This window comes from Heptranchias perlo, chromosome 5 (genome assembly GCF_035084215.1).
Source record: "Heptranchias perlo isolate sHepPer1 chromosome 5, sHepPer1.hap1, whole genome shotgun sequence".
NCBI classification, from domain to species: domain Eukaryota; kingdom Metazoa; phylum Chordata; class Chondrichthyes; order Hexanchiformes; family Hexanchidae; genus Heptranchias; species Heptranchias perlo.
Genome location: NC_090329.1, coordinates 98139118 through 98211206, shown reverse-complemented (window position 1 = coordinate 98211206; position 72089 = coordinate 98139118). Strand labels below are relative to the sequence as shown.

At 44.8% G+C, this 72089-nt stretch overlaps 1 protein-coding gene across 1 annotated transcript; it reads left to right on the top strand.

Annotated features, from left to right (window-relative positions):
* Positions 1-24491: 24491 nt before the first annotated feature.
* LOC137321474 (basic salivary proline-rich protein 3-like) lies at positions 24492-61481 on the top strand. The gene is made up of 3 exons (XM_067983868.1): positions 24492-24561; positions 40023-40152; positions 60891-61481. The coding sequence occupies exons 2-3, from the start codon at positions 40079-40081 to the stop codon at positions 61408-61410; spliced, it is 594 nt and encodes a 197-aa protein (XP_067839969.1). The 5' UTR covers positions 24492-24561; positions 40023-40078; the 3' UTR covers positions 61411-61481.
* The last annotated feature ends 10608 nt before the right edge of the window (positions 61482-72089 follow it).

Sequence of the window (72089 nt, the reverse complement as noted above, 5' to 3'; positions counted from 1 at the left end):
ACTATGGTGCAAGTTTTCAGCAAATTCCGACCCATTATTTTTCCCTTTGTTGTGCCCTTCATTATGGCTGACTATGTTTAATCAATTTTCTCTTTGACGCACGGTAGCAAATTATTTACAGCCGTTTACCCTCTCCTCTTGCTTTTTAGTTAATGTCCAAGGGGGTTAATGGCCATAAATCCTATATTTGTTTTGCATTTCATCCTACTTAGAGTGGCTTTAATACTGCTTCAGTCCAGAATATCCAACGCCAACCACCTACCTTCATGCCTATTGTCTAGTCTTCCTGAATAAGGCAAGGCTGCACCCACCAGAGAGCAATTAGTTGTACTTCCTCACGTTGCAATATGAAGAGAAAAATTAAGCATCTTAAAATCACACCCCCAAATCCCAAGGATAATGGTTTTGAAATTAATAGAACTCATGGGAAATAAAATATGTCCAAAAAGCAGAGTGCAGACTATGAGCCAGGCTGATTGTCTTTTATAACTAACAGCATTAGTCAAACAGTGGCGGAAGGGGGGATGGGTGTAGAAAAAACACAATTTTAAAACACAGCAGCCATAAAAGTAACAACACAAGCACTCTTGCAAATCAGGAGCTATTAAGAATTTTTCTATAGCTTCCAGTGCTGTTCATTGCTGCTTTAGGCACCCTACAGCGAATTATAATTCTTTGGAGCAATGTTTTCATAATATTAAAGGATTAAAAATTGCGAGACCCTGTGCCTCGTATGCAGCGGTCTTGGGTCAGAATATTGGGAGCCTGACCACACGTGCCCAATTCTCCAAGAAGCAGTTCAGATGTAAGATGTGAGGCCACGCCAGTGACATGCGCAACCTCATTATTTGTGCTTTAATTGCATCTCACAATATTTAACATTTAAACCATAGAGCAATTTTTGTGCCTTGTTTGGACAAGGTTTCACCCACTATGAGTCTGGGCCATAAGAAGTGGACGTATGGCTGTCCTCAGGCGCTCACCTGCTGAAGCACTCCCCTTAAAGTAAGAAGGTGAGTTTGCCCTTAATTTTTTTTTGTTTGCATGTATGCTTTGCCTCATTATGTTACATGCATTAGTTGGTTTTACTGGCTAATCCTCCACTTTTGTATTTTGTTTTTTTTCTGCAAATACCTTTCTTCATTATTCATGGTTACTGCTAGCTGTGACATCATATGTTACACAGATTTCAGGATGGGTATTTTCTTGAGAGTGTTGACTCAGCTATCACAATAGGGAGTTTGCAGTGCACTTATTATCAGGGAAGTGACAACCGCTATATTTGCAAGGGTAACACCTTCATCGCGTTTCCTATGGAAGCAGCTGGACAGATAGCACAACTTTCAAAGGGTGTTAGAGCTCCCTCCAGCACAAGGAGTCACACATGGTACCTCTGGTGTCAGCCTTGGCTCAGTGGTAGCACTCTTGCGTCTGAGTCAGAAGGTCATTCAAGCCCCACTCTAGAGACTTGAGCACAAAATCTAGGCTGACACTTCAGCGCAGTACTGAGGGAGTGCTGCACCATCAGAAGTGCCGTCTTTCGGATGAGATTTTAAACCGAGGCCCCATCTGCTCTCTCAGGTGGATGTAACAGAACCCATGGCACTATTCAAAGAAGAACAGGGGTGTTCTCCATGGTGTCCTGGCCAATATTTATCCCTCAACCAACATCACTAAAACAGATAATCTGGTCATTATCACATTGCTGTTTGTGGGACCTTGCTGTGCGCAAATTGGCTGCAGTGTTTCCGACATTACAACAGTGACTACACTTCAAAAGTACTTCATTGGCTGTAAAGCGCTTTGGGATGTCCTGAGGTTGTGAACGGCGCTATATAATTGCAAATCTTTCTTTCTTTCTATATGGGCATCATGCTCTTCATATCAACCCCACACCCTTCATGAAGAGAAAGCAATCAGTTAATATTCAGTAGGTAACTGACCATCATGCATACAGCGCCATTATCCATAGTGCAGATTTAATGCCTTCAATCTATAATTAGGCACCTGACTTATTTGAAGTAGAAAAATTGGGTAGTTGGTTCTTAGGAGACTTCTCAGAATCTTATATGGGTTAACCTCTGCATCCATGGCTGCTGACCCTGCTGAGAAGCTTCCAAACAGCAGAGGAGAACCTTAGACTGGATGCCTCAGCATCTGCTTGCTGATCCTTGAATGCCACCACCACCTTCATCAAAAGTGTGCCATGCCCTGTGGCATGGGTACAATGACAGAGTGTGTGCAAAACTACAATGGTTGTGCACAATGCTTGAAGTTATACTTGCCAGAGTGGGTGGGAGTTCCCAAACTTAGGTTTTTTTTGTCATTGTTGATGGGCCCATAAGCAATGTGAACAAAATTGAGGAGGACATTTACCTTTGCCATTCTCCTGATACCAAAACACTTCTTTCTCATCAGGAATCAGGTACAAAGGAGTTGGGCGACTGCATTGATTGTGTGGGTGACATCCTGTCATGCAGCTGGCATTTGTACTTTTACTGGAGATTGGCCTTCTGCCCCAAATAGGACCACCCTGCTTTGATGCAACTCCTGCAGCAAGGCCTCCAAGCATTACAAGTAGCAGTGTTGCCCACATGTCTTCAATGGGTATGTGCAACCACAATTTTGCTAGAAACTAAAATTTGAGGCTTAACTATTCTCTGCTCAAAGTGAAGCTTAGTTTTATAGAGCAACTGGATGCAAATTATACTTTTCCCTCACTTAGGCATTGAGCTAAGGAATTCCCTTCTTAAACATATCCACCTCTCCACTCCTCTTTCCTCCTTTAAGATGCTCCTTAAAACCTGCCTCTTCGATCAAGTCACCTCTCCTCATGTGGCTTGGTGTCAAATTTTGTTTGCTAATGCTACTATGAAGTGTCTTTGGATGTTTTACTATGTTAAACTGGAGTACTGCGTACAGTTTTGGTCTCCTTACCTAAGGAATGATATACTTGCCTTAGAGGCGGTGCAACGAAGGTTCACTCGATTGATTCTGGGATGGGAAGGTTGTCCAATGAGGAGAGATTAAGTAGAATGGGCCTATACTCTCTGGAGTTTAGAAGAATGAGAGGTGATCTCATTGAACCATATAAGATTCTGAGAAGACTTGACAGGGTAGAAGCTGAGAGGCTGTTTCCCCTGGCTGGAGAGTCCAGAACTAGGGGGCATAGTCTCAGGATAAGGGGTCGGCCATTTAGGACTGAGATGAGGAGAAATTTCTTCACTCGCAGGGTTCTGAATCTTTGGAATTCTCTACCACTGTGGCTGTGGATGCTCGGTTGTTGAGTATATTCAAGACTGAGATCGATAGACTTTTAGACTCTAAGGGAATCAAGGGATATGGGGATCTGGCGGGAAAATGGAGTTGAGGTTGAAGATCAGCCATGATATTATTGAATGGCTGAGCAGGCTCGAGGGGCCATATGGCCTACTCCTGCTCCTATTTCTTATGTTCTTATGTTCTTAAAGGTGGTATATAAATGCAAGTTGTTGTTGTTATTGTTGATATGCAGATTAGGCTCCAGTGACATCATTGGGGCCCAACTGCTATTTTAACTGTGGATCAGAGCAGGGAAGCAGTTGTGACTTTCCCACCAGGTCCACCTAACGGGAAGAGAGTCGGAGCCAGGAAAGGCCCAAAAAACTAAGTCTTTTTACTTCTTTTTTTAAAACTAATTACACTAAATGGAACAACTAATGGACCATTCCTCAGCAAGTATTGGCAGGTGAAGGATCATTTTCTGATTTTGCACTCTCATTAGGAGTCATGTCTGCTGACTGTATATCTAAAGTGCTGCTCACTATTTTCTGACCACTTAAAACGACGGTCAGCAAATTACGTGCAGAGTGTGTTGGAATTTCCAATATTCATTCTCAGGAGTTGAGGCTCCCCGCTGGGAATGCAAAGTCAGAAAATCGTCTCTTTGAACTGTCATCATAACTCTATCGCTGGACATCAAGAAGCATATGAGAACAGACAATGGCTTTGATTTCTCTTTGCTCCATAAGAACAAAGGAAAACAGAGAAAAGGCTATTCCACCCATCAAGACCATTTCTTCCACAGACCATGTGCAATCTTCTTCATTGTGGAACTTATCCAACCTATGTAATCTCCCAAACAAAGGTTCTGTAAATTTTCTCCTTGTTTCTCAAAAGTAAACCTAACAAAACTTTGGAATACTAACCTTTTATCTTACACCCTGGACCACTTTCCTGCATCACCATGACACTTCCATATTTTGGCCAGCTGTGGAACCATCACATCCCACATGGTATTTGACCATCTCTATTGATACTTATCCGTGCAGAGTGAGGCCAGCCTTGAGCTCCACGGGCACGACCTGCACCTGTTGTGCAGCGGTCCCGGGGCAGCTGTACTGCAAGTGAATTATTGACTCCATTGGCTGGGCTCGCTGCGCATCCCAAGCTGGCCATGCCAGCAGGCACCACAAGCTCATCTCATCCCATAATAGCTCAGCTAATTTAAATATTTGGATGGCACTCTCAGTGCGCAGTGCACGAGGATCTGGGAAAGCACCAAGGTCCAAGGGCTGGTTATTGCGTGCCAGTGGCTGATGAAGGACAACTGGCTGACCTTACACCTGTCTCTGTTTCCTTTAAAAAAAATCACTTGGGGAAGAATGGCCCAGTTCACAGATCAGGCATTGGAGCCCATGCTGCAGGAGATAAGATAATTACACACAAGCAAGGTCACTTGATCCAATTTAGTTCATCCATCCAGAACGATTCTAACCACACCCCACGCTGTGTCATCCAATTGTTTCTTAAATGATTCCAAGATTTTTGCTTCCTATACTCTATCTGGAAGGTATCTGAGGCAGGAGAAATTATAATGGGGAATCAGGAAATGGCAGATGTGTTAAACAAATATTTTGTATCTGTCTTCACGGTAGAGGACTCAAAAAGAATACCAAAAATAGTGGTGGACCAAGCGGCAAGTGAGAGTGAGGAACTTAAAACAATTAATATCAGTAGAGAAAAAGTACTGGATAAACCAATGGGACCAAAAGCCAATAAATCCCCTAGACCTGATGGCCTATATCCTAGGGTTCTAAAAAGTGGCTGCAGAGATAGTGGATGCATTGGTTATGATCTTTCAAAATTCTCTAGACTCTGAAACGGTCCCAGTGGACTGGAAGGTAGCAAATGGTACCCTGCTATTCAAAAAGGGAGGGAGAGAGAAAACAAGGAACTACAGGCCAGTTAGCCTGACATTGGTTGTCGGGAAAATGCTGGAATCCATTATTAAGAAAGTGATAACAGGGCATGTAGAAAATCATAATATGATTAAGCAGGGTCAACGTGGTTTTATGAAAGGGAAATCATATTTGTCAAATTTATTAGAGTTTTTTGAGGATGTAACTAGCAGGGTAGATAAAAGGGAACCAGTGGATGTAGTATATTTGGATTTTCAAAATGCATCTGATAAGGTGCCACACAAAAGGTTGTTACACAAACTCATGGGGTTGGGGATAATATATTAGCATGGATAGAGGATTGGTTAACGGACAGAAAACAGAGAGTAAGGATAAACGGGTCATTTTCAGGTTGGCAGGCTGTAACTAGTGGGGTGCAAGGATTGGTGCTTGGGCCTCAGCTATTTACAATCTATATTAATGACTTAGATGAAAGGACCGAGTGTAATGTATCCAAGTTTGCTGATGATACAAAGCTAGGTTGGAAAGTAAGCTGTGAGGAGGACACAAAGAGACTACAAAGAGATATAGACAGATTAAGTGAGTGGGCAAGAAGGTGGCAGATGGTGTATAATGTGGGGAAATGTGAGGTTATTCACTTTGATAGGAAGAATAGAAAAACAGTTTTTTTTTAAATGGTGAGAAACTATTAAATGTTGGTGTTCAGAGAGATTTGGCTTTCCTCATACAAGAAACACAAAAAGTTAGTATGCAGCTAGAGAAAGCAATTAAGAAAACAAATGGCATATTGGCCTTTATTGCAAAGGGGTTGGAGTACAAGAGTAAGGAAGTCTTACTACAGTTATACAGGGTTTTAGTGAGACCTCACCTGGAGTACTGTATACAGTTTTGGTCACCTTATCTAAAGAAAGATTTACTGTCCTTGGAGGTGGTGCAAAGAAGGTTCACTAGATTAATTCCTGGAATGAGAGGGTTGTCCTATGAAGAGAGGTTGAGTAGAATGGGCCTATACTCTCTGGAGTTTAGAAGAATGAGAGGTGATCTCATTGAAACACATAAGATCCTGAGGAGGCTTGACAGGGTAGATGCTGAGAGGTTGTTTCCCCTGGCTATAGACTCTAGACAGGGGAAACAATCTCTCAGCATCTAGAGGGCATAGTTGTAGGATAAGTGGTTGGCCATTCAAGACTGAGATGAGGAGGAATTTCTTTACGCAGAGTTTTGTGAATCTTTGGAATTCTCTACCCCAGAGAACTGTGGATGCTGAGTCATTGAATATATTCAAGGCTGAGATGGATAGATTTTTGGGCTCTAGGGGAATCAAGAGATACGGGGATCGGGTGGGAAAGTGGAGTTGAGGTCGAAGATCGGCCTTGATCTTATTGAATGGCGGAGCAGGCTCGAGGGGCTATATGGTGTACTCCTGCTTCTATTTCTTATGTTCTTATGTTCTTATCTGGAAGTTTATTCCACTCATAAATCACTCTTTGTGTGATGAAGAATTTCCTGATATCAGTCCTAAAGTTACCATTTACTAGTTTGCACAAGTGTCCCCTAGTTTGACTTCCATAATCCTGCAACAAAAGTGGCCCTATATACATGAGGGGCCTGCCCAGCAATACCATTTTGTGCAGGACTCTCTTGAAGTGACTGTTTCAGTGACACGTGCATATTTCAGCACTGTTAATCACAGCATAGAATCAGCTAGTGTTGCAGCCAAAATGGTTTTCAGAATCATAGAATGATGCAGCACAGAAGGAGCTATTCAGCCCATCGTGCCTGTGCCGGCTCTTTGAAAGAGCTGTCCAATTAGTCCCACTCCCCTGATGAATGTTTGAAGTCTACTAGATGTGCAGACACCAAACAGGAGAAGACCATGAAAAAAACTGAACTAGCTATCGACTCACTTTATTGACCGGTCTGACACCATACTACCTCCATAGGGTTAGATTTATTAAACAGGTATTCTGTAACCTATGTATGAAGTTGAAAAAGAAACTAGGATTTTGTGCAGCTGCAAGCCATGCTGTGCCTGAGCCAGTGAAAGGCTCTAAATTACTTGAGCGACAGCACATTGCTCATTTTCTCCCCTCACCCAAACCTTAGCATCCGATGAGAATCAAGCAGGGCTTTTTTTTGCAATTGGTACGTCTCTCGAAATACTGGGCACTACTGGTGCCTCATCCATGGCGCCTGATGATGTGGACAGGTCTACAGAAACAGGAAATGTTCTACTCAGGGAATGTGAAGATAGCACATGATACCAGGAAATTCATCATAGGATTGCTTACCAATTTTCCAGGCCACAGTTCATTCATTTCACACAATCGGGAGGACTATGTAAAGAGCTTAAGAATGGAGAAGTGCCTGATTGCTAGCTGCTTGGTAAGTTAGTTATCTTGTAAGATTTCCATGTGATTTGCGTCATTTTGATTTAATGCCTTTCTTTTCTTCACAGGTGATAGGGCTATGGTCTGAAACCATGGCTTATGGCTCCTGTACACATGTGTAATCCGCATAATTAATTATTGAGTATATACTGGGCTAAAAATTTGATCGCACTGCGTTTTACAGGCGTAAAACTGGTGCCTAAGGGACCAATATGGCGGGTGGCGTGCATGCAATCATTCCACGCCGGAAGTGAGTCGCCCGCCATTTTGGATCGCATTCCTCTTTAGGCGTCTGGACCGAGTGCTGGAAGTATTAAATAAGGATCCTATGCTTGTTGTAGGACCCTTTTGTGAAATTGGTCTGCTGCGGCGCCTGACTCGCTATGTGATAAACTCACTCAGAAAATCATGGTACAAACAATTAGTAAGGACCCTGCAGGAGCTCTATTTAAAGGGCTCATCCACTCCATACAGGTTAGTTGCTGGTTTGTCCTCTTCAGCTGCTGGTTAACTTCTGGGCCTTTCTTTGGCTATTTTCTGCGTTCCACAAGTGAATTTGGACTTCTGCTAACAACTTTTTGCTGGGGTGTTGGTCTGCTTTTGTCTGTCTTCAAAATAGTTCATTACAGTCATGGGTGATCTTGTAAGTCTGCTTTTGGGATTGAAGGAGGGGAGGGAGCAGCGAAGAAGACAGGACAGTGCAGCAGCATCTGGAAGAAGAGGGAGGAGGAGTAGAAGGCCATACCCACAGTGGGTCTTCAGGGAGCTGTCATGTTCATGGAGCTGATCACTTGCTCCATGTTACACAGAACGGTCTCCATGCTCTCTGCAAAGCCTCAACATAAGTTGGAGCTGGACTCCTCCATGCTCTGAGCCATTGCGTGCAATCTGGCTGACAGGCTGCCAGTGCACCTAGCATTTCCTGGTGTATGGCCATCAGCCTTCTTAGGAAGCCACGCCCTCCAAGTCAGCATCTGAGTCCTCCGCAGCAGAACTAGTGTATAATCTCACCCTCCAGTGAGCAGGTGCCTGTGACATTCTATCCCTCTGCCCTAACTCCTGCACATTTGTGGTTGTTGATTCATCATGTGAAGACCCCTCCGCTAGCCCACCCTCTAAAGGTGCCAGTCTTTGAGCGGGTGCTTGCTAGAGTCAGTACAAGTGACGCTGCATCTTTAGGAAGGCTGGCCTCCTCTTCCTGAAGTGACAGAGCTGTCTCCACATCTTCAGCACCTGAAATGAAAGAAAGGGACAGGGTTAGCTTGTGGTGTGAAGGGAGAACAGAACAAGATGAGTGGCTGCTGAAAGCAGCTGCAGTTTGTCATGCAGAGTGTGTAGGGTGAGATAGAAGTAAGAGGGGAAAGAGAGGACAAGGTGTGAAGAAACCCTGTACGGCGTCTCCTCCAGTGTTGCCAGTTGCCGCGGCCATGACTTTACCCCTGCCCGTGATGGACTGCACCTCCTCTTCCAGAGAGGAGGGAGTGTGCAGGAGGGCTCGGCCTCCTCTGGTTACTGCCTCCTACCCTGTGTGCGCAGTCTTCTCCTGCAAGAAAGAAGCTAGTGACAGAGGCAGTGTTGGTGACAGCCTTTTGAGACATTTTGAGAATGTCCCTGCTATTTTCAAATAGTCTTTGTGTTGTGTGGAAGATGTGAGGTGTGGGGAATTGAAGCTCACAATAGTGGCGAGAGTAAGAGGTGCAGAGTGTGAGTAGGAGGGGAGCGGGTGGAGTGAAGAGTGGTGCAGTGGTTGTAGGAATGTGAAGGGAAGCGGGGCAGGGCAGTATTGTGAATAGTGTGGCTGCAGGCTTTGCAGGTGTGAGAAGAAAATAGTCGGGGTGAGCATTAAGATTCTTACCTTGACTGCTCAGCTGAGGTCATTGATCTTTTTTCTGAATTGCAGCCATGTCCTGGGACCTAAACATCTGGGGACCCCCCAGGGGACCAGGATCTCCCTCCTCCTGTTGACAATTTGGACCAGGGCCACTAACGTCGCATCAGAGAATCTTGGTGCCCTCTCTGTACCTCTTCCAATCATTTTCACCTGCTGTCTGCAGCCAGATTGCACCTCCCCTTTAAGAGGTGCTGGCTGTCTTTAAGTGGCATCAGTGAAAGCTGATTATCCGTCCGCAAAACATGTGCGCCGCCAATAAGCAGCATGGATAGCGCTGACTGCGCGCTTGGCTCATTGTAATGAGCTGGTAACACCAATTTCACGTTGTGCCTGGGACCAAGTAAACCGGCATGTGCAGCACGCACCTCGTACCCTCTGCGCCTGTTTTCAGCCACAATCGAATTTCCAGCCCATTGTATCTTAAATCTGTATGTCGGTTGTTTGGATTTCATTACCATATGCTTGAAAGAAGATCATCAAATCCTTTGTTGCACCCTGCACAATGTCATAGCTGTAATTAGAATTATGGTAGAACTGTCAGAGAGGCTTTTCAACATTTGGAGCGCATTTCTGGATCGAATAGTGGAGGCAATTCCCCGGAATAATTTAAGATATATTTGGATACCATTATGAGGGAGCTGTAGACTCCGCGTGAGCTAGAATTAGCCAAATGCCTGTCTTTATTCATATCTGGTGATGTTGTGATCCAATGAATGACATGAGAGTAATTTTACAAGTCTGCGCTGCCAAAATGGTTGGAAAATCATGGACAGTGTATGTCCAAATTTAGGACCTGCGCTCGGGCAGGCAAGACTTCATTTTGACAACATGAACTTAGAAAATCACCCCCTGGGCAACAGCCGGACACAGATAATATCGGCACCTAGTTCTGTGACAACAATGTATGAAACAACTTTCTGTGTGGATCATTGGTAACACTGGATGCATGGTCACTTGTGGTGCACTGTATAAATTACAGTGACAAGTCACATATGCTCAGATTGCTATGATTGTTGACTGCATGAACTGAGGGATGGTTGTTTTCACTTTATTATGAGATTATCAGTCCTTGGACAACATTAACAACAAAACAACTTGCATTTATATAGCGCCTTTAACGTCGTAAAACGTCCCCAGGTGCTTCACAGGAACGTTATCAAACAAAATTTGACACCGAGTCCATAAGGAGATATTGGGGCAGGTGACCAAAGAAGTAGGTTTTAAGGAGCGTCTTAAAGGAGGAGAGAGAGGTAGAGAGGCAGAGAAGTTTAGGGGGGGATTTCCAGAGCTTTGGGCCTAGGCAGCTAATGGCATGGCTGCCAATGGTGGAGCGATTAAAATCTGGGATGTGCAAGAGGCTAAAATTAGAGGAGCGCAGAGATCTCAGAGGACTATAGGGCTGAATGAGGTTACAGAGATAGTGAGGGGCGAGGCCACTGGAGGGATTTGAAAACAAGGATGAGAATTTTAAAATTGAGGCATTGTCGGACCGGGAGCCAATGTAGGTCAGCAGGCACAGGGGTGATGGGTAAACGGGACTTGGTGTGAGTTAGGATATGGGCAGCAGAGTTTTGGATGAGCTCAGGTTTATGGAGGGTTGAAGATGGGAGGCCGGTCAGGAGAGCATTAGAATCGTCAAGTCTAAAAATTAAAGGAAGACAAGGTTCAAAATTCAAGAACAGTAGCTGTAATTCAATAAACATCAAGGTATGTTGGTTCCTTTTATCAATGAAAGAAAAAAAAGTCTTGAGGGAAATTAACAACAATTTAACAGTAAATGTTGCTTCCCTCAAGGTGGTTAATGTGACAAAGGCAGAGTTTTGTTTTAGAAAATTTGTGATATAACTTTTGAAAGACAGAGTAAACGTAAATTAAAAATTGGCCTCAGGTAGTCGTATCTTTAAAAGGTTCCCTTTACCTTTGTTCAAGGAAGTGGTCAATACAGAAAATTGTCCTGTTTCAGCCATGCCTTCAATAAGAGTCAGCCATCTTCCCTTGTTGGTGTCACTGTCTGTATTCAAAAACTAATCAAGTCACATTTATTTCTTGGTGCAGAAGTCTTTGAAATTTTAATGAGTGAGAATTTGAAGATGGAGGGGACTCAGCATTTGGATAGTGCTGGTATGCATGGCAGTTTTAAGGTGACTCGCAGCCCCCCCCCCCCACCTTATATGAGGGTATGGGGGCAGCTTAATATTCCTTCTGGAGGGGGGCCCCGACACCCCTTTCCTGGTCTGGGAGTCTTCCACCAAACTTTCCAGCAGAAGCCGATGAATAAATGTTATAGGTGGTGTTGCGTAAGGGATAATTGTTGGCTAGGACAGATTGCTTCTCTTCTTCAAGTAGTGCCTTGGGATCTTTTACATCTATCTGAGAGGGCAGACAGGGCCTTGGTTTAACATTCCAGCTAAAATGCAGCACCTCTAACAATGAAACGCCAGCGTAAATTATACGCTACAAATCCTGGAGCAGGGCTTGAACCCATGACCTTCTGAAGTGAGTGTGCTACCGCTGAGCCAAGGCCGACACTTGGATAGACTAACAATCGTAAAGGATGCCACTGAGCCAAGGCCAACACTTGGGTAGACTAACAATTGTGAAGGGTGCCACTGTTACCTTTTTGTTTTTTTTTAACCTCTTGACTCTAAATATTTTTGTCTTCTATGTTTCGGAATACATTCATAGATGAGCCCTTCCTCTCTGCATCCTCAACAAAAGATTTATTTGCCCTGATGTCTTGGTGAAATATCATAACAGGATAATGTACAGAGTATACTCTTTCAGATTACTACAGCTAATAGCCCTCTCCCATGTCTCTATGAGAGCTTTCTTGTCTTCAGAAACAGCAAAATAACACTCACACCAGACCTTATTTTCACCTTTAAATGCCAAACAAGTTTATTAAACATTAAACAAACAAGTGAGCAATAGCAGAAATATAACATATATATTTACAGCATTTAAATTTACAGCAATTAAATTTACTACCTACTTGTAGAATGGAAAATAATAAATAGTCCACAACTCTAGTGCTAAACTCATGACTTTTTATAAATCCTTTCCTTACCAATTATGGAAGTTTAAGTCACCCGGTCCGGATGGGAATGCATCCTCGGTTGCTGAGGGAAGTAAGGGTGGAAATTGCGGAGGTACTGGCCATAATCTTCCAATCATCCTTAGATACGGGGGTGGTGCCAGAGGACTGGAGAATTGCAAAAGTTACAGCTTTGTTCAAAAAAGAGTGTAAGGATAAACCCAGCAACTATAGGCCAGTTTAACCTCGGCGGTGGGGAAACTTTTAGAAATGATAATCCGGGACAAAATTAACAGTCACTTGGACAAGTGTAGATTAATTAGGGGAAGCCAGCGTGGATTTGTTAAAGATAAATCATGTTTAACTAACTTGATTGAGTTTTTTGATAAAGTAACGGAGAGGGTAGATGAGGGCAATGCTGTTGATGTGGTGTATATGGACTTTCAAAAAGCAATTGATAAAGTGCCACATAATAGGTTTGTCATCAAAGTTGAAGCCCATGGAATAAAAGGGGCAGTGGCAGCATGGATACGAAATTGGCTAAGTGACAGGAAACAAAGAGTAGTGGTGTACGGTTGTTTTTCGGACTGGAGGGAGGTATACAGTGGTGTTCCCCAGGGGTCGGGACTAGGACCATTGCTTTTCTTGATATATATTAATGACTTGGATTTGGGAGTACAGGACACAATTTCAAAATTTGCAGATGACACAAAACTTGGAAGGGTAGTAAACAGTGAGGAGGATAGTGACAGACTTCAAGAGGACATAGACAGGCTGGTGGAATGGGAGGACACATGGCAGATGAAATTTAACCCAGAAAAGTGTGAAGTGATACATTTTGGTAGGAAGAATGAGAAGAAGCAATATAAACTAAAGGGTACAATTCTAAAAGGGGGTGCAGGAATAGAGAGACCTGGGAGTATATGTGCACAAATCGTTGAAGGTGGCAGGGCAGGTTGAGAAAGCGGTTAAGAAAGCATACGGGATCCTGGGCTTTATAAATAGAGGCATAGAGTACAAAAGCAAGGAGGTTATAATGAACCCTAATTAAAACACTGGTTTGGCCACAACCGGAGTATTGTGTCCAATTCTGGGCATTACACTTTACGAAGGATATGAAGGCCTTAGAGATGGTGCAGAAGAGATTTACTAGAATGATTCCAGGGATGAGGGACGTCAGTTACATGGATAGACTGGAGAAGCTGGGGTTGTTCTCCTTAGAGCAGAGAAAGTTGAGAGGAGATTTGATTGAGGTATTCAAAATCATGAAGGGGCCAGACAGAGTAGATAGAGAGAAATTGTTCCCATTGGCAGAAGGGTCAAGAACCAGACGACATAGATTTAAGGTGATTGGCAAAAGAACCAAAGGTGACATGAGGAAAAACTTTTTTACACAATGAGTGGTTATGATCTGGAATACACTGCCTGAGGGGATGGTGGAGGCAGATTCAGTCGTGGCTTTCAAAGGGGAATTGGATAAGTACTTGAAGGGAAAATATTTCCAAGGCTACAGGGATAGGGCAGGGGAGTGGGACTAGCTGGATTGCTCTTGCAGAGAGCCAGCACGGACTCGATGGGCTGATTGGCCTCCTTCCGTGCTGTAACCTTTCTATGATTCTATGATTCTTATGATTCTAAATATCTAATTCCCTTCGGTGGTTCCAGTCAGAAAGGTTCTCTTCAAAAACTCTAGATCAAACTCAATGAGTTGAAAAGCTTCGGCTAATAAACACCCCCAGAAACAGTAACCAGAACCAAACAGTTACTTAAATAATTATCTGTTAAAACTCGGCTGCCTATCAGGAAGAAATCATATGGCATGTTTGTAATTGAATTGAGGTGCTTGGATCATCCCCTCAAACACACTGCTTGGCAACTAACTGAACAGTTGTTTCCAGACTGTATATTGACTTAAGGTGGTTTATGATTTCTGTGAGTGAAGCTGGTTTTTAATCTCTTATGTACTGTGACAGAATTAAAGAAGCTAAAGAATAAGAAGCTAAATCCTAGACAAAAATACTTCATTTTTGTCACAGCCATAGAACTACGCACTTTTCTGCAGCCAGATTTGCAAAGCAGTTCCAGGACAGGGACAACTGTGAAGACAACAGTGTATTGGATTCTTCAAGCAGATCCCCCAATATACTGGCCTCAATATTGCTCCTCCCCTCACCCTTTTCCGAACACGCAATAGGTGGAACGCACCAGATGTGTGCTCCATCCAGGCAAGCCTTAAAGTACCTGACCTTGGTGGACCAAGTCATTAGCATGGCCCAGTCACACCCTGTTGCAGGCCCAGTCTGGCAAACACAGACTTGCAGCCGTGGACCAGGCCATGGCTTTAGTACCTTCTGCTTGCTGTTGGAGAATAGCAATCAGAGTGCCCCAAACTCAAAGATCCATTGGATCCCTGCAACAAATAGGTAAGGCTTTTTGGGCCCTCTTCAGCCTTGTTGTCTGGGCCCCTCAGACGCTCCATTCTGAGGAGATACAAAGCACAAGGCCCACCCCAAGCTTGTTTCGACGCCTCTGCAAATGGGAGCCCTTAAGTCGCAAGAAGAGGAAATTGAGCTGGGAGGGCCAGGATGTGCATCTATTGCAGTTGGAGGCTCAGGTCCACCCTTTTGTGCAAGCCCCAAAAATTCTAGGGCAATGGAAAGGGGGTAGAGACCAAAGCAAGTGATTCAATCTCCATTTCCTCTCATAACACCTGGGAAATGAGCATATCCTAAGCAATAAAGAGATCAATATTGTGGCTAATGAATCCAGACAAGACAGACAGCAATACATTGGAGCTCAAGGTCTCTAGAGTACAAGGTTCACACTACATTCATGATGGTAGTTATGCCCGTACTTATGACCTGAGCCAATGGTTATTCTGCTGCAAAGGGTCTTGGAGTGGTCACATTCTCTATGGTAGTCTGCAGCTAAGTTAAGTGGACATGCAGCATTGCACAGATGCAGATTGTGGACACTTCTGTTGACTTCCTCAAATTGCACAGATTGGTTGGCATACTGTCAAATGACTCCACGAAATGTTGATGTTGAGTTACCAAGCCATGTTTTTGCAAAGACCTTTTCAGGTCTGAATCGTTGGGATCAACAGCTAAAGAAGCCCTCGAGCTGGCCCTGTGGCTAACAGATTGCATTCCCTGCAATTTCATCTGCACTTGCTCTGCTTTAATCATTCTTCCTCACTCTTCACCAACTGCTTCCTCCTGCAGCTCACCAAATGAGCCACAATTCTGGGGTGGATATATTTGTGATGGTGCTTGCCACTGTAGGAGTGAGTAACGGAGGGTACTGCTTGGTGCTCGGTTGTGGCTGTGCATTGGGTTTGGCCACCTTCTTCTCTTGGGCATCTTGAGGAACACAGGAAGAACATAATTTACAATGCTTATAGTAAGACCCCCCTTGAAACATTGTTTCTCGTGGCAAGATATTGCAGAACATTACGCTTACTGCAAGTGAGTGGGTGAATGAGAAGCAAAGGATACCAACCATGGCAGAACCCTCTGATGTCACCTTCTCTCACTCCCTCTATTGCTTATACACTTTAGAATCTCCATGGCGCTCTATTTATGAGTCAAAGATTGGAGCTTTGGTGACCCCGCCCTCCCCCTCAACCCCCACCGTCTACAAGCGCTACCTCCTATTATATAGAAACATAGGAACAGGAGTAGGCCATCCAGCCCCTCGTGCCTGCTCCGCCATTTGATAAGATCATGGCTGATCTGTGATCTAGCTCCATATACCTGCCTTTGGCCCATAGCCCTTAATACCTTTGGTTGCCAAAAAGCTATCTATCTCAGATTTAAATTTATCAATTGCTGTTTGCGGAAGAGAGTTTCAAACTTCTACCACCCTTTGTGTGTAGAAATGTTTTCTAATCTCACTCCTGAAAGGTCTGGCTCTAACTTTTAGACTGTGCCCCCTACTCCTAGAATCCCCAACCAGCGGAAATAGTTTCTCTCTATCCACCCTATCCGTTCCCCTTAATATCTTATAAACTTCGATCAGATCACCCCTTAACCTTCGAAACTCCAGAGAATACAACCCCAATTTGTGTAATCTCTCCTCGTAACTTAACCCTTGAAGTCTGGGTATCTTTAAAGTAAACCTACGCTGCACTCCCTCCAAGGCCAATATGTCCTTCTGAAGGTGCGGTGCCCAGAACTGCTCACAGTACCCCAGGTGCGGTCTAACCAGGGTTTTGTATAGCTGCAGCATAACTTCTGCCCCCTTGTACTCCAGTCCTCGAGATATAAAGGCCAACATTCCATTAGCCTTATTGATTATTTTCTGCACCTGTTCATGACACTTCAATGATCTATGTTCCTGAACCCCTAAGTCCCTTTGGACATCCACTGTTTTTAACTTTTTACCATTTAGAAAGTACCCTGTTCCATCCTTTTTTGATCCAAAGTGGATGACCTCACATTTGTCTACATTGAATTCCATCTGCCACAGTTTTGCCCATTCACCTAATCTATCAATATCCCTTTCTAATTTTATGTTTTCATCTACACTGCTTACAATGCCACCAATCTTTGTGTCATCGGTAAACTTAGATATGAGACTTTCTATGCCTTCATCTAAGTCGTTAATAAATATTGTGAATAATTGAGGCCCCAAGACAGATCCCTGCAGGACTCCACTAGTCACATCCTGCCAATGTGAATACTTTCCCATTATCCCTACTCTCTGTCGCCTTTCGCTCAGCCAATTTCCTAACCAAGTCCGTACTTTTCCCTCGATTCCATAAGATTCTAACTTAGCTAACAGTCTCTTATGTGGGACCTTATCAAATGCCTTCTGGAAGTCCATATAAATAACATCCATTGACATTCCCCTGTCCACTACTTTAGTCACCTCTGTCTTGGGGCCTCAATTATTCACAATATTTATTAACGACTTAGATGCAGGCATAGAAAGTCTCATATCTAAGTTTACCGATGACACAAAGATTGGTGGCATTGTAAGCAGTGTAGATGAAAACATAAAATCTAGAGGGACAGTTCCTGAATCTAGAGAACTTTGAAAGATTATACTTAGGGCATCTGCAATGTGCTCACCTACTTCCTTTAAAACCCTGGGATGGAAACCATCTGGTCCTAGGAATTTGTCACTCTTTAGTGCTATTATTTTCTTCATTACTGTTGCTTTACTTATGTTAATTTTATCGAGTCCCTGTCCCCGATTCAATATTAATTTTCCTGGGATTTCCGGCATGCTATCCTCTTTTTCTACTCTAAATACTGACGCAAAGTAATTATTGAACATATCCGCCATTTCCCCATTGTCAATGACAATATCCCCACTTTCAGTTTTTAAGGGGCCAACACTGCTCCTGACCACCCTCTTTTTCCTAATATAACTATAAAAGTTCTTTGTATTGGTTTTGATATCCCTTGCAAGTTTCTTTTCATACTCTCTTTTTGTAGCTCTTACTATCTGTTTTGTGACCCTTTGTTGATCTTTGTATCTTTCCCATTCGCCAGGATCTGTGCCATTTTTTGCCTTTTTGTATGCCCTTTCCTTACGTCTTACACTGTCTCTTACCTCTTTAGTTGTCCATGGCTGTTTTTTTGGCAAGTAGAGTTCTTGCCCCTCAGGGGTATAAACCGGTTCTGTATCACGTTAAATGTTTCTTTAAACATTTCCCACTGATCATCAGTCATTTTACCCATTAACAGATTTGCCCAGTTTACTGTGGACAGTCTCTGTCTCATCCCATTGAAGTCGGCCTTACCCAAGTCTAGAATCTGATTCACTTTTTTCCCTTTCAAACACTACATTGAACTCGATCATGTTATGATCGCTATTGGATAGATGTTCACGTACAGTTAAGCCTTCTGCAAAATAAATGGGACATATGTTGGAAAATAAATGGGACATATGTTGGCCACACCGTTCACCTGATGAAGGAGGAAGCCTCCGAAAGCTTGTGGGATTAAAAATAAAATTGTTGGACTATAACTTGGTGTTGTAAAATTGTTTACAATTGTCAACCCCAGTCCATCACCGGAAAGAGAAATGTGAGAGAAGAAAATTGCCACACAAGTGCCCGGGACACTAGAAACCTTATGTGAGTGTGTGAACATACAGCATTCAGGAACCTTGAGCTGGCATTGTACTTGGTGCATGTTATTTCCTACATTTGCCACGCTATCCCATTCACAGCATGGATAACCATGTGGGTTTTGATTCATAGCCTGCTTATGAAGCTGCCTTTTTGCTGTGAACATGTTAAAAGTATGGGGACAGAAGCTGAATCATAACAGTTAACTGCAAACTTGTCTACTGATGTTACATGAGGGATTTTTTTTTAGGTAGATGACTGTTTCTTCGATGGCTGATTCACAGGAATCGTCCACAGCCTAACATTGAGACCCCTGAGAAGGAGTCTCTGGACCAGTAGTGGAATGTGTTAAGGTCAGTGTGTTCTTGCTGCTGGAGGATATGGGGAAGAAGGAGCATTGCATTTGATAGCTTACAAGTACAAGTTTATCCTGTTTAGACTCTCCTTTATGTCTTCTCACATGATTTTTGTATGCTGTCCGATTGCTTCACCTAAATCCTCCAGCCTCCAACTCAGATCTGTGAAACCTTTTTGCCATAGGCCAAGAAATCTTGCTAACTTCTTGTTATCTCTCTCTGCTTATGGTTTGGTCACTGTGGAGAGGAAATTCGCCTTCTACCATCAGAGGAGACATTTCAGAGTCTTTGTGGTGGTGAAATGGCCAATTTTGTTTCCCCCCAGATGGCAATTTATCATCTCCATGATTGTGAATGATGATCTTGGTTGCTGTTAGCAGGAGAGATTAATACATTTACAATGAAACATCGATTGCTATGCATTTGCATTAATTAGGGCACTTTGATATTTACACCTATTTGCTGTCTGGCTGAAAGGTTCTCTCTGATCTTGAGAGGTCTACAGGTCTGCACCATTCCCTTGAGTTTTCTCTCTGAGAGGCTTCTCCTTGGATCGGATACCTGTAGATGACTGTCCTGTATTGTGGTACAGTTATCAAAGGTATCAACTTCCTCCAAAAAGCCTTCTATTGCTCTTGCCCTTCCTTCTTAAGGGAGGAATCTTTCTTGCAGCTACTATGTGGACTATCATGTCCTTACCCTATGACCTGGTATTGTCTCATCTTTTGCATACATTTGTTTTTACAGTAAAAGGTAGCATTTTTTTTGCAGTGAAGTTAAAATACAATTATTTCACTATCCCTTTCGACCCTTCAGATGATACTTGTTTGATTTGAGGATTTTGATAGGTTTTGTCATTTTCTCTAACAAGTTGACATATTTTTGATGATATATTTTCATTATGAAATCTACCACCCGATCAATAAATGTTTATCTTTAGAGATGTTCTTGTGTATATGTCATGTCTGCATCATATACTTTCATGGTACAGATGAAATTTCACCCATGTATAATACCACACCTGCTTCGAGAACATGCATTTTCTAGGATGTCATACTGCAGTGCTGGTGCAGTTTATGACATGCTGAAGAGTTAACATTGAGGCACCCTTCAACTGCAGATTATAGCACCGTATCACCCTAGAATCAATGCAAACAGTAACAAAATATAATCAGTAATCTAATGGACTACCATATCCACAGCCTATATGCATTATCAGTGGCCAAGTGTTTCACTACTTCTTGATTTATCTTAACTTCCCTCTTTGTCTTTCCAACTTTGGTGGTGCTTTGCTCTACGGTCCTTGGCTCTTCACCTTAGTCTTTCAAAAAGAAAAACTCTATTAAGGGAAAGCATGGTAGAAAAAACAGTTTATTTGTAAATATTTTGAGTGCTTTCAGCTCTACAACCTCAAAATTTACAATGTTAGGACTGATTCAACGTCTTCTACCTACCTTCCCTGATTGAAGTAAACTCAACATGAACAACCTGACTGCTGAACGTTCATTAATTTCTTAACATGTTATCATCATCATGGAAAAAGTGTTTGCAGAAGCCATTTTCACTTTGGGATGCAGAAAAACCGTTGCATCATTTTCGTCACAATAATATTATGCAAAAGTGAAGCAGCGAAGCATTCCAAGGTGGGTTGTGTCAAGAAGGAAGGTTTGACGAGCACTTTTTTAATGGAAATAAACAGAGAATTTATTTATTGCAAATAAATTTTGAGTAGAATATGGAGAAACCAAAAAGAGCTTTAAGGTTTCAGACTGAAACTCATTTTCTTTTCTCATAAACAAGATGGTGCTATTGGTGATATTGGCAGACGAAAGCCTAATGCATTGATATGGCATTCCTCTGTTCACTATTTTAATGAAGGTGTTGGCCCATTTAACATAAATTTATTTCAAATGGGCCAATGTGTCCCTTAAAATAGTGGTTTGTGTTTGTGTGCGTTTGAGTATGTCTGTGCATGGTTTTGGGGGGGGGGGGGGGGTGGGGAGGGAGGGTTGGTGGCGGGGCACTGCTCCAGTTCTGCAGATTTGGACTCGGGTGCAGACAGGGATAGGGATGAATGATCTGTGTAAATACAAAAAAAGTATGACTATCAGTTGAGGAATTTTTTAAAGGCTGCTACATGGGACAAATATATGTTGGTCTATGCTCAATACAACAACAGCATGCATTTATATGATGTAGAAAAACATTCCAAGGTGCTTCCCTGTAGCATTATCAGAGGAAAATGGACGAAAAGCCAAAGAACAAGATACAAGGAAGTGTGAACAACTGTTAGGAGCTGCACAAGAGTATCCTGGGTTGCATGAGCCCTCTGGATTTTCTCCGTCTCTATGAAAAAACACCTACTATTTACCCCGACATGTCCAAAATCTGGATGGTCGAGTGTGGGATGTCACGAGCATTACTCTGCATTTTACCCCTCCATAAAAGAGTGCATGGGAGGGGTAGTACACTGTATATCCCTCCATCGCCTGCTGGTAATTTTGAAAGATTCTTGGATAAAAATGTAGTAGGACACTAATAGTTACAGAGTAATGTAGTTATTACAATGCAGAAAGCCACTGGCTGGTTATATTCTAATATCCAGAGACGAACAATTAAAGCTTAGTATTTGCAATAGTGAAAATAGCATTGAGGAGTGGAACACTAAATACTAACAATACATTTTCTTTATTACTGTACAGTTAACAGAATGCACTTCCATATCAACAAATGGTGGGGAGGGGGGGGCAGTAATTTTCACTTTAACCAACCTTTAGACTTATCAAATATAAACTGAGCTGGACTTGGCTGATGGCCCACTTTCCAATTCTCTGCCTCTTCCAATGGGGAGAAATGCCTCTGCTCCATGGCACAGTAACAATTGTGAACTTGCCACATGTGGGCAGGGAGTATGTTCTATAACTCCATGGCACACCCCATTGAAGCACCAATGTTTGCTGTTCTCCTGTGGCACAAGTTTCAGCAATCTTTAACCTGTGCTCATGATGTATCTGACCTGAGATACCACACTACTGCTACTTGAAAGAATGCTTCTCAGCAGTTTGAACAAGGTCAGCCAAAGTAACGTGGAGAAGCTTCACTGGGGTAAATATGATAGCTTTATTTCAGCAAACCATTGGATAGCAGGGTGAAAGAGAGTACACATCTATCCGATCCTGAAAGCTGACAGAGAAAGAAATTGGCATCTTAATGGCTAAATTTAAGGTGTTACATTTAGTACAGAAAACTCCATTAATCTTCAGTAATGTAATGTATTCTTCAATCTACAGGGAGGAAATGTTAATGTTGGGGAAACTTGTTTCCTAGCAGATTTAATGAAATGAGTAATCCGATTGATTTAAGGAGCTCTTAGTCTCCTATTTCAACGTAAAACATGCTGAAATGTTCATCATTACCATGTTGTAAATCAACCCATGATTCCATTGTTGATTTCAAATTTTCCTACTTGCATGTACAAGTAGAATACTGTATTTCAATTTCTAATTTTTTTCGCATGATTGCGCAATAACCACAGACAAAATTGAACACATACTTCAACTTGTGATAAAAATACCATAATTGTTTTTTATTATTTATTTGCTACTTTCCAGTTGTAATTTACTCCCTCCCACTGTTCCTACCTCATTACTTTTCTCCACACATGATGCTCTCCTATGTCTAGAGGCTGGGATAATCCAGAAAATGAGTGGAGAGGGCAGTTATATTTCCCTTCCCTAGACACTCCAGCTAAAACTGGCATATTTACTCCTAAGTGGGGGGGGGGGGGGGGGGTTGCTGAAAATAAGTCAATGAGGAACCAATGCTCTAGCATTACAGCTACCAGCAGTTGTGGATTCTTAATCAGCATTTCCAATCGCTCATCAGGAAACACATCTGGAACCAGTCTTGCTGAGATCAGAAATCCACTGGTTTATTTATAAATGTGTGAAAAGCACACGGATTCATCTCCATCCATCATAGTGAAGAAAAGTCTAACTTCTACCTGCCTCGTTTCTACCACCGATAGCATTCTGCACAAAGAGGGAAAAGTGGGTGTGGATTGGCATGATTACTGATTTCCCCCCTTCCTCAAGCTGTAGTAATTGTTCCCTACCAATGGCATTTGTAAGCCTTGTGAGAGCAATAAAATTTGGTAAGGTGACATTGCTCCCACTTATTAGCCGAGGGAAATAGCTCCCTCATGTTGACACAAACATGGGCCTAAATTTTAACTCTGAGCCGGGAAGACGGCAGGCAGGGGGGTAGGGGGGGGGATTTCCTGATAGGAAACCCGGAAGTACGGGTTTCCTGGACGTCCAAACGATTTTGACGTAGGGGTGTCGTTTATGTTTTCCTTGACGGTTTCCCGCCCGACAGGCCACCCTGATTGACAGGCTGGCCTCAGTTGGACGGGAGAAAAGGAAGGAAGAGGATGCGAGAATGTAAGTCTTGGATTGGGCGGGGGGGGTCAGGGTCAGGGGTCATCAGGTGGGGTTAGGGTCAGTGGTCACTGCTCGGAGTCGGGAGTCATTGCGAGTCATCGGGGGCCATGGTCGAGGGTCACCGGGGGGTCGGGGATTAGGGTCAGAGATCACTGGGGGTGGGGATGGGGTCAGGAGTCATTGGGGGTCAGGGTTGGGAGTCATTGGGGGGTCGGGGGTCATCAGGGTCGGGAGTCATTGGGGGTCGGAGATCGTGGGGGGCTCGGAGATTATGGTGGGGTGGGGCCGTAGTTCGCGGGGAGGGTCGGCGATCGTGGGGGGCGGGGGTCGGAGATTGTGGGGGGAGTCGCTGCAGGTAGGCTTGTTGGGCCAGGGGGAAGCACACTTGGTCCTTTGGGCCCACAAGCAGTGCAATAATGGCACTTACCTGCTGTTTCGGGCCTTCTCGCCTCCTCTCAAGTGGCGCGCCTCCTAAGAGTGGTTTGGTCGCCTGCCCCTCGTCCCGCCTCCATTAAAACCAGAAATGGGCGGGTTGGGGGCGGGTTTTAGATTTTTAAAATTTTTACTGCCCTCCTGCCCCCAACCCACCCATTTTTCCGAGTTAAAATCATGCTCCATGGTGTTTGAATGTGGTTTTTGTTTTAGCATTGTTTGCTACCTTGCTTGAAGATTGGTGATGTCCCCTTTTTGTCCCTGCAGGAGCTCCTTATCACATTCAGCTTCCACTAGCCATCAGGCTAGGTCATTCTGATCTAACCACCATCAGGGTCGCATTGTAATGGGCCCAACCAATAGTATTGAAAGCTGTCCAGATTTGTTTTCCCCTGCTGCCTGAGATGGAGTGTTTGACCATGGCATGATAGCCCATCTCTGATTTGTAACATTCACTCACCATGGTGACAGGAGAGTTTGAGTGACGGGCAGTCCTGGGGATTTACATCCACAGCCATCTGGGTGGGAGGCAGGTGCCAGCTTGAGACATGTGTATTTTTATATCTTTGATTGTCTGTACCAGCTCTGTTTAAAGCTGACGGTTTCACCTCTGGCCAGGAGCCGATTATTCTTAAAGAAGATCAACCCACCATCCACGTTGAAAAAGAAGACCAGCCAGTAGCTTACCAGTGTGACACGCTACTTGAAGGTGATGTTGTGGCATCTATAAAGTACTCAGTATATACTAATACTGGTATGTATTAAGGAAAGACTACATTGGTCATACTGTTTAGCGCATAGTGCATTTTCTAGTGATTTGCTGCTATAATATAACTAGTTATACTATTTGGACATGGTGGGGTCGATTTTAACCTCCTCCACCCAGTGAGAATGGTGCGTGGGAGAGGTTAAGATCAAGCTGAATCCACTTATAGGCCTGAGGCCACACCGTTTCTGCCCAGCGACATCTTATCTTCACCGACTTTGAAGTCGGCAAAGGCTCCCGCTGCAGACAAGTGAGGGCCTAATTTAAATGTAAAACTCGCGGCCCCATGACATCATCGGTGCCGTGATGTGAAGACTCAGGGGGAGGCCCATCCGGTGTCAAAGCCGCCAGAGGAATCTGGCGGGATGCCGCAGAATGGCCAGAAGAGGCCAAGATAAGTAAGATTTTTGAATCTTCGGAGGAGCAGGAAGAAATCCTCGGCCCTCCCTCTCCCTCTCCACACCGGCATCTGTTTGGGAACCTCACCCCACAGCACTTACCTTATTCTGGGGCTTGTTCCCTTAGGTCCCCGGAGGGGGCCAGCTCTTGCCACAATTCCTGCTCCCGTGCCCGCTGGCTTTGACATCATTCCCGCCGCCTTTGAGCGGGACACCGATCTCAATTATTCAAATATGGCCCATAAGTCAAATTGAGCTAGGCCTCGCTTCCTTCATAACTGCCGGGTGCACCGTCCGCTTCGGGCCTCCCACGCACTTTTAAAATCGGGGTCATTATGTCCGATAACCTTCCTGTTCCACATTCCTGTAATGTTTACTTATCCCACGTCAATGCAACCAGTGCACAATGGTGAAATTAAATGGTTAAAAAAGTGATTACTTTGAAAAAAAATGTAACAGCAAATTTCTGGTAAGAATTTAAAGAGATTAATTCTGTCTTGTGGTTCTGAGATCATCACAGCTACTTGATTGAATTACTGTCACATTACTCACTGCCAGACATCTTGTTATCCTATATCTACTTCTAAATAACTTCTGGGAATTAGCAATCATTTTTCCTTTTGGATTATAGCCATTTTTTCACACTAACGCTTTCTCTGGGAGTAAGATGAACCCTTGTACTTACAATAAAGGAGTGTACAGAGAGGGTTTTTTTATGTGTTCTCTATTGTTTAAGGTGCCATGCAGAATGCACATTGTATTCAATTGCACTGTGTATCAGCACTGCTACGAAGGACGACTGTTTAAAGAGGGAATCTTGCTGTGAAGATTTCCCTTTTTTTTATTCCACTGTTCATTTGCTATTTTCATTCTTTTAGATTCCGTCGTGCTTTTTAAAAAATTTATTCTCAGGACGTGGGTGTCACTGGCAAGGCCAGCATTTATTGCCCATCCCTAGAATGGAGTGGCTTGCTAGGCCACTTCAGAATCAACCATGTTGGCGTGGGAGTCACATATAGCCTGTACTAGGCAAGGACAGCAGGTTTCCTTCCCTAAAGGACGTCAATGAACCAGTTGGGTTTTTACAACAATCCAATAGCTTCACAGTCACTTATATTGACACCATGATAGGATTTGAACTCTAGATTATTAGTCCAGGCCTCTGGATTAGTAGCCCAGTTAAATAACCTCTACACTACCATATCCCTGGTTCACACCATCCCCTGGTCGAAAAGAAAGAGATCGACCAGCTGCCAAGCCTTTTCCAATGTCACTCTGTAACTGACCTTTAACAATTAGCTAGGAGATGGCGGATCTGCTCTAGGTGTCTCACCCCGAGAGCCCAGCTGAGCTCAGAAGGTGTGCATGTGACAATTATCCGTCATCAATAGGAACTCTTTTTAAAATCAAACAGTTACAAAGCATAGCGATTAATTTTAACATCTCTTGTTATCTGCCCATTTATGTTGATTTAAAAAAAAATCTTGTTTAAACATGCTTTGAGATTTTTTAATTATTTGGGAATATAAACATATCTCCAGAAAGACAATCTGAAAGAGAATTTTACTTTCGTATAGATCACAAATTGTATCTGCCGGGATCTCACACATTCTGGGTGAAGCATGTGACTTGCTCGCTCATTGATGGCGGTTATTTATGTGTAAAGTCTTGTAATTAACATATTTCAATGAAACTATTTTCATACTTTTTTCAAAATGTTGCCTTGTCACTGAGTGCCTTGAAATGTAATATCCAGTTATCCATTTCTACATTTTTGGTGAGGTTATGAAATCTCTGCACCCAGGAAAAGTCTCTCTATTTTCCTGTGACCTAGAAAGTAGGCAGCTGACTTTCTGCCAGGCCTCCGCCGATTCTAAGAAAACTGTAGGAATTGGAACTAGAATAGGCTTCTCCCACTTTTTCTCCTTTTCCAACAACAGGAATTCAGTAATGTTGAGAATTGAACCTGGACTTCACTCTACTCCAGGCACTGTGACATTACCTTTGTGAAAATGCGGTTTGAATCAAGTGACATTCATGTTGTAGTGAGATTTTCAATTGTGACACAGCAATGGTGCATATGCACATGGACCTTACGCTCGAGGGGTGAGAGGTGGGGTGAATGGAAATTTCAGGGCAGAGCGAGTGCACGGAAAATGAGCCAGGATCTGGTATTTTCCATCTGGGGGCTCTAGAGCTCACATTACTAACAACACCAACCTCATTAAAGTTCACAAAAATATGTAAATAGAGGCCCCCATATTTTCCACTGGTTTGGCCTGAAATCAACATCACCTTTGAGTGCCTGTATAAAACGTATGCACTTGTGACTTGATTTTCTAGCCTTGCGAATCTAGGCCTAGAAATTCGATCGTGCCCAACAACAGGCGTGCAAGGGTCGGGATGCACGCTGCTGCATGCCCCCTGTTACTGTTGTCCAAGGCGGCACATACTATTCATGCTGTGTGCTCATTATCACGAGTCAGGAGTGCACTTCTCGCACTATTCATTGGCTGCACGCTTGTTTGGGGGACCGGATATCGGGTGTCTCTAACGCCAATTAAAGGCAGGCAGCACCTCTTAAAGGGGTGGTGCACCCTGGCTGCAGATAGCAGGGAGATAGTTCTGTACACAGAAATGGCTGCAGCAAGCATTTAGAGGGCACCAAGTTTTTCCAATGTTGCCTTGGAGGCCCTGGTGCGAGAGTGGACAGGAGGAGGGAGATCCTGTTCCTCCTAGGGAGCAGAAAGCTCTCCAACAAACAACTCCATCACCAACGGGAAAGCATCGTAGAGGAGGTCAATGCCAAGAGCTTAGCTCCCAGGATATGGCTGCTATTCCGAAATAAGTTACTTGACTTTACCAGAGTTTTTGAGGTAACAATACTGCTCTCTTACTCTCTGCTCACACTTCCACCACCTCCAGCCTCACTACTCAAAATACTCCCCTCCCCTGCTCGCCGTCACTCTCCTACAATCACCGCACCACACTTCATTACACCGCCTTCTCCTCATACTCACACACTCGCCACTTTTGCAAACCTCGCCACACCTCAGCTCACACTGCATCCCAGCTATTCTACCATGACAGGTGCATTCTTTAAACACTTCATAAGACTGTCATTAACGCACACCCTTTCTTCTTGCAGGAGAAGGTCGCCCACAGCTCCAGAAGTGCCTGCCAGCGGAGGAGGCCAACCCTGCCTGCACACCTCCTCTCTCCTTAAAAAAAAGCATGCTGGGCATCACAGGCAGGGGCAGATTCATGGCCGTGGCAACTGGCAACACTGTTGGAGATGTCACGGAGGGTTTCTTCGCTTTATTTCTTATTATTTCAATCTGCATGACAAACTGCAGCTGCTTTCACCAGCCACTTCTCTCTCTGCTCTCCCTTCAAACTAAAAGCTAACCCATGTTCCTCTCTTTCATTTCAGGTGCTGGAAATGTGGACGCCCCTCTACCACTTCAGGAAGAGGAGGTCCACCTTCCTGGTGATGCAGCGTCATTCAATCTCACCCTCACAAGCATCAGCTCAGAGACTGGCACCACGTGTACTTTGGAGGCTAGTCTACACATGGTAAATCACCGGGCACAAGTGTACAGGAGCTAGGGCAGGGGGATACGACACCACCACTGCCAGCTCACCGGAGGGTGAGATTGCATACTAGCTCTGCTGCTGAGGATTCAAATGCTGACTTTGAGACCCCAGACTATCGAAGAAGGCTGATGGGCAGCCCGTCAGAGAGCTTGCGCACAATGTCACAGGGCATGAACGAGTCCAACTTGTGTCAAGGTTTCCCGTAAAGCATGGAGACCATTCTGTCCAACATGGACTCAGCGGTCAGCTCCATCTACATGACAGCCATGGAAGCTCAGGCGGCTGCAATCTTGGCTTTGGGGGTCACTTGACAGTGGCTTCCAGAGTGTCACGTCACTCCTGCACTCCTGCTGAGGCACAATCCAAGGAGAGTGGCCTTGGCTCCATGGGAGAGGCACCAGCTGTCCTCTCTCGGGATGACAGCATACCTGGTCTCCTGCCAGCCACTCCGCCGATGCTCTTGTTAGTGCCATGCAGCCAGCTGCCTTGGCCCACGCCAAGGTGTTGCAGCCTGCAGCTGGGCCCTTAAGGCTCAAAATTGCTCGAGGTCACCCAGCACATGTTTCCTCAATGGAAGTTCAGTAGTCTTCCACCTGTAGCCACTTCGTAGGAGCACCAGGATAGGTAAACAAGCACATAAGACAGGCACTAAGGGCTTGCACAAGGATGATCCATAATTATTTCTGTTCACTGTTAGGTATAGATCAAATCGAGTCGTTTGCTAAATTTTTTTTTTGTTCTGGATTTGGTGTTGCTGTTTATATTTGTAGTGAAGCTGTTTATATTTGTAGTGAAGTGAGAGCAAGGCCCATAAGGCCGAACTGAAGGAATAATCGGATGGTTGTAGTGAAAATGGTGGTAAGGATTGTGGCACTGTTGGTGTATTGGGGATGGGAGGGATAGTTTGGGTGAAGCTACTCGCTGAACGCTCTGGCCGCTGGGGCACTGGTGGTCAATAACCGCTTGTTCTTCCTTCTCATCCTCCTCCTACTCCTCTTGTATTTGTTGCTGCCCAGGTGGTGATAAAGGCTGGTCCCTCATGATGGCAAAGTTGTGGGGCATGCAGCAGACGAGCACAAATCTGGATACCCGCTGAGGGACTTGCTGCAAAGCACACCGATGGTTTGCTCAAAGATGTTCCTTGTGGTGACGTGGCGCTCATTGTCTGTACCCAGGTTCCTGACTGTAGTCATGAGCCATGTTTGGACGGGATAGCGCTTGTCGTCCAGTAGCCAGCCTGAAACACGACGGCCTGGCGGGACTGGAGCAGGATGAATGAGTCATGGCTACTGCAAGGAAACCGGGCACAGACCTGCATGATCCACTCGCTGCCTGTGGTCACAAACCAGCTGTACGTTTTGAGCAAGTGAAATCCACTTTCTGGAGAATCACTTCATAGGACCACTAGAATAGGTAAACAAGCACACAAGACTAAGGGCTTGCACAAGGGTGATCCATAATTAATTCTGTTCACTGCTAGGTACAGATCAAATCGAGCTGATTGCTAAATTAGTTATTTTGTTCTGGATTTGGTGTTGTTGCTTATATTTGTAGTGAAGCTGTTTATATTTGTAGTGAAGTGAGAGCAAGAGCTATAAGGATGAACTGAAGGAATACAATCAGGTAGTGGTAGTCAGGATGGTGGTAAGAATCATAGAATCATAGAAAGGTTACAGCATGGAAGGAGGCCATTTGGCCCATCGAGTCCATGCCGACACTATGCAAGAGCAATCCAGCTAGTCCCACTCCCCTGCCCTATCCCCGTAGCCCTGCAATTTTTTTCCTTTCAAGTACTAATCCAGTTCCCTTTTGAAAGCCATGATTGAATCTACCTCAACCACCCCCTTTGGCAGTGTATTTCAGATCCTAACCACTCGTTGTGTAAAAAAGTTTTTCCTCATGTCACCTTTGGTTCCAATCACCTTAAATCTATGTCCTCTGGTTCTTGACCCTTCCACCAATGGGAACAATTTCTCTCTATTTACTCTGTCTAGACCTTTCATGATTTTGAATACCTCTCTCAAATCTTCTTTCAACCTTCTCTGTTTCAAGAAGAACAACCCCAGCTTCTTTAGTCTATCCACGTAACTAAAGTCCCTCATCCCTGGAATCATTCTAGTAAATCTCTTCTGTATCCTCTTTAAGGCCTTCACATCTTTCCTAACTTGCTGTGCCCAGAACTGGACACAATATTCCAGTTGTGGCCGAACCAGTGTTTTATAAAGGTCCATCATGACTTCCTTGCTTTTGTACTCTATGCCTCTATTTATAAAGCCCAGGATCCCGTATGCTTTTTTAACCGCTTTCTCAACCTGCCCAGCCACCTTCAATGATTTGTATACATATACCCCCAGATCTCTCTGTTCCTTTTAGAATTGTGCCCTCTAGTTTATATTGCCTCTCCTCATTCTTCCTACCGAAATGCATCACTTCGCATTTTTCTGCGTTAAATTTCATCTGCCACGTGTCCGCTCATGCCACCAACTTGTCTATATCCTCTTGAAGTCTATCACTGTCCTCCTCACTGCACTTCATTACACTTCCAAATTAAGTGTCATCTGCAAATTTGGAAATTGTACCCTGTACACCCGAGTCCAAGTCATTAATACATATCAAGGAAAGCAGTGGTCCTGGGATTGTTAAAGATGCACGGCTGCTGTTAGGGAGCACGTAAGGCAATGTGGGTGCAGTCTATAACACCTTGCAGGCTGGAGAAGCTCTTCCTCCTGGCGTAGAGAGTCTTGATGACCTCACTGATACAGTGGAGGACTGCAAACCGCAGTTTGTCGCTGATGTCACCTGCTGTGGCCTGGAAGGAGCCCGTAACATAAAGGTTAAGGGCCACAGTGACTTTGAGAACCACAGGCAGTGCTGTCCATGCCCTGGTGCGAGGTTCGAGTTAGGGCCTGCAGCAGGTGACACAGCTCGGTCACAGCCTCCTTGGTGAAGTGAAGGCACCACATACATTGATCCTTCGAAAAGTTCATGTTGGAGAAGTGCTCCCCGAATACCTGCAGTGGGTAAAACCTCCTGCGCAGTGCCCTCCCTGATTTGTGCCTACTTGTGCCTTGCCTCAGCGGCTGGTTGTTCCCTCTGTATGTCCTGTGATCCGTTTCTGCCTTGAGGTAGTTGAGGAAATGCATCTGGATACTTTCAGATCATTCCTCAGCATTGTGAATGCAGACAGAACTGACTCGAAGACACTAGAGCCCAAGGTCCTTTGTAGCATCACTTATGTTGTTATCAAGAACTATGCTCAGGAAGATAGGTTCATAGGAGCAGGAATAGGCCATTCAGCCCTTCAAGCCTGTTCCACAGTTCAATTCGATCTCTGTTTATGAGTGGTGGGGCTCGGCTGCACATAACCCTAGAGCTGGTACGTTCGCCAGAGTGGTGTGTGGATCTGCGAAGTGGTCAAACACTATTTCACAGGTACAGGTAGTGGACTCATACACTAGCAATCATACCTTGCAAGGTGCTTCAGACACTCGCAAAGGGCTCTGTTATAAGTCTCTGAGGCTCAGCATCGCCGGACACTCCTGTGAACAGGTCCTGTGCCTTTCGTTCAGGAGTGCACCTATTCTGCCCAATACATAATCATATAGTAATGTCACCCGGGATATGCTCTCATGTGTGCTTCTCCAATCTTTTGATATGAGGACTGATAATACTTTAGTCAGTCAAGGTTGACTGTTAAGCTGCTTTATTTTACAAACACCAAATGAATGCATGGAGAATAAGTTATACTCAAATCTCATCTTAATCCAACTAATTATAGCTCCTTCCTCATAAACAAGAAAGATAATTTTTTAAAATGCCACATTATCCCCATTAGAGGGCACGGTTGACTATTTCTGGTCAGCCTTATCACTCAATCTGACACTCTCGCTCTCTAGGTCTAGACTGCTCACTGTTAACCAGGGCAATCTGTCCATCCTCTGTCTCCCTTACTAGGGCACCAATTTTATCTCTGGGCGGGTTTTGGGCGGGTGGGTAACGGAATGAGTTAGAAACTCACCCGTGGAGCCAGAAAACAGCCCGGGGGCATTTTAACTTCCAGGCCTCATTGTAATCTCACAGGCGGCTTTTCCTACCCAATTTGCTGACACATTGGGAAACCCGGCCACTTTGTCGGTGCAATTTCCAGCGAATCAGCCAGAGGCCTATTTAAAGCAGGAATTCACCTCTTAAATCGAGGTGGCATTTCCTTTCCAGAAGGTTTTGCTTCAACGTGAGTCGCAGGCAAGCCCCCAGGGTCTCTGAAACCTCCCTGGAGTTGCTGCTGGGCGAGGTTAGGGTGAGGAGGAAAGTTCTCTTTCTAGCCAGTGGGAGGAGGATCCCGAAACGTGGCATGGAGAGAGATCGCTGAGATTGTCAGCTCGAGGAGCATCACCCCCAGGAACTGGATCCACTGCAGGAAGCGCTTCAGTGACCCCACAAGAGTAGAAAAAGTGAGTACAACTCTTCATTTCTCTCAACAGCACATGGCGATGGTCCATTCCCCCCTCCCCACCACTCTCAACAAATCCCTCCCCTCCATCCCATCCTTCACCATCCGGCACCAGGGAACACTTCAACACTTCTCATTCTCAATACAAGCACACACTCACCTTTTTCTTGCTGCCTTCACACCAGCCACTAGCAGCGTTCTCTTCTCACTTAGGAGCCTTTGCAGAATCACCAACTTCTCTCATGGCTCCTTCCTCACTTCACACTCCAGATACGTGCTTTCCATTTAAGGCCTCTCCATCCTGATTCCATCTTGCTTCTTTCCCCTCTCAGCATCTGCACAACAAACAGAAGCCTCACATACCTGCACTCTTCTTTGTAGGAGACATTCACTAACTCTCGCCCTCTCTTTCTGCAGGACAAAACAGCACACGACACAAGGAAGAGGAGTGTGACTGCCGGGGGAGTGGGGGGGAGGGGAGGAGGGGGGGGGGAACCAGCCAACATCATGGACCTCTCCAAGGTGGAGCAACTTCCCAACCTGGAAGTCAGTGGCCTCTCCAGAGATGTCAGGATAGGACATTTCAATGTGCTATCCTATTACTTGCACCCCTGCATGAACCTGAGAAAAACACATGATCAGGCAACTTGACTACATCAAGTTACATTGTGATACCTGTCATTTGCTGCTGTCCAGCCTCTGGGTGCCATGCTAACTCTTGTTCCTTTTGTATTTCCTCTAGGTCCTTCAAGGCAGCAATAGCCCGTAGAAGAGGACACCTCAGAGGAGGAGAATCTATCTGAGGAGGCACTGTCACGTTCTGCATCGCCCCTAAGTACCAGTGAAGAGACTGGCTCCCTGGCAGGGCTAGAGAGTGAATTAGAGGGGTCTGCACGTGTTGATGCACCCAGCATTAGTGAGCAGCAGCAGGTACTGGTGGCAGGGAATGCCCACGAGAGAGCTTCCTGGAGGGCAAGGTCCTATCCCAGCTCTGCTCAGGATGGCAGAGATGCAGATTTCAGGGGCCCAGCAATGACAAAAAAACTGCTTGTGTCACACAGTTATACCAGCTATTGGAAGACCTGTCAAGGAGTTTCAGCACTCTGGCTGAAAGTATGGCGGAGTCTGCTTCCAGCCTGTGTGGTGTCATCTTGCATGGCAACAGTACTCTGTAGCCTACCGTAAGAATGTGGCCTTCCCCAAGGAAGTTGCAGCCGGACGCTCACAACAAGAGTCAATGTTCACAGCCTTTACAGCTTTGGTGGAAGTTCAAACAGCTGCCATGCAGACTCTGGGCTAAAACCTGAGGTCTGCCTTGGAGGGACTGGTGGAAGTAATGAAAAGGGGCTTTCAGGGTGTCATTTATTTTCTGCAGTCTGCTCTCCCGCAGGTCTGTGGAAGCGAGAGTGGCAGTGGCCTCTCTCAGGATGTCAGTGTATCTACTTCCCTCCACACTCCCTCAACCAATACCCACCACGGTGCCAGAAAGCCAACTGGGCCAGACTGCCCCAGCAGCAGCTGGAATGCTGCAGTGTCCAGCCGGCCCTCAGAGGCTCAAGCACTCAGGAGTCACCGGCCCCAAGTACCTCAAGAGCCCCCACGTGAGGAACAGCAGCCTGGAAGGAGCCCGAGGCGAAACATTAAGGGCGGTGGTGACTTTGACAGCAGGCAGCAGGTCCTGCTACAACGGGCTGCATAGATCAGCAACAGTCTGCCTGGTGAAGCACGGCCTCCTGATGCAGTGCTTCTAAGAGATGGAAACTGACTCTTGGCTTATAGACCCTGTGGGCTGGGTAAGGCCATCCACTGGCATTCCCCCTCACCTGCTGTCTTCCAACAGGCCTCCCTGCTGCTTGTCTGGTTGTTGAGCCTGCTTCTGCTGCTCTTCCTTTTCCTCCGTCTATACGTCCATCCAAAAGTAAGAAGCAAAAACTGCATCTATGATAAACATTGAATGCTTCTACAGGAGCAGTAAGGGAGAAGAAATCAGAAAGAAGCAAATTAAAAGCTCAAAAGTTCCCTGGTAATTCAATACTCACAATAGCACACAGATTCTAATGATCTGGGCGTCTGCAATTGAGTCCCTTTCAAATCCAGCTTCCAGTCATGTAAAGCCAATCCTGCTAGATTTTACTCAGCAGGTTTACTGCTGGGCGGGACTCCTGCTTGGCCAGTTAAAATCACGGCGGGATCCTAATAACGTCACAGGAGCTTAAGATGCATTTATTAATAAGACACCCACTTGTTTCCGGCGGTTGTGTTCTCCACCTGAATAAGCTCCGGAGTTAAAATGGCAGTCGGTGGTTTTCCGGCGGGAATGGGACGGTAAGTCAGTTTTCGTGATTTTTACCGCTCACGTGCCCTGTTCCCAATCAATGCGTTGGATTAAAATTGGGGCCTAGATCTTAACACCAAACTGTTGATGTTGCTCTTTTTTTTCAGAAGGTAGGGCGGCTGTCCCTTTGACTTCTTCCCCATTCAATGATTCAACAATAGGCCTGCCAGGAAAACTGGCTACCCAACCCCCCTCCCCCCCCCCCCCCACCACCCCCAGGAGTGGATTTTTGGTAGACACCCTGCACAGGTCTCAAATGAATAGGATCCTCTCAAAGAAAATAAATGTTTGTTGGATGTCTGAAATGAGATAACAAATTGACTACTATCCCTGGACATTTTGAAAATTCTTCAACACTTTGTTCATTAACATTTTAAACTCTGTTCTGTCTCAGTGGCTGTAGCATGTGGCTGTAAGAAGAGGTTTCACTCACGGTGCATTACGTGCAAAAAAGGGTATGCAGGTCCCAGAATACAGCAGCTGATGGTGGTCTCTTCTTCACTGTGCTAGACCTCTTCCACACCTGAGCCAAGGTCAACCTCACCACAGAAACTGCTTTCAACTTTTCCACCTCTTCCGAGGCAGTCCGGATAGCTGCCTTCTGAGGAAAGTGCCCCTCCAAAACCAAAGATGCCAATCCTTCTTTGCTTCGCCTCTTGTAACATTAACTCTTGGGCTCTCGCTGCAAAGGAAACAATCATCCCCCTTTCCTGGGCCCTTGCACTCTCCTCAGCCATCTCCAATACATCTAGTTTCCAAATATAGCAGTTGGAAGGCACCGAAAGTATAGGTTCCCCCTTAAGGTTTTGCAGAAGCTCTTTTCTGCTACTGCACTGTATGTCCTGTTTTTCCCCCCGCCTCCATACTCCCAAATACATGAACCAATCCACTTTGAGAGCACTGCATTATTATTTAAATTAGAGGACCATGGAAGGTACCAAGAGATTTCCCCATAGACTTCTTGGTGCACTACCACTGCATCACAAGGTCAACATTTCCCTTTCTAGATGCTATCTGGTTCAGTCTGGTTCACTGTGCTTACACTTTGAAGATATTTACCTGACATTAACAGCCAAAGATGCACTTGCCTTTGATGTGCAATAAATTAAATTAATTTTGTGTTGCAGAAACAAATAATTTAGCTGCAACTTAAATTCTCTTCTATTATGGAGATGGGAAGCCTGTGAGGCTTCAAATTTTGTTGAATTTTAAAGTCAAAATTACCCCAATTGTGTAAAGTATTGTGCAATACATTAATTAAATTCTAGTGAGTTGCTGCATAGGGCCCCTGGAAATGCTCTACAAACATTTAACAAGTATTTATTTACACCACCAAATAACTTATATGGATCATTGACTCTGCATTAGTCCAATCAATTTTGTGGATGCAACAGCTGTAGTCTGCACAGAAACTAACAGCTAACTCCTGCACACACACACACACACACACTGCAAAGTATAAAGCAGCAGCAGAGAAATTACTGTACGTGCATTGATCCCAGTTACCGATTACTTTTTTAAAAATTACAATTTTATTTTTAGGAATTCTTTGCAACATTGCGGAGTGAGGGGGAAAAATAATATAAGACGTCTGCATTTAAACAACTAACGCTGATGCCTTTCCCTAGGTCAAGATGGTTCTTAAACTGGGGAAATATGAGGAATTCCTAAATATAGCAATTTTAAAATGCATTGTCGTTAAGCCCAATGACATATGGAAAGCTTAGGCATTGCATACAACTGGTGCACAGTGACACCAGTGACAGATGGTGAATCCCAAAGTCTTCCACAAGTGCTATGGTTATGAATGTCTGTTAACATATGTCTGAAACACATCAATTGGGAGGTTAGGGGTGGGAAAATTTCTGCTTACTTTAGGGGTTTGATTTTAGATATATTCTGAATTGTATCCCACAAAGTGGGCTGGTCGACCAGGACTACAAGCTGCATTTTACATTCCAGTTAATTATTCCATTCCTGGACTATGGAATTATCACTGATGTCCATATATAACACGTCAATATCGACCCACTCTCTAATCTTGCCTGGCACCAGAGCAGTTTTGGCACTCATGATACATTATCTTTTGTAAGTCCTCAGCCAGACTCCTTGGCAGCATCACCTGATGCTCTGTGCCTCTCAAAGGCAGCTTCGGAAAATGGTTCAGCAAATGCACAGCACCCCTCCCCCAACCAGAATCCTGGGCATCAAATCATTACTGACAAGTCTCTGGTTCCCACAATACTGCATTTTCTCCTCCTGTTGTGCCTAGCAGACCTGTATCATTTTGTTAGCTAAAAGTATGCAGGCATGGACTGGGATTGAATACCTTTCAAAGGGGTGGAAGGGATAAATGGGTAAAAATAGTGAACAATATACAGAACAAACCTTAATGTGCTTCATACAAAATTTAATTAAAAAAAATACTTTATATGAATATCTGGTTACTTTCATTGCACTCTTTTGGCCATCAATAATTAGGTTGAAGGCTAGCTGTGACTCTTATATGTTTGTAAATGACCAATTACAGATGTGAGGCTCAAGAGACTGTATGTATACTGATGATGATGACACTGTGTCCCAGCATCTAAGTGTCCGCGTGCCATCCTCCCATGCTAGCACATTAAAGGAAAACTGATCAAGGTTTGTTAATGTGTGAACCTGGATCAAAACCCTACACGATTGCTCCAGAAACACCTTCTGATACAGTGGCGAGCAGCAGGGTTCTGTGAAGGATGCCACCTTGTGGATATTCAACACAACAGTCTTGAACCCTCCCTACCACATGAAATGTTCCCAAAACACCCCCAAAAAGTCCCAAACCAGAATAGACCAGGATTATTTATAGCTGGCCTATCTGAATGGAAATGGTGTGATGTGAGCTCTTTAACTCCAATACCTTACTCAACTCCCCACTCAATTCCTGACCCACTCACTCCCCTTCCTGGCCCCCATGTTAGCTGACATCATCAATAGTTCTCTTTCCTCACACACCTTCTCCCCTTTAAAACTGTCGCTATCTACCCCTCTTTAAAAAGAAAACCCATGACCCATCCCTCCTCTCCAATTACTGCTTCATCTCCATCCTCCCCTTTCCTCTCAAACGTGCCCTCGCATCATGCTCACCTTTCCCAAAACTCCCTGTTCGAATGCTTCCATTCCAGCTTCCGCCCTTCTCACAGCACCAAAACAACTCTAGCCAAAGTCACAAAAGATATCCTTTGTGACTGTGACCTTGGTGCATTACAGTGCACTTCTCTTGATTTGAAGCCGTTTAATTCGAATTCTGTGTTAATTCCAATTGAAGTTGTGCAAATAAACAGCTCCTGTGCTGTTATATTTAAATTGTGTAATTTGAATTACTGAATAATTTTAGCAAATAATGACTTCGGGGGTAGGCTGTATCCCTCCTTGTCCTTCTCAACTTTTCCACTGTGTTCAATGTGATTGACCATGCCATCCTCCTCCAACGCCTCTCCTCCATCGCCCAGCTCTATTAAATTGCCCTTGCAAGGTTCCATTCCTGTTTATCTGAGCATAGCCAGGATATCTCCAGCAATGGCTTCTCATTCATTCTCTCCCTCCACACCATCGCCTCCGGGGTCCTCAAGGATCTGTCCTTTGCTCCTTTTTCTTCCTTATCTACATGCTGTCCTTTGCTGACATCATCCCACATCCACTGTTTGGGAAGATGCTATGCCTGCTTTCACGGCCTACTAGCCCGCCAACATTCTGCCAGGTAGGGGATGAGGAAACACCTGGCCTAGGAGTCCCCTCCCCCAGCAACATCCCTTCTTATACCTATGTCCTTGTTTGAGGTATACAGAGGCTCCACCCTGCAGAAACTGGCAAGGAAGGCTGAGACTCAGCGTATCTAGGTCTGGACTTAATTTTTGGCCTTTCTGCCGCATTCCTGCCTGACTTACAATGGGAATGTGCTGGAACAGCCGCACACTTTCAGCCCCACTTTATTTACCTTCGACTATTTTAATACTCTTCTTGATGACCTCCTCTCCTTCACCCTCAATAAAATCCAACTTGTCCAAACTCTGCTGAACCAATTCCTGTCCTGCATGAAGTCCCACTCGCCCATCATCCCTTCCTCACTGACGTACATTGGCTCCATGTCCCCCAGTGCATTCAAATTAAAATCCTTGCCTTCAGCAATTAGACCCTCCATGGCCCTGCACCACCCTATTTCTGCGATCCCTCCAGCCCTGTATCTCCTTCTGAATGCTCTGTTCCTGTGACACTGGCCTTCTGTGAATTTCCCCTTCCCTTCAGCCCATCAATGGTGACAGAGGTTTCACTCAAATTGGTACTATGCTTTAGAATTCCCCTCCTAAACCTCTCTGCTTCGGCCCCTCTTTCACTACCTTTAAAAATCTCTTCAAAACCTATCTCTTCAACCTAGCCTTGTTCACTCGTCTTAGTCTTTTTTTTCTTGGCTCAGTGCCCATTTTCACATCCAGTGAAATATGTGCTTTGGGACCTTTTATTAGGTTAAAGGTTCTATAAGGATACAAGTTATTGTTAGACATTTAAGCATTTAGATATGTATAAGAAATTTGGGGCTGTTAACTATAGTGGAGCCATTATGTATTTTTTTGCTTTCCATTCACCATTTTCTGGTCAGACAGTCCTACTACCTAGATTTTACTTTCTTCAGAGGCTTTAACAAGATCTGGAAAACCTACTTTGGGAGTCAAGTCGCAGATAGTTTTGATGGCTGTTGCCGGGGGTGCAGTTATGGTTGTTATAAGCGTAATCTGTGGAATTGTCTTCTTCTGCCTTAGAAGGTAAGTGACCAACATGTTTAATAAACAGCATAACGAGCTTCAGGATTTAACTGTTAAGGTGCTTAATTTGACAATTCATTTGCAAGTATATCACAGCTTTAGGAACTGGAATTTATAACAATTTAAAGTGGCAAGTGGTAAAAGGTATGATTTTGTTAACAATCTTATTCAATTTTAGCATTAAAAATCCACCAAAAATGTGGCTCCATTTGGAGTTTGATGTTGTTTTTTAAATTACACTGTATGACTCAATCTTAGAGCAATCCTTTAGCTGCTAGGACTTGCCGATCGCACCAAAGGTGCTAAAGCAGATGTTGCAGTTACAGCAGCAGCTTGCAATAGAGTGCCTCATTGAGGATTTTAGCAATCAACAAAGCAAGTACAGCCTTGAACTGTACAGCCAAAACGGTAGAGTACAAACGGGGGGAAGTCATGCTTAAACTGCACAGTCCTCTGGGCAAAATCACAGCATGAGTACTGTATCTAATTCGAGTAACCAAGACACAAGAGAGGGATCCAAGTCCTGAATGTGGTGCAGAGAAGAACCATCAAACTGATTGCTAGCATCAGAGTTATGAGGAAAGAGTAGAAAAACTTAAGCTTTTCAGCTTTGAAAGAAGGCTACTGAGTGAAGGCCTCGTAGAGCTATATCAGATAGTAAAATGTAAATCCAGAATTCTACTTCTGAGTTAAACCATAACCTTATGATGGAGCTGTATAAAACACTGGTTAGGCCACAGCTGGAGTACTGTGTGCAGTTCTGGTCGCCACACTACAGGAAGGATGTGATCGCTTTGGAGAGGGTGCAGAGGAGATTCACCAGGATGTTACCAGGGCTGGAGCGCTTCAGCTATGAAGAGAGACTGGGAAGATTGGGTTTGTTTTCCTTGGAGCAGAGGAGGCTGAGGGGGGACATGATTGAGGTGTACAAAATTATGAGGGGCACAGATAGGATGGATACTAAGGAGCTTTTTCCCTTCGTTGAGGGTTCTATAACAAGGGGACATAGATTCAAGGTAAAAGGCGGGAGGTTTAGAGGGGATTTGAGAAAGAACTTTTTCACCCAGAGGGTGGTTGGAGTCTGGAACTCACTGCCTGAAAGGGTTGTGGAGGCAGGAACCCTCACAACATTCAAGAAGCATTTGGATGAGCACTTGAAATGCCATAGCATACAAGGCTACGGACCAAATGCTGGAATATGGGATTAGAGTAGACAGGGCTGATGGCCGGCGCGGACACGATGGGCCGAAGGGCCTCTATCCGTGCTGTATGACTCTATGACTCTATGAACAGCAGGACAAGAGGGACGCAGGTTCAAACTGCTGAAAGGGAAATTTAGGACCGATATCAGGAAATCCTGCTTCACATAAAGAGCGATCAACATGTCAGTAGGATAATAAAGCCATTTGAGAGATAACTGAGTACTGTCAAAGGGTGAAAAAGGGAACAAGCAGCCAACAGATCCCCAAGCTGGCAGCCATTACCAGGAACAAGGCCCTGTCAGGGGACAACCATGCACCTGGAGTGAGTTGGGCCTCGGGTAATGATTTGAACCTGCAAATATGGACGGGTATAGTTCAGGTCAGGTGGAGTGCACTTCAGCCCTAACTGGCCCTAGAGACTTTGGGCTGCAATCTATGGCAGTCTGTCTGGTCTGTATTCCCCATGTTGGGGAATCAGATTGAGACAGCCCCATAATGCAGAACCTCAACACCCTCATTGTTATCCGTAGTTTTCTGGGGCCGAGGGAGTGCCCAGCAAGAAATGGCAAGACCTGGCATAGTTAAGGGAGATGTCTCTCAGGGCAATATCACATCCATATCACCCAGCACCCCCCCCCCCCCCCCCCGGCTCAAAATAACTTTAAATGTGTCTGAAAGTGTGTAGGCCCAGGCAATACACTTGGCGCCTCTAGTAGTAGGGTAATCTTCTGACCCAGGTCAAGGAGGTAATGGACCACCTCCATCCCTAGAGCCAGCCACTGACATTTCCTCCTCCTACTAGAGAAACACTTAGAGGAGCACATAGTTAAGAAGTAGAAGATTTGGACCATTCACCATTACAAATGAGAAGCACCGGGATGAAATAAATTCCACCTCCCACTGTTTGAGTGAATTAAATTTGAGTTAACTGGAACTCGAATGTGTTCTGAGAGTTGATTTGGAATGGAATAGAATAAAGTATTTGTTGAGAAACGCTGTGGCATTCATGGGACTTGATGTAAGGCTGAGGGCAATGGTGAGGATTCTGTTTTTGGGCACATGTGCAAATGACTGTTGTTCATTACGTGCTAAAGGTACTCACCAAAGTGGTCATTTATTGGAACAAAAGCAAAATATTGCAGATGGGAATCTGAAATCAAAAAGAGAAAATGTTGGACACACTCAGCAGGTCAGACAGCATCTGCGAAGAGAGAAAGAGTTAACGTTTCAGGTCGATGACCTTTCATCAGAACTCACCTGACTGTCATTTATTAGAGCCTGTCCCAAGACTCTTACTGAGTGAACCATTGATTCTGCAGCCATCTCTTACAGTTTGTGGCTGGTATCCTCATCGCCCACTGGTGGAAGCTGGTTCTCTTCTTTGACCTGCTTTGTGTAAGGCCCAGCAGGCTACAATAATCTTGGACACCTTAACTGGATTGTACTGCAAAATTCTCCCTAATTGTCAATATTCTGCTTTGACATTCTGATCATCACCAAACCCAGGTCGCTTTGTGTGTCGCAATGATTTTGTCCAAGGGGATCATGAGACATGACCCCAGTGGATAGTCTTGGTCCCCGAGCAGCCATCCATTCAGACTTCCTGGCATCATCTACTTGTGACAGCTGCTAAGCAGATCCCCTTTAAGAATGAGGATACAATGTGGTTGAAGGGGTCTTCCAACCAGCACCCATTTTATATGGGTATTGATTGGCTGCCATGCTCACTCAGGCATTCAGAACGCATCATGGGCATCAGCTAAATCAAATGAAATTAACTGAATGAACAGCAGGCTTCTGCCTCAGCACCTGATACTACGGCTCCCACACGCCTGATGTGCAGCTGCACTGCCGATGCCCACCATCGTATTATTGGCCCTATAACAGTGAGATCCTGAAAATCTGTAACAGGGCTCATCTTAGCTCGAGTGCCGAGATGCACTCAACAGGAATCTCTGCCCCGACTGCGGCAGACTTTCCGAGGTCAGGGGAATGGTTTCTGATTAGCATCCCAATGGTGGGCGGCCGTTCCACTAGGGTGCATCTAGGGCACCCGCCCAGCGTAGAGGCTGAAAAGTCCAGCTGAAGGGTTGTCTGGCATATCTACCCCCCAGAACCATCAGAGAGCTGCCTCTGTGGCTCCCTATGTAAGTTGGCCGCTGTAAAATCTTAACAAACAAAATACATTATGCCTTTTTCTTCAGGGACCAAGGCCATGACCACAGCCTGGATGGTCCCCACACCTAGTTGTCAGGGAGGTATACCTGGTCTGACCAGGGATATCTCCGCCCACCATACACCGGGTCCCACTGAAGACCTGGAGTGTTGAAACTCCCAGTGTAGGGAGTCTCTGCCTTGGCCCCATACCATGCCATGTTTAGGGTAGGTGGAGACATTGCCCCCGGCAGGATAGAGGAATCCCCTGATGTATAGCTGGGACCCAGTGTAACTGTCCAAGCCTAGTTTCTAGCTATTCAGCTGACGTTATTGCCAGGAATACACTTGAAAAGTCGCAAAGTTTTTGGGTCCGTGAGCTGTAAAGTGGCTTCTAGAATAAAAACTTTCACTCCAGCTGAAGGAATGTGCCATCTGCTGGAAGGAGACCTGGATTACCAAACTACACCATGGAGATAACACTGCCCATGGCAATCAATGTCACCTCGCCCCTGAACTTTTCTGTCTCTTCCTCCTTCAAGCCAGCATGCAGATCATCTGCAGTATCAACCAATCTTCTGCACGCAGACATGTTAAACAACTGACTGATACATTATTGAGCAGACCAACACTTTAGTTTCCTTTCCCACTGAACAGATGTCCAATTTCATTGCACTATTGGGTTTGCCAAAGTACACAGAGTCATTAATAACATTCATGTGGCCATTTGGGCAGTGGGTTCCTGTTCCTCCTCTTAATCCTCTTCACCTGTTCACTGTAACTCTTCTCAAGCTCACTAATTGCATCTGGCAGGTGTTTGTAGCTCTTGCAAGTGCTTGTAAATGTTAATGAGAAAGACATAGCGGACTGTGAGGTGCTGCCTTGTTCTAGGTTACTAGCAGTGTTGAGGGGCTGCTCTTCAAGACCTATAATAACAGAAGAGGAACCTTATGTTAGACCGCTGGGTCCAAGAAACACCTTGAAGCAGAGCTTGCCAGATCTTGTGCTGCCTGTTTGTGAGTGGATGGGTAGAGGGACAAGACATACTCAGGCAGGATGGTACCAGCCTTGAGCTTGGGGCAGGTATCTGGCTTCACCATTCTCAACTCCCTTAATGTTCTTTTATAGGCCAAGATATCCAGGGTAACCTCCATAAAATGTCAAGAGCTTGTAATTCCGAGGCCTTCCTGCAGTTTAGAACATATGAACATAAGAAATAGGAGCAGGAGTAGGCCATACGGCCCCTCGAGCCTGATTCGCCATTCAATATTGGCTGATCTTCGACCTCAACTCCACTTTCCCGCCCGATCTCCATGTCCCTTGATTTCCCCTAGAGTCCAAAAATCTATCCATCTCAGCCTTGAATATGTTCAATGACTCAGCATCCACAGCCCTCTGGGGTAGAGAATTCCAAAGATTCACAACCCTCTGCGTGAAGAAATTCCTCCTCATCTCAGTCTTGAATGGCCAACCCCATATCCTGCGATTATGCCCCCTAGTTCTAGACTTTCTAGCCAGGGGAAACAATCTCTCAGTATCTAACTTGTCAAGCCCCCTCATAATCTTATATGTTTCAATGAGATCACCACTCATTCTTCTAAACTCCAGAGAGTATAGGCCCATTCTACGCAACCTCTCTTCATAGGACAACCCTCTCAACCCAGGAATTAATCTAGTGAACCTTCGTTGCACTGCTTCTAAGGCAAGTATATCCTTCCTTAGATAAGGAGACCAAAACTGTACGCAGTACTCCAGGTGAGGTCTCACCAATGCCCTGTACAACTGTAGTAAGACTTCCTTACTCTTGTACTCCAACCCCCTTTGCAATAAAGGCCAACAGGCCATTTGCCTTCCTAATTGCCTGCTGTATCTGCATGCTAACTTTTTGTGTTTCTTGTACGAGGACACCTAAATCTCTCTGAACACCAACATTTAATAGTTTCTCACCATTCAAAAAATATTCTGTTTTTCTATTCTTCCTACCAAAGTGAACAACCTCACATTCAGCTACATCATTAAATAAATTTAAAACAGAAATAGACAGTTTCCTAGAAGTAAAGGGAATTAGGGGTTACGGGGAGCGGGCAGGAAATTGGACATGAATTTAGATTTGAGGTAAGGATCAGATCAGCCATGATCTTATTGAATGGCGGAGCAGGCTCGAGGGGCCGATTGGCCTACTCCTGCTCCTATTTCTTATGTTCTTATGTTCTTATTTCCCCACATTATACTCCATCTGCCACCTTCTTGCCCACTCACCTAATCTGTCTATATCCCTTTGCAGACTCTCTGCGTCCTCCTCACAGCTTACTTTCCCACTTAGCTTTGTATCGTCAGCAAACTTGGAGACATTACACTCGGTCCCTTAGGAACATAGGAACAGGAGTAGGCCATTCAGCCCCTCGTGCCTGCTCCGCCATTTGATAAGATCATGGCTGATCTGTGATCTAACTCCATATACCCGCCTTTGGCCCATATCCCTTAATACCTTTGATTGCCAAAAAGCTATCTATCTCAGATTTAAATTTAGCAATTGAGCTAGTATCAATTGCCGTTTGCGGAAGAGAGTTCTAAACTTCTACCACCCTTTGTGCATAGAAATGTTTTCTAATCTCGCTCCTGAAAGGTCTGGCTCTAATTTTTAGATTGTGCCCCCTACTCCTAGGATCCCCATCTAGCGGAAATAGTTTCTCTCTATCCACCCTATCTGTTCCCCTTAATATCTTATAAACTCGATCATATCACTCCTTAACCTTCGAAACTCCAGAGACAACAACCCCAATTTGTGGAATCTCTCCTCGTAACTTAACACTTGAAGTCCGGGTATCATTCTAGTAAACCTACGCTGCACTCCCTCCAAAGCCAATATATCCTTCCGAAGGTGCGGTGCCCAGAACTGCTCACAGTACTCCAGGTGCGGTCTAACCAGGGTTTTGTATAGCTGCAGCATAACTTCTGCCCCCTTGTACTCTAGTCCTCGAGATATAAAGGCCAGCATTCCATTAGCCTTATTGATTATTTTCTGCACCTGTTCATGACACTTCAATGATCTATGTTCCTGAACCCCGAAGTCCCTTTGGACATCCACTGTTTTTAACTTTTTACCATTTAGAAAGTACCCTGTTCCATCCTTTTTTGATCCAAAGTGGGTGACCTCACATTTGTCTACATTGAATTCCATTTGCCACAGTTTTGCCCATTCACCTAATCTATCAATATCGCTTTGTAATTTTATGTTTTCATCTACACTGCTTACAATGCCACCAATCTTTGTGTCATCGGCAAACTTAGATATGAGACTTTCAATGTCTTCATCTAAGTCGTTAATAAATATTGTGAATAATTGAGGCCCCAAGACAGATCCCTGCAGGACTCCACTAGTCACATCCTGCCAATGTGAGTACCTACCCATTATCCCTACTCTCTGTCGCCTTTCGCTCAGCCAACTTCCTAACCAAGTCCGTACTTTTCCCTCGATTCCATGGGCTTCTATCTTAGCTAACAGTCTCTTATGTGGGACCTTATCAAATGCCTTCTGGAATTCCATATAAATAACATCCATTGACATTCCCCTGTCCACTACTTTAGTCACCTCTTCAAAACATTCAATCAGGTTTGTCAGGCACGACCTACCTTTCACAAATCCATGCTGGCTCTCTCTGATTAACTGAAAATTCTTGAGGTGTTCAGTCACCCTATCCTTAATTATAGACACCAGTATTTTCCCCACAACAGATGTTAGGCTAACTGGTCTATAATTCCCTGGTTTCCCTCTCTCCTTTCTTAAAAAGCGGAGTGACATGTGCAATTTTCCAATCCAGAAGGACAGTTCCTGAATCTAAAGAACTTTGAAAGATTATAGTTAGGGCATCTGCAATGTGCTCACCTACTTCCTTTAAAACCCTGGGATGGAAACCATCTGGTCCTGGGGATTTGTCACTCTTTAGTGCTATTATTTTCTTCATTACTGTTGCTTTACTTATATTAATTTTATCGAGTCCCTGTTCCCGATTCAATATTAGTCTTGTTGGGATTTCCGGCATGCTATCCTCTTTTTCTACTGTAAATACTGACGCAAAGTAATTATTCAACATGTCCGCCATTTCCCCATTGTCAATGACAATATCCCCACTTTCAGTTTTTAAGGGGCCAACACTGCTCCTGACCACCCTCTTTTTCCTAATGTAACTATAAAAGTTCTTTTGCCAACCACTTCTTTTTGCCCGCTAGAAATTTCGTGCCATTCACATTCTATCACTTTCCCATTAAATGGCAGCTGTGGTCTTTTATGAAACAGCGACATCACAGGATATTTCCCCTCCCCTTCACTCCCCCACTGCAGTACAGGCTCCCAGCAGTTGATGCATAACACACCAAGAGCTCGCGGTGCGGATCTAATGAGGCCGATCCTCAAAGTTTCAGCAGGCGATGTGGATTTCGGGCAGGTGCATTACTGAACAGCGTGCAGCAATCCCACTGCTTGATCAGAAAATCCACTCCCATGACTTTTGGAGGCAGTGGATTCCAGTATGTAAAGCAAAGCAAAAGATGGTGAAAGGTATAAAGAGTGCAGGTGAAGGAAGGCTTTGCATTCCATTGATCGCTCCCTTCTAATTGATTGCAAATGCTTAAAACAAATTTTTACATAATTGTAACACACCTGATCTGTCACTGTCTTTCAATTACTAAACCCAAAGCTTTACAGACAGCAAGGACCTTATGTCCTTGCTGTGTATCACCATCTGGTACTTCTGCTGGAAGTAATAAAATTGACAACGCAGGGGCTGTAGATACACATAAATAACAGCAATAAATTTTTATGGATGTTTTAAGAGAAAAATTTGGAGATGAAATATGGGCAGACGCTTTCACCCTGGATGGAACTCTTTCATTCTGTTATGGATTTCAGCGTTGTTCCATGCAAAGCTGTATATTTAATGGACCTACTACAAATTGAAATTACTTGATTGTTTTTATATTCCTGGAGCCAAGACTGCAATGTTTTTAGCCCTGTTTTACCATGGGAACCAGGCAGCCGATTTTCCTCTTTGCCGGTGCACTAGTCAAAGCAGCCTTTTAATATTTAAATTCCCCTCCCCCCCCCCCCCCGTCTGTGGCTCATAGCAACCATGATCGCTAAGAATACGCCGACGTTCCTTGCGATCAGTGTTGCTAAGGTGCAAATGATGCGAAATACATTGGATGATGTATTCCTGTTAACTGCATCTAACTACAATAAGTCATCCCACAAATGGGCAAACATATTGCAACCCAATGTCACTTCTGGCTGGAAATCCCAGGAAGTGGCGTGGGTGGTGGGGAGCTGCCAAAATGGCAACCCGTCCAAATTTCTTCCTTTGCCCACCCATGCAACCAAAGAGGAATTGCGGCCCCCCCCCCCCCCCACCGTGTGAGGAGAGTGCTTTGATTTCATTTATTTTGCCACATTTCACAAGTTAGCTCCTGAACTATTAAGCCCCAAAGCCTCTCAGCCTTTGATGTAAGATGCCACTGTTTTGCAAGGGCTGTTGAATTTTAAAATACATTTTAAGAGCCCCAAAATTAAATTTGACAATCAGTTGCCTTCCTTTCATGGAAATCTGCTATTTCAGGTCATCACTTGTACCCATAGCTGCTTCGATAATGTAGATTATGGGTACAACCCAAATGCATTCCAGAGTGACTCCATTTGTTTACATGGAAGTTGGCGCTTTGTACCAGCCTGGAGGCTGGATTAATAGGAAACACCCACCTTTTCTCATTCTACAGGGAGTTCCAGAAATTTCCCACAATTCACAGTTTCTCCTGAGGACGTCTGGTTTTATGGGCCTCCTAATAGTGTACTTTTGTATGTCAGTTCCATAGAAAGATCCATGGGGAAAGGGCAGGGGAATGGGATTAATTGGATAGCTCTTTCAAAGAGCGGGCACAATGGCCTCCTTCTGTGCTGTATCATTCTGTGATTTCTTCCCGTTCCTATGTTTGGAATGTAAGTGGGATGTTTTGCATCTCATTATGAAATGCACAATTTGCATGTTGTTTTAATTGTGCTGTCTGGTTGATCAAATTGTGAAATTGAATATAAAATACTGAACATTTCAAATGCAAAGCACATCAAATACTCAGAGCTGGGCAGATATACTGTGTTCTTGTGCAACTAAATCTGCTGCCAAATGCTTAGAGTGATGAAGAGAACAGGCATCAAGGAAAAGGAAAGAAGGGAAAAGTGTGCCTTTTTTTTGTGATTTCCCAATTCTGAGATTTTCCGATTGGCCGTGTATGGGGCGGATCCTCTGCTGAATCCAGTAATGTCAGAGAGCTGCACCAGGGATGCAGGTGGGGACAGTAATTCCCTTACACTAGGAATTCCCACTTCCCTAGCTCAGTGAGGACTCAGTATAAGAATGGAGGCCGGTATGCCAAGAGAGATGAGGTGTACCAGCCTCCAGATGGGCGCCAGTAGGGTTGAGGGTTCACAAGGCAAGGAGGCACCAGATTGTTAGGCTACGTGGGGCAGGTAGGCACCAGAGATGTGCCCATAGCGCACAGGTGCCCACCAGCTTCATATAAATCAGGTGCCCTCCCACCGACCCTGCAAACTCTGGCTGCATAAATGCTGGGATTGTGGCCCATGGATTTTCAGGGCCAATAATCTTTTTGGGCTGGGGGTGGGAGGAAAACGTGAATTGACTTGGCATCAGTCATTTTAGGCTGTTAAATGGAGCAAAATGGGCTCTGAAAGGCTACCGATTCGAAACTGCTGCTAAAATACTGAAGTAGAATTATCCTCCCATAAGAATTTCTAGTCTCCTTTAAGGACTGCTGGGAGCCTGCTCCATGATAAATAAATAGGCTCAAGGGGATGTGACTAACCCTTCTGATCTATTTCCCCCAACCTCTGCCCCAAAATAAACACTGCTACTAAATAAGGAGTGGTAGGAGCTGAAATAAGATATCGCCGAGGCGGTTGCCATATTGTGGAGGCCATTGTGCTTGCTGCCACTGAAGGATGGTGTTACCTTGCCTACATATCGATCTCTTTAGTACTCGGAGGTTCAATCAGGACTTTTGCTGCTATTTTTACTCCGCTCTGTTCATAGTAATGCTTTGCAATGAGGACATGGATCTTCCAATGATAATCCCTCTATTCTTATGCTATGAAGAGAAGGAGGATAAAGACATGGAAGAAATTAGTTCACCCCACCCCCCCACCCCCAGCCCCCCCACAGAAACTATTGGGAAAATATGCCAGTTGCTGGCTGAAGGCCCACAATACACTTCTACCAGGAGACCGGCATTATCTATACCACTCAAGGTCACCATTACCTTGAATTTCTTTGTGTCTGAAATCCTTCTAGGCTGCATCAGCTGATCTTTGACAACTGCTCACCAATGCATCAAGGAGGTCACTGATGCTCTATTCAGGAGGGTGACACAATTCATATCTTTCCCAAGGGAACCAAACAAAGAGAGAGAAAGATCCAGGTCTACAGACTGGACAGGGTTCCCACAGGTGCGAGGAGCAATTGATGAAACACATGTGCCACTCAAAGCCCCATATGACAACCCCTCAATTTTATGAACAGGAAATGCTTTCATTCTAGTAATCTGCAGCTAGATCTCAATGTCATTCACCTTATCCTGCACATGAATGCCAGGTACCAAGGAAGCTGCTATAATGTTTTCATCATGCCACAATCCACTATACATACCAGTCCCGATAACTCAAAGCCATGTATAAGGAACGTTGATTGATAATCAAGGATATGTCCTTCAGTCATGGCTCATGACTCTAATAAGGCTTCCTCAGACAGAACAGCACAACAGTTTCCATGAGGCCATTGGCACTGCAAGAGGTGTGATGGAGCAAACTGTAGGCATTCTCAAGTCTTGTTTCAGGTGCCTAGTAAATCTGGTCGAGCCCTGCAACACAGCCAGAGTCTTAAGCATCATTGTAGCATGCTGCATACACATGGATCTTAGAACACACGGATCATGTTCAGCAGGCACTTTGCTCCTTCCCCACAGCAGTGCAAGAAATAGATAAATGAAAATGTCCAGAGGGCTAAAATGGTCAACGAGTGGTAACCATAGTAACACAGGCCATAGACACAGCAGTTACAGCCTTTCTTATGAATGCTTCCACTCTTGCTATGGATACTTTGTGGACCAAAAACCAAGAAACAATCAAGGCCAGATTCAACTTGTTGGATAATACAAACAGACAGCAATTAGGGAGAGATTGAAAGAGCTCTTGGAGGCTCACTGTTCTACCCTCAGACAGTTCAGCAGGCATTGTGAGGAGATGGTGTTCAGTAGTGGCACATCACAGATGAAGGCAACGGGGCCACTGAATCACGGGTAGCTCACCAGTTGGCTCAGCAGTCACCCATCATTGCCTTAGCTAGGATTAGAGATGGTGAAGAAAGTATGCTGACGTACAGGAACTGGAAGGGGTAAACACAACTGAAAGATGCATTGATTTACACTCAATGCACTGAAACTCCACATAAACTCAAGCACCATTATCCAGTGACACTTTCCCTGGAAAGTGCATATATCTGGTCAGAATTGGGTTCATAGAAACATAGAAAATAGAAGCAGGAGTAGGCCATTCGGCCCTTCGAGCCTGCTCCATCATTCAGTATGATTAGGCTGATCCTCTATCTCAATACCATATTCCCGCTCTCTCCCCATACCTCTTGATGCCTTTTGTGTCTAGAAATCTATCTAGCATCTTCTTAAATATATTCAGTGACTTGGCCTCCACAGCCATCTGTGGTAGAGAATTCCACAGGTTCACCACCCTCTGAGTGAAGAAATTTCTCCTTATCTCAGCCCTAAATGTCCTACCCCGTATCCTGAGACTATGACCCCTCGTTCTGGACTCCCCAGCCAGGGGAAACATCCTCCCTGCATCCAGTCTGTCTAGCCCTGTCAGAATTTTATACGTTTCATGAGATCCCCTCTCATTCTTCTAGACTTGAGTGAATACAGGCCGAGTCGACCCAATCTCTCCTCATACGACAGTCCTGCCATCCCAGGAATCTGTCTGGTGAACCTTCACTGCACTCCCTCTATGGCAAGTATATCCTTTATTAGATAAGGTGACCAAAACAGCACACAATACTCCAGGTGTGGTCTCACCAAGGCCCTGTATAACTGCAGTAAGACATCCTTGCTCCTGTACTCAAATCGTCTTGCAGTGAAGGCCAACATACCATTTGGGTTCAACTGTGATCAGTGAGTGGGCAAATACATGGCAGATGCAGTATAATGTGGATAAATGTGAAGTTATCCACTTCAGAAGGAAAAACAGAAAGCCAGAGTATTATTTAAATGGTGATAGACTGGGGAATGTTGATGTACAAAGGGACCTGGGTGTCCTTGTACACCAGTCACTGAAAGCAAACATGCAGGTGCAGCAAGCAGTTAGGAAGGCAAATGGTATGTTGGCCTTCATTGCAAGAGGATTTGAGTACAGGAGCAAGGATGTCTTACTGCAGTTATACAGGGCCACACCTGGAGTATTGTGTGCAGTTTTGGTCTCCTTACCTAAGAAAGGATATACTTACCATAGAGGGAGTGCAGCGAAGGTTCACCAGACTGTAGAAGAGCAGGGAAACCGAGTGTGGGAGTGAAGAATGGTAGTGCAGGAATAGGAGGAGGGTTCTGCTTTGAGTGTGTGGCTTCTCTCTTTATTCAAGGGGAGAAGGAGCGGTCGTATGGTTGAGGGGAGGGACGATTCTTGCTGTATAGTAGGGAAATTGGTAGGAAGTTGTTAGTGGCTCAGGAGAGGGCCTGGCAAATTTCTACAGCAGCTGGCAATGGGGCTTGTGGTTGCTTTTCCTCATTTGTTTCCAGAAAAGAGGGAAGGTGGTGTAAACAGTACTCAACATAACCTCCATCACTAAATGTGAAACTTGCAGCATTAGGAACAAGTACTGAAGTTGCAAAACCATTTTTAATTCCAAAAGCCAAAGATAAAGACCTTTCTTGGCAATATCAGTCTGTCTTTTTAAGACAGAAAGGTGTAGACAATAGACCTTGGTGCACCTGTTTTACGGATGTAAAACAGATGTAACAAGGTCTAATTTCTGGGACCAAGGACGCCTGGAAAATGTCCAATCCGAAATTGGGTCAGGCCATTTATCAGGCGTCCCTAATGGCTGCCTAAATCAGACATTAGGCTCCCAAATTATGTAAATGAGGGGCCTAATGCTGGTTTTTGATCGCCTTACAGAAATTCAACTGTGATGAGCGGGAATTGTGGGCCTGCAGGTTTCTTCAGCTGTCAACTAAATGTTTTGAGAATTTTGTTTTGAGAGTTCCACGATTGTCGCGATCGCCTCCCCCCCCCGACATTTCCCGCTCCAATTCTCCCCCCCCCAAACTTCCCGGAACTTACCTTCGGGCCGCTTCCGCTGAGGCAAGCGTCTTAACATTCGTACTCTTCAAACATGCAAGTTGCCTGTGGAGACGCAACAGGTGCCAGAAGCTCACACATAAAATGTTAGTCAGGCCCGAGGCCCAATTTCAGGCCGGCCTTGGGCCTCTTGGTTGGGGTGCATGTTGCCTGCTCAGGTCCGAGTCTAGGTCCAAAAATGGGCCAGATGATGTTCTACCCCATAGCATCTAAACGGCAGCTCAGCAAGCAGTAGTGCCAGGTTTTTGTGGGATACTCTGCCCCTGATCTTCACACAGCACTATAAAGAGGAAATTTGGGGGCAGGTCTATTTTGGTAATCGTTGCATGTAATTTAAATTGCTGCACCCTCTTAACATGCAGACACCAGAAAAGCCATAAAGGCAGTTTGGTGGCAGCACAGTTCAGGCGCAGAACAGGAGAAAAAGATTAGCACCCATTTTTCCTCTGCATTGTGCCTGTAATTTGGATGTTACGTAACAGTGGAAAAACTATCCAATATTCCCTGATTTTTTCTAAGCATTGCCATAAGAGATACACTAGTATCTATTAATATATTAATAGTCTTGGATCTAGCACACAGTTCCTGTTGTCACACTTCTTTCCCATGTCACGATTTTATCATACCTGGGTGTCAGGTTTTTAATCACTCTTCTGTCACACATGTTGTGACCAGAGAGTAGTGCCTGAGTAATGCCCGGAGTACTTTTAAAATACCTAACAGTATTTTTAAACTGAGAATTCCTTTCTATACTTACCACTACTTATCTTGCAGGCCTCCAAACTGCTTATTACTCACACTGCAGCGCCTTCAAACTATGTGTCACAACGCCATTCACAGACAGCTTGTCCTACCATCAACTGTAAGCTGTTTTCTAATCCTTTAAGTTTTTAAAAACCTCATCTAACTTTTTCTTTCGATCTTTTAAAATTTATATCCATAACATTAAAACATACATCTGTGCAGGCTACCCATCTCCGAAGCCCTACTTCTTCTTGTCACGTTTTTGTCGCACTTTTTGCGCCAACTTTACCCCATTTTAAATTCTTGTATCCATATTTATATTAGAAACTGCTGATGTAAACTGTAATTACACCTTCACACTTTAGTGCCTCAGTTTTGCATCTTCCAGCTCGTCAGTCTGCACTGCAGAGAAATTTAGAAGCTCCAACCAACTCGTTATTTCTCTGCTTTTCCAGATGCCAAAATTTTTGCTATTTAACTATAAATAATAATATGAGATAATAAAGCATTGAATAAAAATAAGGATGGAATGTATGACTTTAAAATGGGGACTGAATAACAGTTGGTCCAATTGTCCCCCATCCTCTGACCACGCTTCATCTGAAGACTTGGTCTTGACTTCTCGTGTGTGACACCATTGACTTGTAAGTTTGAATTTCTTCCATCACCGGAGCTGCCTGCCAGCCCAGCCCGTTCAACTTTAACAATGAAGCTGTTACAACTCAACAATTAATTAACTTTTTAATTTAATTAATTCGTTCCAGGATTCGCTGCCGACCCAGCCTGCTCAGGTCTGATTTAGTTTATTTCATTTCTTAATTCTGAAAGTGTCTGGTCCACTGAGCTGCAATTTTATTTAATTAATTTACTAATTTTGAGGATGCTTGCCAGCCTGCTAAAGGCTCATTTTACTTCATTAATTAATTTGGAGGAAACCCATTTTCTGAACCTTTGGTTCTTAGTTGCTGACATACGGAAGGCTGTTGTTTTATTACTTCATTTGGCTCAAGCTCGAGTCTAAGACCGAAGGGTGCATTCTCCTTCCTCACTGATCTTGCTTTACTCCTCCTTGGCTGTCTCTCTGTTTATTTTATCCTCATTTTATATTCATTCCTCCACATTTCCACTTAGTTATTTCCAGCCAGGTCCTTTATTTATTTTTTCTTATTTATTTCTACTTGGCTGCATTGTTTCCATTTATGTATTGATTTTCATTCGCTGCAGCCCTCCCCTCCTCTGCTCCTCCACGGGCAACTGTGTCTGCCTTTGCCCTGTGTTCTCTGCATTCTTTTATGCCTCCCAAGGTCCTCCTCTTCCTCCAGTTCTCCATATCCGTTCATTTGTGCAACTTTACTCCTCTCTATTTATAATCATTTTAACCTGCTACCCTTATCTGCCTCCCATTGAATATCCTGGGCCTGAGAAGCCTTTGATACCAGTGTAAAGTGCCAGGCTCAGCCCATTGGGAACCTCGATCACTGAAGTATCCAGGGTCAAATTGAGTACTCTTGGCAGTTCTTGTTGGCCCCATCTTGGGCACCAGCCAGTGCTGCAGGGGGAGGAGAAATGGCCATGGCCAGCTTCTCATCTTTACGCTGGCAGTTCAGCAATTTTATAAGTGCCCAATGGTCTTCCTCTGCTATGCTAGCTGTGTTCTTCTGGGTGGGGTGAGGGGGGTGACCACATCCACTCTCATGCACGGGATCATATTTGGCCCAAATGGATATTCTGCTCCAAGCAGCCCACTAAGGAAATCCACCCAAAAAAGCCCACGGATTTTTAGGCTCTCAGTCTCCACCAATTCTCACTACTCCATCAATAACAACTATGACTCTGTATGCCCGCTGTTTCCCCAGTCCCCACTACCCATCTCTAAGCTACTCCTTTTCCCCAACTACTCACTGACACCAAAATGCCTATTACCTTCCCAATGACCACTAAGCACCATGTAAACTTCTCATTCCCTCTCAGCTGCTCTTCTGCAGTACTCATTACCCACTCCCGTATTCATTATTCATTATGGCCATATACGGTAAGTTGTATAGATGGGAGCAGGAAGTTACAAAGGGACATAGACATGTTAAGTGGATGGGCAAAACTATGCCAAATGGACTTCAATGTGGGGAAGTGTGAGGTCATCCACTTTGGATCTAAGAAAGACAAAATAGAATATTTTCTTAATGGTGAGAGACTAGGAGCTGTGGAGGAGCAAAGAGACTTTTTTTTATTATTCGTTCATGGGATGTGAGTGTCGCTGGCGAGGCCAGCATTTATTGCCCATCCCTAATTGCCCGTGAGAAGTTGGTGGTGAGCCACCTTTTTGAACCGCTGCAGTCCGTGTGGTGAAGGTTCTCCCACAGTGCTGTTAGGAAGGGAGTTCCAGGATTTTGACCCAGTGACGATGAAGGAATGGCGATATATTTCCAAGTCAGGATGGCGTGTGACTTGGAGGGGAACATGCAGGTGGTGTTGTTCCCATGTACCTGCTGCCCTTGTCCTTCTAGGTGGTAGAGGTCGTGGGTTTGAGAGGTGCTGTTGAAGAAGCCTTGGTGAGTTGTGTAAGTGTCCATGCACACAAATCACTAAAAGCGAGAGCACTAGTGCAAAAATAATTTAAAAGGCTAATGGAATGTTGGCCTTTATCTCAAGGGGGCTGGAATACAAAAGTGAGGAGGTGATTCTTCAGTTGTACAGAGCCTTGGACCCCATCTGGAGAACTGTGTTCAGTTTTGGGCACCGAACCTCAGGAAGGAACTATTGGCTTTGGAGGGGGTACAGCGCAGATTCACCAGAATGATACTGGGGCTTAAAGGGTTAAATTAGGAGGACATAAAGTTGCATAAACTTGGTTTGTGTTCCCTTGAGTTTAGAAGGTTGAGAGGTGATCTAATTGAGGTCTTTAAAATGATAAAGGGATTCAATATGGTAGATACAGCAAAACTATTTCCTCTGGTGGGGGAAATCCAGAACAAGTGGGTATAATCTTAGACCTAACTATTTAGGAGTGAAATCGGGAAGCACTTTTTCACACAAAGGATAAGTGGAAACCTGGAACTCTGTCCCCCAAGAGGCTGTGGATGCTGGGTCAATTATAATTTTCAAGACTGAGATCGATAGATTTTTGTTGGGTAAGGGTATCAAAGGACATGGAGAAAAGACAGACTTGAGGTACAGATGAGCCATGACATAATTGAATAGCGGTCAGGCTTGAGGGTCTGACTGGCCTACTCCTGTTCCTATGTTCCTTTGTACACACACTGCTTCCCCCATATACTAAGTACTTACTCCATGAGTAATCACTTTCTCAAATCAATTATTACCTCAAGCTACTCACCTTGATTAATTCCCCCAGATATCCACTATCAACAGTACTTCCTAACACTTCAACTACTCACTATCTCTCCTTACCCATTCACTGCTTATCTACCCCAACTACCATTCCTCCGTCCAATTCTTCAATACTTTCTTTCACCAGCTGGTCACTACTCTCCCCAAACTACTTACTATTCCACAGTACACTTTATTACCCCAGTCCCCTAAACTATTGCCACACCACCTCCTGAATCATCACACAACCAACGCTCCCTCCCAATTACCATACCCTCTTATTTACCATCATTTGTACTGCATCTCATCCCATCAGTAATGTGACAGGCACCTGGAGTTTCCACAGGTGTTTGTGCCATTTCTCCGGAGTTTCTATCGATTTTCCACCAAAGTTCCAGAAATTCTAGCCCAGGAAATCCACTAGTATGTGTTTATAATTATATGTAAATGATATAGTCTTGCATCTAGCACGCACCTGTGGCAATCACACGTGAGATGACATACTCCAGACGTCACACCTCATGCAACATGGGCATCATATTCGTGAAACAGTGAAAAATCACAACAAAAGAAGTAGGCCACACAACACAGCAGAAACAGATAGAGACCCTTCCGATAAAAAAAACACTGACGATGTAGGAAAAGAACCAATCTAGAATAATCAGTCGCGCCAAGGTTTGTAACATAATAAAGATAAACTTACCTAGACACGCCTCTTGTGTGCTTGAAATGTCTCTAACAATGTTTTCAGTCAGACGTCTATCGCTCTCTGAGAAGCCTGACCATTGAGTTCATGGATTCCCCAGAACTATCAATCTGTCACCTCAAAGGAGGTCCCAACAAGATAGCAATCCACAGTTCTCAGCCTACACCAGTGTGACTTTGAGACAAACAACGGGAGGATAAAATGCCCAGCATTCACTGAGGCTGCTTCCCTTCTGAATCTGATGAACACAGCCATATTTTTGAGTCGAGGGCAAGTTTTTAGTCAACAGAAAGATTAGCCATTCACACAACATGCCAGGGCTTACTATTTGTCAGTCTGGCATCTTCCCCCCTCCCCAGTCCAGAGGAATGGTAGCAATAAAAAAAAACAGTAAAACCTTAATTTACAGCAGGGAATACTTTAAAGGTAACTGTGAACTTGTTTATCTCAAAGTAGTGTAAAGCATAAACTTTTGAACTCTTTCTGAGGTAATTCGGGTCGACTTTCTGCTTGTTTACGCTGGTAATATCAGCGCAACCCAGCCCAAAAGATCCGGGAATTTTAAACGTAAGTGAGCTACGCCCAAAACCACTTACGTTCATGTTTTCCATGATCTTTTACGCTGGTTCAAAATTCAATACGCTCGGATCAGGCCCCGCCCACATAACTGGCCATGGTCCCAGGTCGACATTGCGAGTTTCTGCCGATTGCGCTGGTTAGGGAAGGCTCTTCAAATTGCGCTGATTTTCTTAGGCGCACAGGCACTAGTAGGCACAATTTAAAAGCTTTTTAAATCAAAAAAATATTTAATTTACTAAGAAACTGACTAGTGTACACCAATGAAACTATTAAGTGGTTCAATATAGTTTTTTTTAAAGTTATTTTCAGTGATTTTAAATCAGGTTACTCACAGGTGGAGGACTGGACACTCTTTATTTTTGGTGATAAACCCATTTTCAGCTGTATTAATAAAACTGCACCAGGTTACCACTCCTAAATACATCAAGGAATACTTTTTAATGGAAAGAAAAAAATGAAATGATTACACTATTGCGCTGTTTCATTGAAGGTTTTATGTTTATGATTACGCAAATAAATTTTAGCGGAAACTTGAACTGTAACCTAACCAGCGCAATATCAAGCAGATTTTGGGCCCATCTTCCCGACTGCGCCCAAAGCAGAAACTCTACCTCCAGATATCCAAGGGATTGTTTATTTATGTAATGACAGCTGTCGCATGCATAGTTTTATTTATATATGTAACTATGATGTGCTTGTTTATTTTATTACCCAGGAGATAATTATGCAGTAGATAATGAAAACACCTTTTATTTTTCAGGATATTTCAAAAAACATTTCCGTGTTTCCAACAAACTTCTCTCTAAATTCTATCTATGGCAATATACCATCCTACTCCCCACCATAGCGTAAGCCCCAACTCACTGTGACCAACATCACGGGAGATCTGTTCGTATATATATTAAAAATAATTGGGCACCACTGCAAAAATGCATGTCAAACATTTGTTCTGCGTGCAGTTTTATAACATCTGTTGCAGCACGAACTTTCCCAGCTGTCAACCTAGGCCTAGGAGCTCCATGACCAACTTTTCAAAGCAGGCTGCCCTAGGAACTGAGAATGTTCCAACTATTCTCTGAAAGGGTATCATAGAATTTACAGCACAGAAACAGGCCATCCAGCCCAACTGGTCTATGCCGGAATTTAGGCTCCACACGAGCCTCCTCCCTCCCTACTTCATCTAACTCTTTCAGGATAACCTTCTATGCCTTTCTCCCTCATGTGTTTATCTAGCTTCCCCTCAAATGCATCTATGCTAGTCGCCTCAACTACTCCTTGTGGTAGCGAGTTCCACATTCTAACCACTCTCTGAGTAAAGAGGTTTCTCCTGAATTCCTCATTGCATTTGTTGGTGACTATCTTATATTTATGGCCCTTAGTTTTGGACTCCCCCCCGACAAGTGGAAACATTTTCTCTCTGTCTACCCTATCAAACCCCTTCATAATTTTAAAGACCTCTATCAGATGTATCAATATCTTTTCAGTCATAAACTCTGTACTGGAAAAAAATATGACCAAAAATGGAGGCGAAACAATTAAAAGGAGGCACGTGGGCGACTGTAGTTCTGCTGGCTCATTTTATCCTCTCGTTCCATTACAGGAGATCAAAGCAGAGTGGGAAGAAAAAGAAACCACCTCCTCGACCTCCTCTACCGCCTCAATATGACAGGAAAAAGGGAGGGAAGAAATCGTCGAAACACAGCATGAGAAAACAGGAAGGGGCCTTGCTCGCTACCACGCCGCGATGCATTAGCCCACCGCCGCGCCCACCGCCGCCATCGCCGGCACATCCCTCCCCGTCACGCAGATCGCCATCCCGTCCACGTGGGCCGCCGCCGCCGCGCCCAAACGGGCCTCCATATGCCAACCAACCACCCCGCCCGAGTACAGCTTCCCGTCCACGTGGATCGCCGCCGCCGCGCCCACGTCAGCCGCCGCCGCACCCAGCTACGCACCCGCGTGGGATGTCAACGCCAGGCGAGGCCTCATTTCGGAACAAATCAAGCACAGCAGGAGAAATAATGGGTCAAGACATTCAAAATAATTATTATACGGATGAGGAAGATTTAGAAGATTTTGTAACGGCCCTCAATTCGACTGATAATTTGAAACGCATGTAGGTTTAAACAAAACAAAGAAGCTGACAGTTTCTTTCTACTTATAACATAATCTTGTTGAAATGTAATCAAGGAATATTGACTGAATAAAAAGCTCTGCTGGGAAAAAAAAATCCTCGTTGCGATCCGTGATCGATATAAAGAATAAAAAAAAGTCTAATTATCCTTTGTAGATTTTCAGTTGGCTGGACGTTTTCTTAAGACATTGAGTTTGGTATTTTAATGCCCTGTGACTGGCCAGTTCATGGGGCATAATAGCATGCATGTGTTAATGCACTGAGCCACCATCTTAGCTCAGGTCACCCCATTTGGGCAATTCCTCTAAGGTGTACTAAGGAGTGAGAACAAGCTTCAAACATAGCGAATGCCTATTTAGAATCATAGAATCATTTAATGACAGATCCAACAGTCCAGTCCCCTGGTTTTGATCTTCTACACCATCTAAGAACATAAGAAATAGGAGCAGGAGTAGGCCATACGGCCCCTCGAGCCTGCTCCGCCATTCAATCAGATCATGGCTGATCTTCGACCTCAACTCACCTTTCCCACCCGATCCCCATATCCCTTGATTCCCCTAGAGTCCAAAAATCTATCCCTCTCAGCCTTGAATATATTCAATGACTCAGCATCCACAGCCCTCAGGGATACAGAATTCCGAAGATTCACAATCCTCTGCATGAAGAAATTCCTCCTCATAACCTGATAGAGTTTTTTTGATGAGGTAACAGAGAGGATAGGTGAGGGCAATGCAGATGATGTGGTGTATATGGACTTTCAAAAGGCGTTTGATAAAGTGCCGCATGGTAGGCTTAACATCAAGATTGCAGCCCATGGAATAAAGGGGGCAGTAGCAACATGGATACAGAATTGGCTAAGGGACAGGAAACAGAGAGTAGTGGTGAACGGTTGTTTTTCGGACAGGAGGGAGGTGTACAGAGGTGTTCCCAGGGGTCGATGCTGGGCCCACTGCTTTTCTTGATATATATTAATGACTTGGACTTGGGTGCACAGGGCACAATTTCAAAATTTTCAGATGACACAAAACTTGGAAGGGTAGTAAACAGTGAGGAGGATAGTGATAGACTTCAAGAGGGTATAGACAGGCTGGTGGCATGGGCGGACACGTGGCAGATGAAATTTAACGCAGAAAAATGTGAAGTACATTTTGGTAGGAAGAACAAGGAGAGGCAATATAAACTAGAGGGCACAACTCTAAAAGGGGTACAGGAACAGATAGATCTGGGGGTACATGTGCACAAATTGTAGAAGGTGGCAGGGCAGGTTGAGAAAGCTGTTAAAAAAGCATATGGGATCCTGGGCTTTATAAATAGATGCATTAGAGTACAAAAGTATGGAAGTCATGATGAACCTTTATAAAACACTGGTTCGACCACAACTGGAGTATTGTGTTCAATTCTGGGCAACGCACTTTAGGAATGATGTGAAGGCCTTAGAGAGAGTGCAGAAGAGATTTACTAGAATGATTCCAGAGATGAGGGACTTTACTTACGTGGAAAAGCTGGGATTGTTCTCCTTGGAACAGAGACGGTTGCGAGGAGATTTGATAGAGGTATTCAAAATCATGAAGGGTCTAGACAGAGTAGATAGAGAGAAACTGTTCCCATTGGCGAGAAGGGTCAAGAACCAGAGGACATAGATTTAAGGTGATTGGCAAAAGAACCAAAGGTGACATGAGGAAAAACTTTTTTACACAGCGAGCGGTTAGGATCTGGAACGCACTGCCCGAGGGGGTGGTGGAGGCAGATTCAATCGTGGTTTTCAAAAGGGAACTGGATAAGTACTTGAAAGGCAAAAATGTGCAGGGCTACGGGGAAAGGGCAGGAGAGTGGGACTAGCTGGATTGCTCTTGCATAGAGCCGGGGCGGACTTGATGGGCCGAATGGCCTCCTTCCGTGCCGTAACCTTTCTATGATTCTATCATTCTATCTCAGTCTTGAATGGCCAACCCCGTATCTTGAGATTATGCCCCCTAGTTCTAGGCTCTCTACCCAGGGGAAACAATCTCTCAGCATCTACCCTGTCAAGCCCCATCATAATCTTATATGTTTCAATGAGATCACCTCTCATTCTTCTAAACTCCAGAGAGTATAGGCCCATTCTACTCAACCTCTCTTTATAGGACAACCCTCTCATCCCAGGAATTAATCTAGTGAACCTTCATTGTACTGCCTCTAAGGCAAGTATATCTTTCCTTAGATAAGGAGACCAAAACTGTACACAGTTCTCCAGGTGAGGTCTCATTAAAGCCCTGTACAACTAGTAAGACTTCCTTTCTCTTGTACTCCAACCCCCTTGCAATAAAGGCCAACATGCCATTTGCTTTCCTAGTTGCCTGCTGTACCGCATACTAACTTTTTGTGTTTCTTGTACGAGGATACCCAAGTCTCTCTGAACACCACCATTTAATAGTTTCTCACCATTTAAAAAATATTCTGTTTTTCTATTCTTCCTACCAAAGTGAATAACCTCACATTATACTCCATCTGCCACCTTCTTGCCCACTCACTCAACCTGTCGATATCTCTTTGCAGACTCTTTGTGTCCTCCTCACAGCTTACTTACCCACTTAGCTTTGTATCATCAGCAAACTTGGATACATTACACTCTGTCCCTTCAACTAAGTCATTAATCTGTGGGTAAAACTCAATTGCTTCAGATGTGGAATGCTCAGATGTGCTTCAAATGACTCCCACCCTCACCTCCCCCCTGCCCGCCACCCCACCCTCCTTTGCAGTTGCGGTCTGTTAGAAGTTGTAGGCCACATACTTGCAGGCTGCACCCATCAGCAATGGCTGCCTGGTGCCCTAATGGGACTTGCACAATGTCCTTCACTCAGCTATTGAGCGGTTAGAACACTTAGGCTAACACACTTGACTTGATGCTCTATGTGAATCTAATCACAATTAAAAGAAGGCACAGAGGAAGGGGTAGAGATCCTAAGCACTTGTAGCACATGATGCGCACTTCTGGCAGGTCAGCTGTCATGCACAGGCACGGGCAGAAGCTTTATCATAATATTATAATGACCTGAAAGTGATTTCATTATACCTTCCACATCACATTCTAGTTGTGAATGCTGAATCAGTGCTAGTTACAAATCCCACCCACGTACAAAGGTTAGGTTTTGCTCTTGGGCGCCACTAGGGCATGCTGGGAGCACATGTTGGAAAATTGTGCATGCCAGTCTGTGATTTTCTGCCCATTAATTTTAATGATCATAAAAGCATGGGCTGGGCATGTGCAATTTCCCTATATGCACTTACAGCAGGTGCTGGGAATGTTGAAGTGGAAAATCTCCCCTATAATGAGCATCCAGGGTTGCTGGGCAGTGTGTTGTATATGACAGTAAGTTTAAAGGGCCTAATAAGAAGATTGATTCAATGGTGTTTAGACGATGGGGGGAAAAATACAATTAAGGGTCCATTCTGGGCGATGTTAGCACGACGGACCCTGCGCAGGCAGGATGCAAGTTTGGACCCAAGGGAGCACTTACCTGTAATCTGCGTTCCTTTCCAGGCCTTGCACGTGGAATCAATGTAATTCACACTTTCCACCACCAGAGGGAGCTCAATCTCTTAAAGGGAGGATGTTTCTTAGAAATCTCTTAAAGGTAGCTGGTACCTGTTATTTGCTGAAAATAACAATCTACTGTCTGCATGGAGTCTGAACAGAGATCAGACATCACACAGATGCAGATCCCATCCCTATGTTTAAACACTGATGAGTTATGTTAAAACATTGAATAAAGGTTGCGCACTACTAAATCCCACATCCTCCAATCTGCTCATCAGACCTCACCAATCTGCCGATCTGAGTTGGTACCAGGCCTGCGAGACTGCATGCACCAAGGTTCTCTGCTGATGCACTAGAGACCTTGGGTGCAAGAGAAGGACAGAAGGAGGAACATCCTATATCCGCAGTGGGTGGCGGGGGGGGGGGGGGGGGGTGCAAGAGGCCCTCCAGACATATACTCAAAAGGCAGTGGGAGGCAGCGGGGACGAAGTCAATGTCAGGCACACAGCATCATGAACATGGATGCAGAGCAGGAAGAGTGGGCAAGGTGAGTGAGGTCAACTGTCAAGTGGCCTCTCCTATCAACTGCTCCACGCACTACAACCCCCATCCCCCACATACCAATAAACTCTTTCCATCAGTACTCAACTCTTCCAATCAGGTGCTTCCTCTCACTCTTACACATTACCACTGTTTCAAGCCGCCCACCCACAACTCACAGGCCATACACACTGGCAGCTATTCAACTATGACAGGCACATCACCCAGGCACACATCCCGCTTTCTTGCAGGAGAAGGTGGCGCATACCAAGAAGCAGCAAGTGGCCATGGCATTTAGCCCCTTGAGCCTGTTCTGCCATTCAATGAGGTCATGGTGGACCTGTGACCTAACTCCATATACCCGTCTTAGCCCAATATCCCTTAATACCCTTGGTTCACAGAAATCTATCAATCTCAGACTTAACATTCACAAGTGAGCTAGCATCAACTGCCGTCTGTAGAAGAGCATTCCAAACGTCTCCCACCCTTTGCGTGTAGAAGCATTTCCTAACTTCACTCTTGCACGTCCTGGCTCTAAATGTTAGGCTATGTCCCCACATCCTAGTATTGAAGTCTAGGAGACCTCCAAAAACAGTTACAAATGTCTCGGCAGCCAGAGGCAATAATCCAGCCACTAACCTGTAAATCCTGCATGGTCCCTTTAAATAGCGCTGGTGGGGGTCCTCCAGGCAGTCTAAGACACGTTCAGATGGTCGGGGTTAAGACTACGTTGAGTTGAGTGTTAAGTCCCAAAATGGCGTCCATCACTTTAAATCAGCGTTGCACTCTGATTAAAGTCGTTTTCCCCTTACTTTACATGATTCCAGCGTTCCTTATCTGCGCCTGCGCAAATTCCTATACCAAGATGGCATCTGGTGCACGTCACGCAGGAAACAACGGGCACTACACGGCCCAATTTAGCGCCCTATATCTCCACCATTTTCCTGCTAGGTCCTCATGAGCCTTTGTGCCAATTGGTGTAATTTTTTTGCTCCGAGCATCATTACCAGCACTAATGGGTTTCGCAGTGGAAACCCCCTTATCCGTCTTGTTTGCAAAAAGAAGAGGGATGCCAGGCAGTAAGGCAGAATGAGAGATGTTCTGTGCCCATCTGGAAGTTGGAACAGCAGATCCGATAGCACTACAGAGATATTTGAATGCATGACTAACTATGGGCTGGATGTTTCCTCAGTAGCACCCAAATCCCAGTTTGCCGTGCTTTCAGTGGTATTGCATGGAAGTATGTATTCAGGGTACTCAACAGCCAGCAAAGCCTGATTGGCCACAGCTGCCAAGATGCGACCAGGCGTATTTATGGTTTTGTCACACCTACCTGGAAATGACTGGTTTGCTGTTTCCAACGGGTCCGGGTCAGCAGAGAGACAGATGCTGTGCCAACTGCTATTAGAACAGCCAGTGGGCAACAGTGGTCAGCTGCTGACTCCAGTGCACCTCCCAAGCTCCTCCTAGGCATTCTGGAACACACATATGAGGATGGAGTCATGGGATGACACGGAAAGCACCTTCCTCACAGCAACTTCATGCAGCACAACCTCCACTTTAGCAGCTATCAATCTGGAGTTTGAGTGCTGAACTGCCCTGTCACTTGCCTGCAGACTCATGCCTGCATGTAGGGTTTCCTTTCCCTTTATTTTTGTCTGTCATTTCTTAGCTCCACTCCCTCTTCAGCCTTGCCAATGGTTGAGATGCCTTTTGAGCCCTTCCCAAAGCTTACAGACTTTTGTCCTGCTATTATAACATTCCCCTTTAATGGTCCCCATCCCTTTAACTTCACTTATTTGTAATCTTCTGCTCCAACAACTGTGATGCTCTCTGCACCAAACTATATTGTGAATAAATGATGTAAATAAGTTTATCCCATTAAATTGAGCATTCATACCACATTACCATTCTGGTAAGAATTGCACCAGCTCTTAACTATTTAGAACTGCCCTTTATTTAATCTTCTCTGTCTCTCCCATTTCAGGCCATTCACCAACACATATTCTCCTCCAATCGGGAAGGGCAGAGAGGCCCAATCCACAGGTTTCTTCACAAATACTGCCAATGTCACTCTGTGGCCCAAATGTGGTATTTTCACGGTGAATCAGGCAGTGTCAGGTTTTCCTCTCTCTGCAATATAAAGTATAATTTCTACATGAATCTCTAGCCAGGTAGGCAAGATGGTTTGTCTGGTCCACGTTCGGTGTTTGGTAGAAAGCTTCATTTGATTAGGAAAAGTCAGCTTGGGGGTCGATTGGGCGACCAGGATTGGGACATTGGGACAGGGGTCGAGGCAGTGATCAGGAATGGAGGGCGAGCGCTGGCCTGCTCCACCCGGCTCCAAATTCAGGTAAATATTTTTTTAAAAACTTACTTTGTGCAAAACCTTCGGTGGCGGCCTGCAGCAGCTCCTTTAACGACCGCTGGTTAGGTCGCATGCACTCATGCCTCCATGATGATTTTTCCTTCCTTTCAGCTTCACCCATGATTTCTTCCTCGTCTGCAGTCTGTACAAAGGTTGCAAATTTTTTTTCCAGTTATATTTGAGCCTTTAAAAATGCTGACAGGTTTTTTATTTGGTTCCTAGAAATGACCACTTTTTTTAATTGACTGCAATCCCTTTAAATTGGAGCTTCAGCCTTTAAGTAGCCATGTTCCCTGCACAACTCACCAGCTGGGCAGGGAGGGTGTTTAAATTATATATATGATTTGGGATCATAATATCCTGTGTTGGGCCATGCAACAGCCTGCACAATGCTTTGACAGTGGCACAATGGGATTGTAATATCGCTCCTGTACTGCCCTCTTGCTTCAGTGAATTTATGAGTTTTTTCCATTTTAAATAGATGATTTAACTTTTTTTATACCAAAGGCAAAAAAAAACTTTTTTGGTATAATTTTTAAACTATACCTTTAGTTATGCTAAAGTTTTATAAAACACTGGTTAGGCCACAGCTGGAGTATTGCGTTCCACTCTGGGCATTACATTTTAGGAAAGATGCCTTAGAGAGGGTGCAGAAGGGATTTACTTTCGCATGGTGCCAGGGATGAGGGACTTCAGTTATGTGGCGAGATTGGAGAAGCTGGGGTTGTTCTCCTTAGAACAGAGAAGTTTAAGGGGAGATTTGATAGAGGTGTTCAAAATCATGAATGGTTTTGATAGAGTAAATATGGAGAGACTGTTTCCAGTGGCAGAAGGGTCGATAACCAGAGGACACAGATTTAAGATGATCGGCAAAAGAGCCAGAGGCGACATGAGGAAACATTTTTTTATGCAGCGAGTTTTAATAATCTGGAATGCACTGCCTGAAAGGGTGGTGGAAGCAGATTCAATAGTAACTTTCAAAAGGGAATTGGATAAATACTTGAAGGGAAGAAATTTACAGGGCTATGGGGAAAGAGCAGGGGAATGGGACTAATTGGATAGCTCTTTCAAAGAGCCGGCACAGACACGATGGGCCGAACGGCCTCCTCCTGTGCTGTACCTACTTTGCTACTATGATACTATACCTGTGATTCCAAAGTGATACAATGATACCATTCTAACTCACACTTGGAGTGCCCGAATAAAGTTATTATTCCCTTTGCTGTGAGGGCTTTTTCTCTATGCTTGCATCCTGCAATGAAACTTTAAAAAAAATTTATGTCAATGTACAGTTCACTACACCTAAGCACAAGAATTCCAATAACATCACAACGAAGGCACAGTGTCACAGTTCCAACATGCTGTGCTACAGACTGGTATGGTATGGATTTATGCCCACGGTTCCCCAATCTCAACCATGCCATGGAGAAATGCTCAATAGGAGGCTCATGCTTCTCTGTAGGGGAAAGACGGAAAATCAGAAACCGAGTCATCATAGGCCACTTTCACGCACCTTCTAGCAACTGGCTAATGACTAGCATTAGCACAGGCTGCCTCCGTTTGTCCTCTGCAACAGACCCCAGGAACTATTCAGTTTCAGTTCTTAAGAAATCCTCATACTGCACCTGCTTGCAACCTTCTGCGATGTTGCAGGACAAGACTCAGGCCTGGACACCCCTGTCAGCGCTACTCGCATCTACCATTGACCTGTATACCAGTATCTTCCCAGTGTCCAGGTTGCTGGGCTCTCAGGTAATAGCAGCCATTGGAAATCTGGCAGGTGGTGTCATCTCTCCGACCCCACCTCCTTTTAACCATTAGGTCTTTTCTGGGGTGGTCGGAACGACTGACCTCCCCAGCCCCCAGTGGGAGTTCCCATGCGTTGCTTTTCAGGGTAGAAGCCTGGGAGTAGGCTTTTGTCTTTATTGCCTGGGCAGGGTGCGGAAAAGAAAATCGAGTGAAGAGGATTGCACACCCCTTACAGAACCTGCTGGATTATTATTACATTAATGTCGGTGGAAGGGAAGTGAGGCAGCTTCTGTTACCAGTGTGTGTTGATCCCCACCAGATTTTCCTTTCTGCACTCCGCCTAGGTGATACTAAATGCCCAGGCAGTAAAGATGAAAATTTACCCTTGTTGTGTGTTTGTGGGTCCCACCTGATTTCCCAGGTGGTCCTCTCCCTCCCCTTTTCACCCTTTTATTAAGTAAAATCTGGCTGTGACTGACAGGTTGTGACGCACTTAATTTATTGTTGCCTTTACGATGACTTAAATTCTGTTGATCGATATCATGCCTCAAAATTGCATGTGCAGTAATCCCGGCAGTTGTACCAAGATTGCACCCATCAACGCTTGACTCCCTCCAGAGGCAGTGGGAGCGGACCTCATTTGCATGGGGCTGGTGGGTGCTTTTTGGTGTCCTCCTGCCCCATGTGCCAGGAAACTAGGGTGGCTACCTGCCCATAGAGACCCTGCCATCGCTCTGATCAGCCCACGAGCAAGGTGGATGATCCTGAAAGTGATTTGTTTTAAAAATCGATCTTTTTGATGGGTACAGATTGCTTGCCAGGTCCTGAATCCACCGGTGGGACCCATAAATGCCCTTGTGGAGGCCAGTATACCAAGTCGCTATCTAGGATGGAAGAGTCCAACTCCTGCATGAGTGGAATGTTGGTCCAGGTAAGGGAGGGCATCTCTGAGATACTGTCACAGGGACGTGAGGGCATCTCTGAGATAGTGAGGTGGGTAAGTGCGGGAATATCTGCGATGGAGGGAAGGCTAGCCTCCATGGAGCTTCAAGCACGGCTCACCAATGAGTCCATTGAAGCCCTGACAATGGCCCTTCGGACTCAGGGTGAACAACATTCTGCCACCATAAACAGGCAGGCAGATACTCCAGCACTGGCCTTACAAGGCTTCACACATGTCCTCCAAACTGTCGTCCAGCAGAGTGATAGGAGTGATGTGGGCCTGGCCCAGGAGAGGGATGATGGCGAAAGGGGATATTGAAGTGGGGATGCCACTCGAAGCGCCCCCACATCTCACTCGGTGCCCCCCTCTCAACCAGTAACGCAATGCTGCCTCCTCTCCAGGAGGCTGAGTCTGCCCCTGCACAGGTGCAGGTGGAGCAGTCTTTGGAGAGGCTCTCACGGGCACCGAAACCCAGAGGGCGTCGGCCCAAAGCATCTAATCGGTCAGGGCATGAACAAGAGCAACCTGCCACTACCTCTGCTGCAGCCACAGGGGATGCACCATGTAGGAGTATTCGTAAGCGAAAGGCGAAGGTTTTGTGAGCACAAAGGGGATGCACAAGGGTGTTTGACGGTGTGTTGTGCTTTTTATTTATATTTGCTTTTTGTTAATCGCACATTAAATGTTATTATTGTCACCACTACTGCCACGTCTTTGTCATTCTTGACTGGCTTGTGTACTAAGGCCCTTTCATAAGGTTCACAATGAACGGCCACACTTGATGCCACTCTACAATGGGTGTATGTGTAGTTGCAGGACTGTTTTGTGCAGGGAGGGATGGGGGGAGGGGCTGGTGTGGCCGCTGATCTATCCAGGTGGTGAGGACTGGACTCTTCACACAGTCTGATGTTAGGAGAACCGTTCACATATCAGTGACTCCCTGGCCTCACGAGCATCCAGGTGAGCCACTGTTCTGCCCGTGAGTTGCTCTTCCTCCTCTGCATCCTCCTTCTCTGCCTCGTCCTCATCCTCCTCCTCTTCCTCCTCCTCCTCTATGTGGGTGGCTGATGTGGATAGGGCCTCCTCCAGCGGCACCCTTCTCTGTTGTGCCATGTTGTGCAGGACACAATAGACGACTATAAGGCATCCCACTCTGTCTGGCGCGTATTGAAGCGCTCCCCCAGAACGATCAAGGCGCCTGAAGCGCATCTTGAGCAGCCCTATAGCATGCTCAATTCTAGACCTGGTAGCGATGTGGCTGTCGTTATATCGACGCTGTTGCTCGGTGGTGGGGTTCCTCAGCAGTGTCACGAGCCACGTGTGCAGGGGGTATCCCTTGTCCCCGAGGAACCAGCTCTTGCGGGTGTTCGGTGCGTGGAAGAGGGGCAGGATGTTGAACTCCCGGAGGATGAAGGAATCATGGCAGCTGCCAGGGTATCTGGCGCACACATGAAGGAATCTCTTATGGTGGTCACGGATGGAGTGATAGCCCTTCCTGTTGATGAACAGTTCTCGCTCGAGTGGAGGTGCTCGTATTGCTATATGGGT

Coding starts and splice junctions, on each gene's coding strand:
- LOC137321474 (XM_067983868.1), top strand. CDS start 40,079: ATGGCTGTTGCCGGGGGTGCAGTTATGGTTGTTATAAGCGTAATCTGT. Junction 40,153..60,890: donor GTCTTCTTCTGCCTTAGAAG/GTAAGTGACCAA, acceptor GTTCCATTACAG/GAGATCAAAGCAGAGTGGGA.